Raw genomic sequence first — 72,089 nt, 5'->3', positions numbered from 1 at the left:
GCCGCAGATCTGATCCTAGAAATAGACACGGTTATTATGAGCCCCAAACATTTGTGACGTTTTACTCCAGTACACGATGTCCAGGAATGATTGACAGCGGCTCTAAGGCTATGTGCACACGGAGCTTTTTGGCTCTGCGGATTTTGTAGTGAAAACCGCAGAAAATCTGCGGTTTTGCCTGCGGTTTTACACCTCATAATGGATGAGGTGTGAAACCGCAGTGTTTCTGCACAAAAGAATTGACATGCTGCGGATTGTAAACCGCGGAAAAATCTGCAGCATGTGCACAGCGTTTTTTTATTTCCACAGGAAATAAAGGTACTGTACAACGCAGCAGAATTCACAGCGTGCACATACCCTTATCTGCCCTAATAATACATATGTTTCCTGAGTTTTAAGATTTTCATCATTTCTTAGTGACTACATTTCCAGTGCAGTGATCCGAGCTATATGCACAAAATTGTCATCTCCTTGCTGCGTGGCGATCCCCAGGATTGGACGTTTTCTTTTAAACCAGATGATCCTATTCTGACTAATGTGAACGCATTTTTTCAGGCCTTGGGGTTGTTGTATGACGAACCTAATGCTATTGATCAGGCTGAAAAGACCCTGCTGGCATTGAACCAGGGTCGTGATTCTGCAGAATCGTACTGTCAAAAATTCCGAAAGTGGGCAGTACTTACTACCTGGAATGATAATGCCTTGGCTGCTCTCTTTCGGAAGGGGTTGTCAGAAGCCGTAAAAGATACCATGGTGGGATTTCCTGTTCCCTCTGGTCTTGACGATTCTATGTCATTAGCCATTCAGGTTGATCGGCGTTTACGCGAACGAAAAGCTGCACGAGAGGTGTTGCCACCTGTTGAACAAATGTCTGAAACTATGCAATGTGATAGAGTTTTTTGCAGAGAGCAGCGTCAGGAGTTCAGAAGGCGTAATAAGCTGTGTTTTTTCTGTGGAGATGCCTCGCATATTATTTCTGTCTGTCCTAAACGAGAGAAACGCTTTGCACACACGTTTTCTGTTGGGGGTGTTCAACCTAAGTTTCTTCTGGCTATTACTCTGATCTGCTCCCTGTCCACATTGTCCGCTAAGGCTTTTGTGGATTCGGGAGCAGCCCTAAACCTAATGGACTTGGATTTTGCTAAACGTTGTGGATTTCCGATGACACCTCTGCAGACGCCTATCCCTTTGAGGGGGATTGATGCTACTCCTTTGGCTAAAAATAAACCTCAGTTTTGGACCCAGGTGGTAATGCGGGTCGCCCCAGACCATCAAGAAAATTGCAGATTTTTGGTGTCGCATAATCTGCATGATACTATTGTTCTGGGGTTTCCCTGGTTACAAATTCATAATCCAGTTTTGGATTGGAAATCTGTGTCTGTGGTGAGTTGGGGTTGTCGGTGTGCCTTTAGTGAGGCTCCGGTGTTTTCCACCTCTCCTCAGTCGCATGATGTTCCTGATTATTTGGCGGACTTTTATGATGTATTTAGTGAGAATGAGTCTGCGTCTCTGCCTCCTCATAGGAGTTATGACTGCGCAATTGAACTGAGCCCGGGGTGTAAATTTCCCAAGGGTCGGCTCTTCAATTTATCTGTACCCGAGCACGAGGCTATGCGATCCTATATTAAGGAGGCGTTGGAAAAGGGTCATATTAGACCATCCTCGTCACCCTTAGGTGCCGGTTTTTTTTTTTGTAGCCAAAAAGGATGGATCATTAAGACCTTGTATTGATTATCGTGCCCTCAACAAAATTACTGTTAAATATCAGTATCCGTTACCCCTGATTTCTGATCTATTCTCCAGAGTTAAAGGTACTTGCTGGTTTACCAAGCTTGACCTCAGGGGGGCGTATAATCTTATTCGCATTAAGCATGGGGATGAATGGAAGACGGCGTTTAATACTCCGGAGGGACATTTTGAGTACCTGGTGATGCCTTTTGGGCTCACTAATGCCCCTTCTGTCTTCCAGTGCTTCATGAACGATATTTTCCGAGATTTTGTCGATAAATTTTTGATTATCTATCTGGATGATATTTTGATCTTCTCCAAGGATTGGGATTCTCATGTGGAACATGTTCGGACTGTGTTCCGGATCTTGAGGGGGAATTCCCTGTATGTCAAAGGATCTAAATGCCTTTTTGGAGTACAGAGGATTTCTTTTTTGGGATTTATTTTGTCCCCGTAAACTATTGAAATGGACCCGGCCAAGGTACAGGCCATTTACGATTGGGTTCAGCCCACTTCTTTGAAGGCCCTCCAGACGTTTTTGGGTTTTGCTAATTTTTATCGAAAGTTCTCTCCATCTGAACGTAACTATGATGTGGGGAATCAGGAACTGTTGGCCATGAAATGGGCATTTGAGGAGTGGAGACATTGGTTGGAGGGAGCTAAGCATCAAGTCGTGGTCCTCACTGACCACAAGAATTTGATTTACCTAGAGTCGGCTAAGCGCTTGAACCCTAGACAGGCTAGGTGGGCCTTGTTTTTTACACGTTTTGATTTTGTGGTTTCTTTTCTTCCTGGAACGAAGAATGTCAATGCAGACGCCCTCTCTAGGAGCTTCTTTGCTGATTCTCCTGTGGTGACCAAGCCTGCTACCATCTTAGGCGAAGGGGTAGTTCTTTCTGCCATCTCGCCCGATTTGAGACGTGCTCTGGAAGAGTTCCAGGAGGACAAACCTGAGCGTTGTCCCAGTGGAAAGTTGTATGTTCCTGACCAGTGGAAGAAGAGAGTGATGTCTGAAGTTCATTGCTCTACTTTGGCTGGTCATCCAGGTATTTTTGGTACTAGAGATCTGGTGAGTCGGTTTTTTTGGTGGCCCTCCTTGTCTCGTGATGTCAGGAATTTTGTGCAGTCCTGTGGGACGTGCTCCCGGTCTAAATCGTGTTCTCGCTCTAGTGGGTTGTTGATGCCTTTGCCTGTCCCCAAGAGGCCATGGACCCATTTAAAATCCATAATGTGTTCCATAAATCTTTGTTGAAGAGGTTTGTTGAACCTGTTGTTCCGGGGGTGGCACCTCCAGACCCTGTATTGGTTGAAGGTAACATGGAATATGAGGTAGAGAAAGTACTGGATTCCCGTCTGGCTAGACGGAGACTCCAGTATTTGGTTAAGTGGAAGGGTTATGGTCAGGAGGATAATTCCTGGGTCTCTGCCTCTGATATTAATGCCAAAAGATTGGTGCGTGCCTTTCATCGGGCTCACCCTGATCGACCTGGTGGCGTAGTTGAGGGTTCGGTGACCCCTCCTCAAGGGGGAGGTACTGTTGTGAGTTCATTTTCCCCTTCATTACTGAAGCCCGAGGAACTCCCTCTTCTGGTAAAGAAAGGTAGTGAGCCTGATTATCAAACACCTGAGGCTGATGATGATGACTGGCTGAGTGGAGTTACTGACTGGATATAAGGCTGCCGACGCCCTTCTGCCCTGCGGGTGATTTCTCTGTGGGATCCATGGAGACCAGTCTGAATTCCTGCTCCTCTAAAGCTAAGTTTGCTGCTCGCCCTCTTGCATTGGTGCTTGACTTTGTTTTGCTTTGTTTTTCTGGATTTCTGCCATTCCCTGCTGGGGTGTGCTGAATTCCTTTAGCTCTGTCTTCTGAAAATACCTGAGTGCTGATTTAGTTTTTGAAGCCTAGCTGCTTCAGGGCGTTTTTCATATCAGCTTGTTGGCTTATGTCTTTGATAGGGTTTTGGCAGATTGCAGACAGCAGCCTTCCTGTCCTTTCCTATCTAGGTAGGTTTGGGCCCCGTCTTTGCTCAGTCTATCTTTCTGTCTGTGTTTGTGTTTTCATCTTGCTTCACCGTCATTATATGTTGGGGGCTGCCTATTGCTTTGGGGTCTGCTCTGGGGCAGTTTAGATTTCCCCTTTTTTTCTTTAGGCCTAGTTAATTCTCCTGCCGGGATCGAGGGGTCTAGGGCATCGTAGGAACCCCCCACGGCTACTACTAGTTGTGTTGATAGGTTCAGGGGTCTGCAATCTGATAGTTGCCAACTTCTCTGGTTTTCTGGACTTAGCTTGTATTTCTGTTTTTGCCTCCTACGGTGACTCAATCATAACACTATTCTTAGGCTGGGGGGGGCCAATATCCATGGCCATTTACGAGCCTGAGAATACTAGCCCCAGCTGTCTGCTTTAGCAAGGCTGGTTGTCAAAAATGGGGAGAACCCATGTCGTTTTTTAAATTATTTAAATAATTTAAAAAATATGGCATAGAGAGTGAGACCCCTCTCTTCTTGAAAACCTTGCTGAAGCTGACTGTTGAGGGTTGCAGCCCCGAGCTGTAAGTTTTGCCTGGCTGGTTATCCAAAAAAAAAACACAGGTTGAACACACGCCTTTGTTTTTGTATTATTTATTTACAGCGCAGTCGCCTGCTGATGAATACTTCCATCAGCCGCTCCTGGTCTCACTGTTATTAGTGGCAGCAGGCATTGGCTGATCGGAGCAGTAGTACCATCAGCTGTCACCAGTGACTGGAGGTAAACTTTATACCACCAGTCACAGCTGCTGACTTATTCGCTATCTTTTGACAGCGTGGGAACCGTGGCTGCCTGACTGGCAGTGATTTCACCACCGATCAGAAGTAGTGTTTGCCATGCTGTCATACACATGACAGCACAACAAACACCAGTGTTCATGGGGCTGAACCCGAACAGTAGGTGTTCAGCACAGATGCCGATCTTTACTGTTTGGGTTCGCCCATCTCTACTCAGCAATGGTTTTTGTCTAGGAACTCTGCCATGCATTTTTGCCCAGTCTCTTTCTTATGATGGAGTCATGGACACTGATCTTAACTGTGGCAAGTTAAGCCTGCAGTTATTTGGATGTTTTCGTAGGGTCTTTTGTGACCTCTTGGATGAGTCGTCGCTGCGCTCTTGGGGTATTTTTGGTCAGCTGGCTATTCCTGGGGAAGGTTCATCACTGTTCCAAGTTTACACCATTTGTGGATAATGGCTCTCACTGTGGTTTGTTGGAGTCCCAAAGCTTGAGAAATAACCTTTTTGAGGCTGATCTCAATTACTTTGTTTCTCATTTGTTCCAGAATTTCTTTGGCTTGCAGCATGATGTCTCGCTATTGAGGATCTTTTGGTCTACTTCACTTTGTCAGGCAGGTCCTATGAAAGTGATTTCTTGATTGAGATCAGGTGTGGCACTAATCAGGCCACCATGTGGCTATGGAATGAAACCTCAGCTTCTCAAAGATGTGAAAAACCACAGATAATTTATGTTTTAAGGGGGGATTACTTTTTCACACAGGACCCTTTAGGTCTGTAGTCTTTTTCCCTTAATAATAAAGTCCTTCATTTATAGATTGCATTTTTTGATTAATTGTGCAATCTTTGTCTAATATTTACATTTTTTTCGTGATCGGAAACATTTAATTCTGAAAAATATGCAAAAGAATAGGAAATCACTTTTTCACACAAGTATAAATCATCAGTGTTAAAGTCCCAGACAACCTTTTAAAAAACAGGAGTCCTGGAAGTGACAATCCGGCCCCACAGAGCCCCGATTTTCCTTGATGACTGTGTTACATTACTTATCCAGTACTGATCCTCAGTTACCTCCTGTACTATATCCCAGAGCTGCACTCATTCTGCTGGTGCAGTCACTGTGTACATAAATTACATTACTTATCCTGTACTGATCCGGAGTTCCATCCTGTATTGTGCTCCAGAGCTGCACTCACAATTCTGCTGGTGCAGGCACTGTGTACATTTACATTACTGATCTTGAGTTACATCCTGCATTATACCCCAGAGCTGCACTCACTGTTCTGCTGGTGCAGTCACTATGTACATACATTAGATTACTGATCTTGAGCTACATCCTGCATTATACCCCAGAGCTGCACTCACTATTCTGCTGGTGCAGTCACTATGTACATACATTAGATTACTGATCTTGAGCTACATCCTGCATTATACCCCAGAGCTGCACTCACTATTCTGTTGGTGCAGTGTAACGGTAATGTAAAGTATCATGTACTTTTTCCTATTATCACACCTTCCGGAATATTCCAGAATCTTCTATTCACATACTGAATTCCTTTCCTTAGCCTGCCAGCAGCTGCAACTTTCTCGCGCTCACAGCCTGTGACACTGTCCACCCCCCCTTTCTTCCCCTCAGCCTCCACACACACTCTTTGTAACCTGAGATACCAGTGAGTGATTTCCCTCCTCCCAGCAGGTAGCCCCTTTGTACTTCCCATGTGCTGACTTCTTATTATTATTATTATGCATTTATATAGCGCCATTTATTCCATGGCACTTTACATGTGAAAAAGGGGAAATATAGATAAGTATAATAAACATGTGTAAGACAAGGGACACACAAGTACTTAAGGAGACGGGACCCTGCCCGCGAGGGATCACAGTATACAGGAATGGGTGAGGATACAGTAGGAGAGGGTAGAGCAGGCCGTGCTGTGGTTCAGTGGCCCGAGGATCATTGCAGGCTGTAGGCTTGTCGGAACAGGTGGGTCTTCAGGTTCTTCTTGAAGGTTTCCGTTGATGGTGAGAGTCTGATGTGTTGCGGCAGAGAGTTCCAGAGTATGGGGGAAGCACGGGAGAAGTCTTGTATGCTGTTGTGGGAAGAAGAGATAAGAGGGAGAAAAGAAGGAGATCTTGAGATGATCGAAAGTTGCGTGCGGGTAGGTACCTAGAGACCATGTCACAGATGTATGGAGGAGACAGGTTGTGGATGGCTTTGTATGTCATGGTTAGGGTTTTGAATTGGAGCCTCTGGGCAATAGGAAGCCAGTGAAGGGCCTGGCATAGGGGGGAGGCTGGGGAATAGCGGGGAGACAGGTGGATTAGTCAGGCAGCAGAGTGTAGGATGGACTGGAGCGGAGCCAGAGTGCTAGAGGGGAGGCCAGAGAGTAGGAGGTTGCAGTGTCATGATCTGAATTTGATCTGACAGTTTTAAAAGCACAGAGTGAACTTTTTTTCCTTTTGGCAAGTTGCCAAAGTGACTTGACTGTCCCCGGTGGTGGTTAGTGGTATCGCACTTTAGGTTTAATTCACACATAATTATGAATCAGGTGTGGGGCTCTATAAATGAGTCTCAGGGTGTGTAATCACTGCTGGTGATATTCATTCATTCATGGATTCTGAGTTGGTGAGAGCCTGGTGGAAGGATGGAGCTGAGGAGGAGTCCTGCACAGCTTAGCCAGGGGGGACGTGTGTCAGCTATGGTGTCTGGACGAAGGGCTGGCATGGCGTGGTGGGGTCGCAGTGATGGAGTCGGCATGAAGTGTCTGCATGGACTGGTGGAGTGGCGACTATGGAGAGTGGCACTCACCATGTGGGACTTGGCTGCTGAGCTGGACTCAAGCATGCTTGCCTTCGTGGCAGAAGCTGAACTCATCTTTGGGACTCTGTTACTAAGCAGCAGCAACTGGTGGTGGACTCTGCTCCAAGGCTGCACTATGGTGAAGGATCCTGTTATGGTGATGGATCCGGGTGGAGGAGAAGACGCACGCAGGTGGAGGGCTCTGTTGCAGGAGCATAAGCACAGAGCATAAAGCTAAGTGGTGTCCCCCCTGTATTGTCTCTTTCCCTCATGTGTGTTATTAGTGCAGTGGTGGGATTAGTTTCCGCACCGGCCTACTCCGTAGTGAGGGTTTAGGGTCAGGGCGAGCAAGGGTTTAAGGTTCGTGTGCGGCGACAGGTGCGGAGCCTGTATAGGGAATGTGAGGAGTGCAGGGACACTGGCTCAGGGGAGCTCAGGAGGTCTCCACTTCCCTATTCCCTATCGCAGGGCCCACCATTGTTAATGTTTCCCAGGTCCCCCTTATTATTTAAATTCGCCGTCCTGGAGGCGGGGTTTCCAGAATTTATATTAACGTGTAATACCTAAATTCGCCAGGTGGAGGCGGTGTATCCATCTGCACGTATTATTATTTAAATTCGCCACTGGAGGTGCTGTATCCAGGGTCACGTGTGTTATGGGTCCGCCTTGCGGTATCATCTGCGTCCAGACACATGTTGACCGTGACATGCAGTAGTCGAGGCGGGAGATGATAAGAGTGTTTTTGTGGCTTCGTGGTTGAGGAATGAGCGGATCCGGGAAATATTTTTGAGTTTGAGGCGGCAGGAGGAGGCAAGGGCTTTGATATGTGGTTTGAAAGAGAGCGCAGAGTCGAGGATCACCCCAAGGCACCGAGCGTGCAGGACTGGGGAGAGAAAGCAGCCATTGACATTGATGGATAGGTCTGGTGAAGGGGTAGAGTGAGATGGGGGAAAGCTGATTAATTCTGTTTTGTCCATGTTCAGTTTGAGAAAGCGAACAGAGAAGAAGGCTGAGATAGCAGACAGACATTGTGGGATTTCAGTCAGTAAGGAGACGAGGTTGGGTCCAGATAGGTAGATCTGCGTGTCATCGGCATAGAGGTGATACTGCAAACCGTAGGACTCTATGAGCTGTCCCAAGCCAAAGGTGTAGATGGAGAATAGTATAGATCCTAGGACAGAGCCTTGAGGAACACCAACAGACAGGGGGTGAGGTGAGGAGGTGGCGTGTGAGAGGGAGACACTAAATGTTCGGTCTGTTAGGTATGATGAGATCCAGGATAGGGCCAAGTCTGTGATGCCAAGAGATGAGAGAGTCTGTAGCAGGAGAGAATGGTCTATGGTGTCGAAGGCAGAGGACAGGTCCAGGAGGAGGACAGAGTAGTGTCGCTTGCTCTTGGCGGTTAGTGACTTTAGTTAGGGCAGTTTCAGTTGAGTGATGCGGTCGGAAGCCAGATTGTAACCGGTCAAAGTGGGAACAGGAGGAGAGGTGGGAGGACAGTTCAAGATATACATGCTGTTCCAGTAGTTTTGAGGTGTAAGGGAGAAGAGATATCGGGCGATAGTTAGACACAGAGGATGGATCAAGGGAGGGCTTTTTGAGGATGGGTGTGATTGAGGCATGTTTGAAGGATGAGGGAAAGACACCATTTGTAAGTGAAAGGTTGAAGAGGTGTGTTAGAGATGGGATGAAGACTGTGGCCAAGTTGGGGATGAGGCGAGACGGGAGTGGGTCGAGGGCACAAGTGGTGAGGTGTGATCTTGACAGAAGGGTGGAGAGCTGATCTTCTGTCATGGTGGAGAAGCTGGCTTTTGCAGAACAGGGCTGAGCGGCTAAGAGGGGCATTCGGGGCTGCGGGCCAAAGTTTTGTCTGATCTTGTCGATGTTCTGCTTAAAGAAGGAGGCAAAGTCATCAGCAGAAATGAGAGGAGGGGGGAGGAAGTGCTGTGGGACGGAGTAGAGAATTGAAAGTGTTGAAGAGTTGTTTAGGGTTGTGAGACAGTGAGGTAGGAAAAGAAGGTGTCATGTGGCAGTCTGTCCATTAGAGGTCACTGGAGAGCACCAACGACAGTTATGTAACGCTCACATGGCAGTTACATAACTGCCAAAGGTCAAGGTGACTGATTGGGCAAAGGTGACTGTCAGGTGACAGTGGGCGGGGCTACCTGGACTGACTGGATAAATACTGAGGTTAACTTCTAGAAGAGTCAGTCAGCCAGGGGAGCTCACAAGGAAGGAGGGTCTGTTACACAGAGGACACCCCTCAGAGAGTTTGGACAGCAGATACGGTTCCGGGGGTTGACCCTTAAGGACGTTGGTCACAGGCAGAGACGGTCTGTGAGGACCTGTAATTTGGTGGACTTTGTAGGGTGAAACGCCGTGGTGGATTGGCCTAGGGCAGACACGGTGGAAGAGCCACGATGTACACTTCGACGGTGAAAGTCAATAAGCAAAGGTACTCGGTCCTGTCTGCAAGAGAGAACAGTGTAAAAGTCCTGTCATGCATTGTGCTGGTCGTCATAAAGGCGGCCAATAAAAGCAGAACCTGTTGAATACATCTCCTGTCTCTGTCTCGTGCCTGTCGACGCCAAGAAGCGGGTCACCCCCCCCCAATTCCTGTGAGTACAGCACACCTCCACTGCCTATCTGCACTAACACCAGCAGCACCACCACCCAATTGTTATCCCTGCCTCGCCGCCACCCCTACAACAATGTGCACCCATGTTAAGTATAGGAAAAAACGCATGCGCATTTATGCGCAAAACACAGCGCAAAAAAACGCAAGTGTGAAACCAGCCTTACATCCTGCATTATACCCCAGAGCTGCACTCACTGTTCTGACACACAGTATGCCATTTGTTACCTTGCATTAACCCTATACTTTCTGGACAGTGTCTCAGCTATGCAGTTGATATTGATGAGTGATCCCGCGTGGCGCAGTGAATACGGTGATTCTCTCCGCGGGCCATCGCACTATTAATAATCCGGTAACGAGCTCCCGTACCTCCACCGCGGCCTCCTTATATTACGGCTATAAAATGCTTTCCACACTGAAGTCAATGGTAAAAAAGCGAGAAAGTGCGGATTAATAGTTCGTTAAGCTGCAAGTACATAAAGCGCGGTGCCGCCACAATGCAGAGGTGACACGCTTCATCTTCATAAAAGCCCCTTCTTCCCGTCCTCGGCGGCCCCCGCTGATTATCCCGCTGCGTCCTAACAGCTCCCGGCTGTCTGCATAACGAGTAAGAAAGAAATGAAGGAAAATCCTGGAAGGAAGACTCCAGCTCTCCTCCGTCTTCACCACAGTTATCTGATTATGGGAGTTTACGCAGATCTCACCTGTACTGTTCTGTATAATGAAGTCTGACCTTGTCTCACCATGCTTTACACTGCAGGGAACCAGAACCAAGAGCTTGTTTAGAGCGCCCCCTGTGGGCCACTAATGATGTACATCACCCTCCCCACTCGAGGCCACAGTAATGAATTAGTAGACAAGCATTTCTCTCACCCATTACCGGGCACTAATCAGCGGGGTGTAATGGGGCCGGGGGCTGACGCCAGACTGGGGGACCGACGCCGTGCTGGGGACTGACGCCACGTTGAGGACCGACGCCCCACTGGGCTCCCATTTATTACAATCTTCAGCTAATTGACAGGAGCCGTTCTCACAAAATCTGCATATCTGAGCAAAATAAATCTGGAAGGTGTCACGGAGAGAATAGAGATGGATGAGATACATGGTACCACTGTAGTAATAGCAGGTAAACAGCACCGTGAAGACCCCGCTCCATGTATCTGGAGCACCCCCAGGGCAGGAGTGAGGTTACTCGGTACCGGGCCAGTGTCTTAAAGGGGTAGTGTCACAGTGGCAGTGACCTGGTCCGTGGCCCTGGTTGTCCATGTAAAATAGGTGGAATTGATTAAAGTTTATATGTAGATAATTTGTGACGTCAAATGTGGTACTCGGCATTGAAGGTGTTAAGCCGACGCTGCGATGCAGATCCTCTGGGACAGATGGTATAAGGCAGCAAAGATGGAATAGCTCTCCACAGGTAGAGCTGTAGTCCCAGGGCAGTAATAGTAGATGTTGTGGTAGATGATTGTTACAGAACCTCCCAGCACCCCGAATAGAGATGCAGGTATGATGGGTGCAATGTGAGATGCATACCCCTAATGCAGCAACCGACCGGCTGTGACCCTTGGGCAGAGGTAAACGAGATATCCCACTTCTGACCTCCCCCCACCTTTGTAAATCCCACAGTAAATGATTGGGGGTCGCCGGCCACCTGCGGCTATTGTAATGTACGTCTGGCGTCTTAATTGGAGCCTGTTTTCTATGGGCTCACCACATATTGATTGTCCTCTGTATGTATATATATTCTGAGACCGATGAGTAAAATGTTGTCATACTGGAAATACGTGGAGTAGCAGTGATCTTTTATATGTTCCCATGTTACAAAGCCTTTCGAGCCAGCGTCCTTCATCCAGAAGTGAGGAAAAGCAGAGTGAACCTCCTGAGAAACGGGGTGGTAATGTAAGAGGTATTACAGCACAGAAGACCCCGGTACAATGATATAGTGTTTAGACACAGAGATGTAGCAGTGCTGAAGGGGTTGCAGGAAGGATTCAAAGAACACGACAGAGTGCAGTTTCCTTTACCTTTTACTGAAGGTACAGTCCAGGATTCAGATCACAGATGGTGCAGGAGTTGGTCGGCCTGGAAGCAACTTAGGAATCTCTCTATGCAGATGGGTTGTGTAGTCTCCTTTCTAGCGCTAATCTGAAGTACTTGTAGTTCTGAATTACACTCAAGTTCCTCTTGCTAGCTCTCTCTTAGAACTCCACTCGCATGGCAGGCAACTGTAGCCTCATCTCTCTGGCTCACGCATGTTGCTGCTGTGACTTCAAGTCTTAGGTGGGAACAGAGCATTTACAGCCTCTTGTTCCTCCAGTTTCTGCTGTGGGACCTTTATTATCCACACAACTTCGGACGCCGATGTCCGGTCAATGCGTTTCAGCTAGGGGTGAGCTTAACTCCAGCTCAGTCCTCCCCAGCTCATCTTCCCATGTCTACACTCTTGCCTCTCTCTGCACAAACTCCTAACTTCCCTTTCCTGGCCACAGAGAGCAGCTCCTCAGCAGTTTAGTTCAGAGCTCCCTCTGCTGGCCTGGAGTAGGAACTGTGCTGTGTGCTGGATTTACCTGACCGAGAGACCCTTTCATTGCTTCCAAGCATGACATCACACTCCCTAGGTGTGGCGACCGTACCCCTGGGGGCACCACATATCCCCTTCCTTCACCTTCATTCACTGCCACCAGCTCCAATTACTCTATTAATATTTTCAAATTAATAAAGGGGGTACGAAGCCAATCCAAATTAGTAGTGTAGTTAACTTCAGGCACATGTTCATTTGTTATAGAGCATGGCGATGACGAAACTAATAATTTTATATTTTACTCCAAAAAGGTAGGCAGTGTTTACAGAAGGAATCACTATTGTGATGACCATGTAGTAAACACAGGGCACCACTGAATCGTATATAAAATAAAAATAAATATTCTTTATTCACAATAATTAAAAACACATAAAGACAAGGTGCTGAATAAATAAAGAGGGACACACTAGCCATGGAATCACCACAAAACAATGCTGCCTAACCGCATATAACAGATATCACAATTTGATTAAATCCATAAGGGACCACAATGTCCTGACATAAATTAGTCACGAGCCAAAAAGAGGTATACATTTGAAAAGGACAGCGCATCCACTTATCACCAATTATAAGCTGGCCTGTGCCAATACAATACTGTGAATGGGTCTTAATGAAAAAATGTGTCTGTGTACATACCAGCGGTAGATGGGTGGTGATCCCTGGACATCCCTCTGCCCCGACGCGCGTTTTGCACAGCTTCTTTGGAGTGGCCTGGAACTCCTGGCTGGAGGCAGCAAGAAGTGACATCAAGGTCCCCTCCTCACTGGGACCCTCTGGCACCTGCTCTGGGTCCACCTCTGGATCAGTCACTCCTGTGGCGGAGGAGGGTCCAGAAGGCAGGGCGCTACCTGCGTTCCGGGCACTCTGACTGTGGGTGACAGCGGCTACGTAGGCTGTCTCCCCGGAGATTTCTATAGACCCATCAGCCGACGCTGCTATGGGCTCTACCTCCCTATCCACCCCCAACACTTCAGGAGCAGTGCTACTCATGGGCCAGTTACCTTCCTCGGTGGCACTGGCCAGTTGCATGGCATCACCTTCCTCACAGTTCCCATGCACCTCCCCATTTCCTTTAGCACCATCGTTTTCTCCTGTTAGGGAGTTCCTCAGCTGTCTCACTCCGCAGAGCGACGTGGCTGAGCACTCCTGCACCCGTGGACACATCTACCATTTCAGAAACATGGTTATCAGGTTCAGTTGGCACATTTACATCATTATCAGTATCATGCCTAGGGAAAAAAATGGTTATCAGATGCATCATTACTTGATAAAGCATTGTCGGGTAACACATTCTGTTTCCCATCATCAATATCATCAGGGATAGCATTACCCGTATTATCAGGTCGGGGAGGGGTGTCAGGGACATAGTATGCAACCATCCTCCCCAAATCAGTCCCCATCAAAACATCAGTGGGCAGGTTTTCGGAAACCCTCACTTCCCTCACCCCGCTCTCGGCATCAATGAAAACCTGGGCCTTTGGCAAGGGGCAGCAGACGCCCCCAATCCCATTGACAGTTAGGGTTTTCCCATCAATCACCTCTTCAGGGGCCGCTAGTCTGGGTCAGATGAGGGTTCGTTCCGCCCCAGTGTCCTTGAGGCCTCTAGCGAGATGGGCCCCCACACGGACGTGCTGCACGTTGTCATCAACCCTCCCAACCACACCACCCACCAAAAGAACGGCTGCATTAGGCCCTGAGGCCTTGGCTGGGGGGGTTCTTCTGCTTCTCTGGACAGGTGGCACTGATATGACTGTTTATACTATAATACAGCCCCTGTGTACAAGAATATAACTACTATAATACTGCTCCTACAGTTGGGCTCAAAAGTTTCTTGGCCTTTTTTCAGAGAATATGAATGATAACACCAAAACTTTCTCTCCACTCATGGTTAGTGGTTGGGTGAAGCCATTTATTGTCAAACTGCTGTGTTTTCTCTTTTTAAATCATAATGATAACCCAAAACATCCAAATGACCCTGATCAAAAGTTCACATACCCTGGTGATTTTGGCCTGATAACATTCACAGAAGTTGGCACAAATGGGCAGGGGCTGGCTGGCACTTTTGAGTTGCGGTGGCCCTATTTTTCCCTGCTTATCTGTCCATTCAAATAAAGCAGCATAGATAACAGGCTTTAAAAATAGGCTGGTATGTAGATATGGGAACAGATCGGAGCTAGCTGCATAGATATGGGAGCAGAACCAAGCTTACTCCAGAGATATTGGAGCAAAACGGAGCTTACTCCAGAGATATTGGAGCAAAACAGAGCTTACTCCAGAGATATGGGAGCAGTACGGAGCTTACTCCAGAGATATGGGAGCAGAACAGAGCTTACTCCAGAGATTTGGGAGCAGTACGGAGCTTACTCCAGAGATATCGGAGCAAAACGGAGCTTACTACAGAGATATGGGAGCAGTACAGAGCTTACTCCAGAGATTTGGGAGCAGTACGGAGCTTACTCCAGAGATATGGGAGCAGAACAGAGCTTACTACAGAGATATGGGAGCAGAAGAGAGCTTACTCCAAAAATATATGGATCAGAACGGAGAATACTCCAGAGATATGGGAGCAGAATGGAGCTTACTACAGAGATATGGGAGCAGAACGGAGCTTACTACAGAGATATGGGTGAAAAACCGATCTTACTACAGCGGTATGGGAGCAGAACCAAGCTTACTACAAAGATAAGGTAGCAGAACTGAACTTACTCGAGAGATTTGGAGCAGAACTGAGCTTACTCCAGAAGTATGGGAGCAGAACCGAGCTTACTACAGAGATATGGGATATACCGTATATAGTATATATAATGCGATGGTCCCAGTTCCCACTATAAATATAGTGCCATGACCCCAGTTGCCCATATACAGTATATATATATAATGATGGCCCTTGTTCTCCCCACATATCTAGTATGATGGCCCCAGTTCTCGGCGCGCAAATTTGGGCTCATCTTTCATCGTTTTTAAGAAATCTCAAGATGGAAGAGGCCAGGAGCCATTTGGTGAGCTGCATTTCTTGCTACATGTTCACAGACTTACCAGTGGAAAAGCCAAACTTCACATGCCACAAATGCAAGCTTGTGTCCCTGTTGGAGGAAAAGTTGCAAAATCTCGAAGAGAGGTTAGCTACGTTGAAGATCATTAAGGAAGGTGAAGAGTTCTTGGACAGAGCAGAATTATCTCTTCATGTTACAGAAAGAGAAGAAATTCGAAGTGCACCTGAAGAAACAAAGGAATGGAGACATGTGACCCAGAGAAGCAGGAGGATCAGGAGGCAGTCAGCACCCATACTGCTCAGAAACCAGTACCAGGCTCTCACGCAGGAAAACAATGAAGAAATACATCAGGATAAGACTTTGCCAACAAGCAGCAACCTTGTACGCCTTCAGAGTCCTCCTGGATGGAGAAAGAAAAATGTTGTGAAGAAGAAACGGAGAGTGGTGGTCATGGGGGATTCCCTGTTGAGAGGAACTGAGGCCGCTATCTGCAGACCGGATATAACTTCAAGAGAAATGTGTTGTCTTCCAGGTGCAAAAATTAAAGATGTGTCTGACAGGATATCAGGACTCTTCAGACCTACAGATGACTACCCATTCCTGCTACTACATGTGGGGACAAATGACACTGCAAGAAACGACCTGGAAACCATCTGCAGAGACTTTGAAGACTTAGGTAAGAAAGTGAAAGAACTGGGAGCGCAGGTGGTCTTCTCTTCCATCCTCCCAGTGGATGGCCATGGAACAAGGAGGTGGAATAAGATTCTGCAGGTGAACAACTGGCTACGTCGATGGTGCCGTCAGCAACGATTTGGATTTCTGGATCACAGAGTGAATTACCTTTGCGATGGACTACTTGCTAGAGATGGGGTGCACCTTACGAAGACTGGAAAACATGTATTTGGAAGTCGCCTTGCTACACTTGTAAGGAGAGCTTTAAACTAGAACAACATGGGAAGGGAAGCAAAAGACCAGAAAAAGCCATACACCTGACAAATGCTATTGAGAACTCTGCTATTAGAAGTGGAAAGGAAGAACAAAGACGAAAGAATCTAATTAATAAAAATATTGGAGAAAGAGAAACCAATCACAAACTAAAATGTTTCTATACTAATGCACAAAGCATGGGCAACAAACAAGGAGAATTGGAACTACTAACACAGGAAAAGAAATATGATGTCATTGGAATCACTGAAACTTGGTGGGACAATACACATGATTGGAATACAAGACTAGAAGGATACAATTTATTTGCAAGAAACAGACTTGATAAACGAGGAGGAGGTGTCGCATTGTATGTTAGAAACGCGTATATCTGCACAGAGATTGAAGCTTCAGAGACTGGGAGTTCTGTGGAAACTGTTTGGGTAAGAATACAAGGACAGAACAATGGAAAGGACACCATTGTAGGCATTTACTACAGGCCGCCTGTGCAAGCTGAAGCTATGGATGAACTCTTTATGCATCAAATGGCCAAGTTCTCCAAAAAATATGACATAGTTGTCATGGGAGATTTCAACTATCCAGACATTTGTTGGGAATCTCTCTCAGGCAAAACTAACAGGTCAAGGAAATTCTTATCCTCTCTTGCTGACAACTTTATCTTCCAAAAGGTAGGGGAGAAAACAAGGGGAACTGCTACCTTGGATCTAATCCTTATAAGCAGGGAGGAAATGGTTGAGGAGGTAAAAGTGGCTGGGACCCTAGGAGGTAGCGACCATGCTATTTTAGAATTTTGGATAACTAGAGGCGGAAGACCTGTGAAGACTCAGACGTCAAGGTTAGATTTCAGAAAGGCAGATTTTAAGGGATTCAGAAAGAGAATTGGAGGGATCCAATGGCTGGATATCCTTAAAGACAAAAATGTCCAGGAAGGATGGGAAATCTTGAAAAATGAAATTCTCAAAGCACAGTTGTTAACAATTCCGAAAAGAGGGAAGAATAGGAAGCAGTTAAGGAAACCAGGATGGATGAACACAGAACTTAAGCACATGCTAAAAAGGAAGAAAAAAATGTTTATAAAATGGAAAGAGGGAGGCATATCTAAAGAAGAATATAATGCTGTCTGCAGAACCTGCAGGGCACAAATCAGATTATCTAAAGCTGAAAATGAATTGAGACTTGCAAGAGATGTCAAAAGCAATAATAAAGGATTTTGGGGATATGTCAAAAGTAAAAGAAAAGTCAAAGATGCTATAGGATTTTTACAGGATGAAAATGATGAAATGGTAAGACAGGATGTTGAGAAGGCTGAACTTTTAAATTCCTATTTTGCATCTGTTTTCTCTCAGAAAGGAAATGTAACATCAACTGTTATTCACTGTCCTATTAAGGGAATAGAAGAATCCAGGATATCTATAAACAGAAAGATAGTGAGGAAACACTTAGCTAGCCTAAATGAATTCAAGTCTCCAGGTCCAGATGAATTACACCCCAGAGTACTGAAGGAGATAGCAGAAGAAATTTTTGAACCCCTCTCTATAATCTTTGAAAATTCTTGGAGAACAGGAGAAGTGCCAGAAGACTGGAGAAGAGCAAATGTTGTTCCTATCTTCAAAAAGGGGAAGAAGGTGGACCCAGGTAACTATAGGCCGGTGAGTCTGACTTCTATACCAGGAAAGATCTTTGAACAAATTATTAAACAACATGTATGTCAATACCTGGATAAGAATGAAGTGATTAAACAGAGTCAGCATGGGTTTGTAACTAATAAGTCATGTCAGACTAACTTAATTTCCTTCTATGACGGTATCACTGATTGGGTGGATCAAGGAAATGCTGTAGATATAGTATATCTTGACTTCAGCAAAGCATTTGACAAAGTCTCTCATACAATCCTTATTGAAAAAATGACTAAGTATGGAATGGACAAGGCAACTGTTAGGTGGATTCATAACTGGCTTAGTGATCGGACCCAAAGAGTGGTCGTAAATGGCTGCACATCCAGTTGGAAGAATGTCTCAAGTGGGGTACCACAGGGCTCTGTCCTGGGCCCTGTATTGTTCAACATCTTTATCAACGATTTAGATGAAGGCATTGAGGGTAAACTGATTAAATTTGCTGATGACACAAAGCTAGGAGGGATAGCTAATACTAGAGAAGAGAGAGAGAGGATTCAAAAAGATTTAAATAAACTGGAGAAGTGGGCAGCAACAAACAGAATGGTTTTTAACAGGGAGAAATGCAAAGTACTACATCTGGGCAATAAAAATGGAAAAAGCATATATAGAATGGGAGGAATAGGGCTAAGTGACAGCACATGTGAAAAAGACTTGGGTATACTAATAGATCACAGACTGAATACGAGTCAACAGTGTGATGCAGCAGCAAAAAAGGCAAATGCAATTCTAGGATGTATTAACAGAAGCATACAGTCTAGATCACGTGAAGTCATTATTTCCCTCTACTCCTCTTTGGTCAGACCTCATCTGGAATATTGTGTCCAGTTTTGGGCACCACATTTTAAAAAAGACATCAACAAACTGGAGCAAGTTCAGAAAAGAGCGACCAGAATGGTGACCGGTCTGCAAACCCTGTCTTATGAGGAAAGGTTGCAGGATTTGGGAATGTTTAGTTTGCAAAAGAGAAGACTGAGAGGAGACTTAATAGCTGTCTACAAATATCTAAAGGGCTGTCACATTGTAGAAGGATCAACTTTATTCTCATTTGCACAAGGAAAGACTAGAAGCAATGGGATGAAACTGAATGGGAGGAGACACAGATTAGATATTAGAAAAAACTTTTTGACAGTTAGAGTGATCAATGAGTGGAACAGGCTGCCACGAGAAGTGGTGAGTTCTCCTTCAATGGAAGTCTTCAAACAGAGGCTGGACAGACATCTGACTGGGATGATTTAGCGAATCCTGCTTTGAGCAGGGGGTTGGACCAGATGGCCCAGGAGGTCCCTTCCAACTCTACGATTCTATGATTCTAGTACGATGGCCCCAGTTCTCCCCATATATACAGTACGACGGCCCCAGCTCTCTCTCTCTATATATATATATATATATATATATATATATATATATATAGTATGACGGCCCCAGCTCTCCCCATATATATAGTAGGACGGCACCAGTTCTCCATATTAAAAATAAAGAAGTTTATACTCACCTCGTCCTGATTCCTGGCACTGTAGCCTCCATTTTCTCTTCCGGTTCACAGAGCGGCATGAGACAATAATGTAATCATGCTGCCTGCGTGAGCACACTGAAGTCTCAGGAAGCTGCGGTCTGCAGCTTATGACAGACCAGGGCTTCCACTAGGAATTTCGGGGTCCCATACTGGCAAAATTTTTGGGTTCCCTTGAGATTTCGCCCAGGTTCCACACCAGCTCCGCCTCCACCGTCCACTCTTGGAAAAACTCAACTTCACCACTATATCCTCACCGATCAGATATTAACAGTTGCCATCAAACACCAGATCACATTCATAACCAGCAGCTTCTGTTCTGTTCCCTGAGGAGGGAGTGAAAAGTGTCAAAAAGTTTCTTGGGGTTGTTGGCTAGTGAGGAGATCATGGTGGTGAAGTAGGTCTGTTTTGCAAGGCGATGGGCAGTTATAGGTTCTTAACATAAATCTGAAGTGGATGAAGTCTTCTGGTGTGCGGGTTTTTGGCCATAGGCGTTCAGCACTCCCAGAGCATCATTGGAGAAGTTGAGTTTGCGATGTGAGCCACGGCTGTTTAACTCTGTGCTTGGAGGTTCTGAGAGTGAGGGGAGCTACTTGGTCAAGGCTGCTTCTAAGAGTGTCATTGTAGTGATGAACAGCCAGATCAGGACAGGAAAAAGAGGAGATTGGGGACAGTGATGAGTGTAGGGAGTCTGAAAGTGTCTGAGGGTTAATGGCTTGTAGATTTCTGAATGTGTGGCAGGTAGGAGTGGGCTGGGGTGGGCGAGGATTTGTGAGCGTGAAGGAGAGAATGTTGTGGTCAGAGAGTGGAAGCGGTGAGTTATTTAGGTGGGACATTGAGCAGAGCCGGACAAAGACCAGATCAAGGGTGTTACCATATTTGTGCGTCTCAGAGGTTGAAAGCTGCGAGAGACCTAGAGAGGTGGTTAGTGATAGAAGCTGGGATGCAGATTTGGAAGTAGGGCTGGTAATGGGGATGTTGAAGTCTCCCAGGATAAGAGTTGGAAGTTCTGAGGACATGAAGTGCGGCAGCCAGGCTGAAAAGTGGTCAAGGAAGTGGGTGGCTGAGCCTGGCGGCCGGTATATGACTAATCACTGAGCATCTTTCATTTCACCAGAGCTGTTTAACAGATGAAAGCTGATCTGTGATTGGTTACTATGAGCAACAGTTTTCCTTGTAGACAGTAGTGGTAACTGAGGCCTATTATTCATATATTTTCTATGGTGTTTTCTATCGTCCTTCTGTAAGGCTGGAAATAACACTTTATTACCGTGCCAACACAGACCACCCTCTGACACAGACTGCAGGGGGAGCCCAGAATCAGGAACTTCTCTTTCTCTGGCATGAAACATCCACATTACTTAAACATTCAAACAAATTAAAAAAAGAAACACAAGATGGATTTCTCCAACTCAGGTATCATTTTAATCGGTGTAACGGCGCCAACCTGACAATGTTGGCTCTGATGGGATGATGTGGGATATTAGGGGTAGTAGTCCGGTGGCTCTGGCTGACGGGATGATGTGGGATATTAGGGGTAGTAGTCCGGTGGCTCTGGCTGACGGGATGATGTGGGATATTAGAGTGTGGCTATGCGGCGTGGGGGGGGGGGGGCGCTATACACTTGGCTATATATATATATATATAATCATTATGTGTTTTCACTAACCATAACTAGTTACTATGCCCGGGCAGCGCCGGGATCTTCAGCTAATTAGTATAATACTGCCCCCTATGTACAAGAATATAACTACTATAATACTGCCCCTATGTATAAGAATATAACTACTATAATACTGCTCCTATATACAAGAATATAACTGCTATAATACTGCCCCTATGTACAAGAATATAACTACTATAATACTGCCCCTATGTACAAGAATATAACTACTATAATACTGCGCCTATATACAAGAATATAACTACTATAATACTGCCCCCTATGTACAAGAATATAACTACTATAATACTGCCCCTATGTACAAGAATATAACTACTATAATACTGCCCCCTATGTACAAGAATATAACTACTATGATACTGCCCCCTATGTACAAGAATATAACTACTATGATACTGCCCCCTATGTACAAGAATATAACTACTATAATACTGCCCCTATGTACAAGAATATAACTACTATAATACTGCTCCTATGTACAAGAATATAACTACTATAATACTGCCCCCTATGTACAAGAATATAACTACTATAATACTGCTCCTATGTACAAGAATATAACTACTATAATACTGCCCCCTATGTACAAGAATATAACTACTATAATACTGCCCCCTATGTACAAGAATATAACTACTATGATACTGCCCCCTATGTACAAGAATATAACTACTATGATACTGCCCCCTATGTACAAGAATATAACTACTATAATACTGCCCCTATGTACAAGAATATAACTACTATAATACTGCCCCTATGTACAAGAATATAACTACTATAATACTGCCCCCTATGTACAAGAATATAACTACTATAATACTGCCCCCTATGTACAAGAATATAACTACTATAATACTGCCCCCTATGTACAAGAATATAACTACTATGATACTGCCCCCTATGTACAAGAATATAACTACTATGATACTGCCCCCTATGTACAAGAATATAACTACTATAATACTGCTCCTATGTACAAGAATATAACTACTATAATACTGCCCCTATGTACAAGAATATAACTACTATAATACTGCCCCCTATGTACAAGAATATAACTACTATGATACTGCCGTTATGATGTGTGTGAGTAGCTGTGATTTTGGCATCATTACTGTTGTGCAGTAGTATTTATTCTGGATGCGGTAGATGTCGGATATGCCCGTTCTCACGCTCCATTTCTTGCCCTTATTATCGGACTATCTGACATTACGTCTTCGGTCTTCGGCTTCTGCCCAGCAGGTTAAGATCAGACGACCGGGGCTTTCCATCCGATATTGGCGCAGGTTCTGTGCTGCGTCCGTCATTAACATTCCGTCCTGACCTCTCCGCCGCAGCGACAAGTGGAGGATCGTCAGCGCAGCCAATTATCCGCATCCACTCAGGAAGCCAAGAATAGCTACAAAGAAGCCGCAACTTGTAAGGACTCTAAACAAAGGAGGAATCATTCTTCTCTCCACTCCTTAGAAGAGGCTTTACTGGGAGCTTTCACTTTGTAATTTAATAATTCTGACAGTGAAAAAAGCGGCAAACAGATCTGCTGTCATGCAGCGCCACCTCATGGGCCATCGCGGAAGTGAAGTAACGGGCAACAATGTATCACTGAAACAAGAAGAGACACAGAATCACATCCATCACTGATCTACGCAACTAATCCGGTATATCTTCTGCGGAACAAAACTGATCTGAGGTGTATGATGAGGTTCTGCAGCAGCTGAGGTGTATGAGGTTCTGCAGCGGCTGAGGTGTATGATGAGGTTCTGCAGTAGCTGAGGTTCTGCAGCCGCTGAGGTGTATGAGGAGGTTCTGCAGCAGCTAAGGTGTATGATGGGGTTCTGCAGCAGCTGAGGTGTATGATGAAGTTCTGCAGCAGCTGAGGTTCTGCAGCAGCTGAGGTGTATGATGAGGTTCTGCAGCAGCTGAGGTGTATGATGAGGTTCTGCAGTGGCTGAGGTATATGATGAAGTTCTGCAGCAGCTGAGGTGTATTATGAGGTTCTGCAGCAGCTGAGGTGTATGATGAGGTTCTGCAGCAGCTGAGGTGTATGATGAGATTCTGCAGCGGCTGAGGTATATGATGAAGTTCTGCAGCAGCTGAGGTTCTGCAGCAGCTGAGGTGTATTATGAGGTTCTGCATCGGGTGAGGTGTATGAGGAGGTTCTGCAGCGGCTGAGGTGTATGATGAGGTTATATTATACAGAGGAGATATCGCCGCTCTCCAGATATCAGTTATATTATACAGAGGAGACATCACCAGATATCAGTTATATTATACAGAGGAGACATCACCAGATATCAGTTATATTATACAGAGGAGACATCGCCGCTCCCCAGATATCAGTTATATTATACAGAGGAGACATCGCCGCTCCCCAGATATCAGTTATATTATACAGAGGAGACATCGCCGCTCCCCAGATATCAGTTATACAGAGGAGACATCGCCGCTCCCCAGATATCAGTTATATTATACAGAGGAGACATCGCCGCTCCCCAGATATCAGTTATATTATACAGAGGAGACATCGCCGCTCCCCAGATATCAGTTATATTATACAGAGGAGACATCGCCGCTCCCCAGATATCAGTTATATTATACAGAGGAGACATCGCCGCTCCCCAGATATCAGTTATATTATACAGAGGAGACATCGCCGCTCTCCAGATATCAGTTATATTATACAGAGGAGACATCGCCGCTCCCCAGATATCAGTTATATTATACAGAGGAGACATCGCCGCTCCCCAGATATCAGTTATATTATACAGAGGAGACATCGCCGCTCCCCAGATATCAGTTATATTATACAGAGGAGACATCGCCGCTCCCCAGATATCAGTTATATTATACAGAGGAGACATCGCCGCTCCCCAGATATCAGTTATACAGAGGAGACATCGCCGCTCCCCAGATATCAGTTATATTATACAGAGGAGACATCGCCGCTCCCCAGATATCAGTTATATTATACAGAGGAGACATCGCCGCTCCCCAGATATCAGTTATATTATACAGCAGTGACATCACCGCTCCCCAGATATCAGTTATATTATACAGAGGAGACATCGCCGCTCCCCAGATATCAGTTATATTATACAGAGGAGACATCACCAGATATCAGTTATATTATACAGAGGAGACATCGCCGCTCTCCAGATATCAGTTATATTATACAGAGGAGACATCGCCGCTCCCCAGATATCAGTTATATTATACAGAGGAGACATCGCCGCTCCCCAGATATCAGTTATATTATACAGAGGAGACATCGCCGCTCTCCAGATATCAGTTATATTATACAGAGGAGACATCGCCGCTCCCCAGATATCAGTTATATTATACAGAGGAGACATCGCCGCTCTCCAGATATCAGTTATATTATACAGAGGTGACATCGCCGCTCCCCAGATATCAGTTATATTATACAGAGGAGACATCGCCGCTCCCCAGATATCAGTTATATTATACAGAGGAGACATCACCGCTCCCCAGATATCAGTTATATTATACAGAGGAGACATCACCAGATATCAGTTATATTATACAGAGGAGACATCACCAGATATCAGTTATATTATACAGAGGAGACATCGCCGCTCCCCAGATATCAGTTATATTATACAGAGGAGACATCGCCGCTCCCCAGATATCAGTTATATTATACAGAGGAGACATCACCGCTCCCCAGATATCAGTTATATTATACAGAGGAGACATCACCAGATATCAGTTATATTATACAGAGGAGACATCACCAGATATCAGTTATATTATACAGAGGAGACATCGCCGCTCCCCAGATATCAGTTATATTATACAGAGGAGACATCGCCGCTCCCCAGATATCAGTTATATTATACAGAGGAGACATCGCCGCTCCCCAGATATCAGTTATATTATACAGAGGAGACATCACCGCTCCCCAGATATCAGTTATATTATACAGAGGAGACATCACCAGATATCAGTTATATTATACAGAGGAGACATCACCAGATATCAGTTATATTATACAGAGGAGACATCGCCGCTCCCCAGATATCAGTTATATTATACAGAGGAGACATCGCCGCTCCCCAGATATCAGTTATATTATACAGAGGAGACATCACCGCTCCCCAGATATCAGTTATATTATACAGAGGAGACATCACCAGATATCAGTTATATTATACAGAGGAGACATCACCAGATATCAGTTATATTATACAGAGGAGACATCGCCGCTCCCCAGATATCAGTTATATTATACAGAGGAGACATCGCCGCTCCCCAGATATCAGTTATACAGAGGAGACATCGCCGCTCCCCAGATATCATTTATATTATACAGAGGAGACATCGCCGCTCCCCAGATATCAGTTATATTATACAGAGGAGACATCACCAGATATCAGTTATATTATACAGAGGAGACATCACCAGATATCAGTTATATTATACAGAGGAGACATCGCCGCTCCCCAGATATCAGTTATATTATACAGAGGAGACATCGCCGCTCCCCAGATATCAGTTATATTATACAGAGGAGACATCGCCGCTCCCCAGATATCAGTTATATTATACAGAGGAGACATCGCCGCTCCCCAGATATCAGTTATATTATACAGAGGAGACATCGCCGCTCCCCAGATATCAGTTATATTATACAGAGGAGACATCGCCGCTCTCCAGATATCAGTTATATTATACAGAGGAGACATCACCGCTCCCCAGATATCAGTTATATTATACAGAGGAGACATCGCCGCTCCCCAGATATCAGTTATATTATACAGAGGAGACATCGCCGCTCCCCAGATATCAGTTATATTATACAGAGGTGACATCACCAGATATCAGTTATATTATACAGAGGAGACATCGCCAGATATCAGTTATATTATACAGAGGAGACATCGCCGCTCCCCAGATATCAGTTATATTATACAGAGGAGACATCACCGCTCCCCAGATATCAGTTATATTATACAGAGGAGACATCGCCGCTCCCCAGATATCAGTTATATTATACAGAGGAGACATCGCCGCTCCCCAGATATCAGTTATATTATACAGAGGAGACATCGCCGCTCCCCAGATATCAGTTATATTATACAGAGGAGACATCGCCGCTCCCCTGATATCAGTTATATTATACAGAGGTGACATCGCCGCTCTCCAGATATCAGTTATATTATACAGAGGAGACATCACCGCTCCCCAGATATCAGTTATATTATACAGAGGAGACATCGCCGCTCCCCAGATATCAGTTATATTATACAGAGGTGACATCGCCGCTCTCCAGATATCAGTTATATTATACAGAGGAGACATCGCCGCTCCCCAGATATCAGTTATATTATACAGAGGAGACATCGCCGCTCCCCAGATATCAGTTATATTATACAGAGGAGACATCACCGCTCTCCAGATATCAGTTATATTATACAGAGGAGACATCACCGCTCCCCAGATATCAGTTATACAGAGGAGACATCGCCGCTCCCCAGATATCAGTTATATTATACAGAGGAGACATCGCCGCTCCCCAGATATCAGTTATATTATACAGCAGTGACATCACCGCTCCCCAGATATCAGTTATATTATACAGAGGAGACATCACCAGATATCAGTTATATTATACAGAGGAGACATCGCCGCTCCCCAGATATCAGTTATATTATACAGAGGAGACATCACCAGATATCAGTTATATTATACAGAGGAGACATCGCCGCTCCCCAGATATCAGTTATATTATACAGAGGAGACATCGCCGCTCCCCAGATATCAGTTATATTATACAGAGGAGACATCGCCGCTCCCCAGATATCAGTTATATTATACAGAGGAGACATCGCCGCTCCCCAGATATCAGTTATACAGAGGAGACATCACCGCTCCCCAGATATCAGTTATATTATACAGAGGTGACATCGCCGCTCCCCAGATATCAGTTATATTATACAGAGGAGACATCACCAGATATCAGTTATATTATACAGAGGAGACATCGCCGCTCCCCAGATATCAGTTATATTATACAGAGGAGACATCGCCGCTCCCCAGATATCAGTTATATTATACAGAGGAGACATCGCCGCTCCCCAGATATCAGTTATATTATACAGAGGAGACATCGCCGCTCCCCAGATATCAGTTATATTATACAGAGGAGACATCACCAGATATCAGTTATATTATACAGAGGAGACATCACCAGATATCAGTTATATTATACAGAGGTGACATCGCCGCTCCCCAGATATCAGTTATATTATACAGAGGAGACATCGCCGCTCCCCAGATATCAGTTATATTATACAGAGGAGACATCGCCGCTCCCCAGATATCAGTTATATTATACAGAGGAGACATCGCCGCTCCCCAGATATCAGTTATATTATACAGAGGAGACATCGCCGCTCTCCAGATATCAGTTATATTATACAGAGGAGACATCGCCGCTCCCCAGATATCAGTTATATTATACAGAGGAGACATCGCCGCTCCCCAGATATCAGTTATATTATACAGAGGAGACATCACCAGATATCAGTTATATTATACAGAGGAGACATCGCCAGATATCAGTTATATTATACAGAGGAGACATCGCCGCTCCCCAGATATCAGTTATATTATACAGAGGAGACATCGCCGCTCCCCAGATATCAGTTATATTATACAGAGGAGACATCGCCGCTCTCCAGATATCAGTTATATTATACAGAGGAGACATCGCCGCTCCCCAGATATCAGTTATATTATACAGAGGTGACATCGCCGCTCCCCAGATATCAGTTATATTATACAGAGGAGACATCACCGCTCCCCAGATATCAGTTATATTATACAGAGGAGACATCACCAGATATCAGTTATATTATACAGAGGAGACATCGCCAGATATCAGTTATATTATACAGAGGAGACATCGCCGCTCCCCAGATATCAGTTATATTATACAGAGGAGACATCACCACTCTCCAGATATCAGTTATATTATACAGAGGAGACATCGCCGCTCCCCAGATATCAGTTATATTATACAGAGGAGACATCACCAGATATCAGTTATATTATACAGAGGAGACATCGCCAGATATCAGTTATATTATACAGAGGAGACATCGCCGCTCCCCAGATATCAGTTATATTATACAGAGGAGACATCGCCGCTCCCCAGATATCAGTTATATTATACAGAGGAGACATCACCAGATATCAGTTATATTATACAGAGGAGACATCGCCAGATATCAGTTATATTATACAGAGGAGACATCGCCGCTCCCCAGATATCAGTTATATTATACAGAGGAGACATCGCCGCTCCCCAGATATCAGTTATATTATACAGAGGAGACATCACCACTCTCCAGATATCAGTTATATTATACAGAGGAGACATCACCGCTCCCCAGATATCAGTTATATTATACAGAGGAGACATCACCAGATATCAGTTATATTATACAGAGGAGACATCGCCAGATATCAGTTATATTATACAGAGGAGACATCGCCGCTCCCCAGATATCAGTTATATTATACAGAGGAGACATCACCACTCTCCAGATATCAGTTATATTATACAGAGGAGACATCGCCGCTCCCCAGATATCAGTTATATTATACAGAGGAGACATCACCGCTCCCCAGATATCAGTTATATTATACAGAGGAGACATCACCGCTCCCCAGATATCAGTTATATTATACAGAGGAGACATCGCCGCTCCCCAGATATCAGTTATATTATACAGCGGAGACATCGCCGCTCCCCAGATATCAGTTATATTATACAGAGGTGACATCGCCGCTCCCCAGATATCAGTTATATTATACAGAGGAGACATCGCCGCTCCCCAGATATCAGTTATATTATACAGAGGAGACATCACCGCTCCCCAGATATCAGTTATATTATACAGAGGAGACATCACCGCTCCCCAGATATCAGTTATATTATACAGAGGAGACATCGCCGCTCCCCAGATATCAGTTATATTATACAGAGGAGACATCACCGCTCCCCAGATATCAGTTATATTATACAGAGGAGACATCGCCGCTCTCCAGATATCAGTTATATTATACAGAGGAGACATCGCCGCTCCCCAGATATCAGTTATATTATACAGAGGTGACATCGCCGCTCCCCAGATATCAGTTATATTATACAGAGGAGACATCGCCGCTCCCCAGATATCAGTTATATTATACAGAGGAGACATCGCCGCTCTCCAGATATCAGTTATATTATACAGAGGAGACATCACCGCTCCCCAGATATCAGTTATATTATACAGAGGAGACATCGCCGCTCCCCAGATATCAGTTATATTATACAGAGGAGACATCACCGCTCCCCAGATATCAGTTATATTATACAGAGGAGACATCGCCGCTCCCCAGATATCAGTTATATTATACAGAGGTGACATCGCCGCTCCCCAGATATCAGTTATATTATACAGAGGAGACATCGCCGCTCCCCAGATATCAGTTATATTATACAGAGGAGACATCGCCGCTCCCCAGATATCAGTTATATTATACAGAGGAGACATCGCCGCTCCCCAGATATCAGTTATATTATACAGAGGAGACATCGCCGCTCTCCAGATATCAGTTATATTATACAGAGGAGACATCACCGCTCTCCAGATATCAGTTATATTATACAGAGGAGACATCACCGCTCCCCAGATATCAGTTATATTATACAGAGGAGACATCGCCGCTCCCCAGATATCAGTTATATTATACAGAGGAGACATCACCGCTCTCCAGATATCAGTTATATTATACAGAGGAGACATCACCGCTCCCCAGATATCAGTTATATTATACAGAGGTGACATCGCCGCTCCCCAGATATCAGTTATATTATACAGAGGAGACATCACCGCTCTCCAGATATCAGTTATATTATACATAGGAGACATCACCGCTCTCCAGATATCAGTTATATTATACAGAGGAGACATCACCGCTCTCCAGATATCAGTTATATTATACAGAGGAGACATCGCCGCTCTCCAGATATCAGTTATATTATACAGAGGAGACATCACCGCTCTCCAGATATCAGTTATATTATACAGAGGAGACATCACCGCTCCCCAGATATCAGTTATATTATACAGAGGAGACATCGCCGCTCCCCAGATATCAGTTATATTATACAGAGGAGACATCACCGCTCTCCAGATATCAGTTATATTATACAGAGGAGACATCACCGCTCCCCAGATATCAGTTATATTATACAGAGGAGACATCACCGCTCTCCAGATATCAGTTATATTATACAGAGGAGACATCGCCGCTCCCCAGATATCAGTTATATTATACAGAGGAGACATCGCCGCTCCCCAGATATCAGTTATATTATACAGAGGAGACATCGCCGCTCTCCAGATATCAGTTATATTATACAGAGGAGACATCACCGCTCTCCAGATATCAGTTATATTATACAGAGGAGACATCGCCGCTCTCCAGATATCAGTTATATTATACAGAGGAGACATCGCCGCTCCCCAGATATCAGTTATATTATACAGAGGAGACATCACCGCTCTCCAGATATCAGTTATATTATACAGAGGAGACATCGCCGCTCCCCAGATATCAGTTATATTATACAGAGGTGACATCGCCGCTCCCCAGATATCAGTTATATTATACAGAGGTGACATCGCCGCTCCCCAGATATCAGTTATATTATACAGAGGAGACATCGCCGCTCTCCAGATATCAGTTATATTATACAGAGGTGACATCACCGCTCCCCAGATATCAGTTATATTATACAGAGGAGACATCACCGCTCCCCAGATATCAGTTATATTATACAGAGGAGACATCGCCGCTCCCCAGATATCAGTTATATTATACAGAGGAGACATCGCCGCTCCCCAGATATCAGTTATATTATACAGAGGAGACATCGCCGCTCTCCAGATATCAGTTATATTATACAGAGGTGACATCGCCGCTCTCCAGATATCAGTTATATTATACAGAGGAGACATCGCCGCTCCCCAGATATCAGTTATATTATACAGAGGAGACATCGCCGCTCCCCAGATATCAGTTATATTATACAGAGGAGACATCGCCGCTCTCCAGATATCAGTTATATTATACAGAGGAGACATCGCCGCTCCCCAGATATCAGTTATATTATACAGAGGAGACATCACCGCTCCCCAGATATCAGTTATATTATACAGAGGAGACATCGCCGCTCTCCAGATATCAGTTATATTATACAGAGGAGACATCGCCGCTCCCCAGATATCAGTTATATTATACAGAGGTGACATCGCCGCTCCCCAGATATCAGTTATATTATACAGAGGAGACATCGCCGCTCCCCAGATATCAGTTATATTATACAGAGGAGACATCGCCGCTCTCCAGATATCAGTTATATTATACAGAGGTGACATCGCCGCTCTCCAGATATCAGTTATATTATACAGAGGAGACATCGCCGCTCCCCAGATATCAGTTATATTATACAGAGGTGACATCGCCGCTCTCCAGATATCAGTTATATTATACAGAGGAGACATCGCCGCTCTCCAGATATCAGTTATATTATACAGAGGTGACATCGCCGCTCTCCAGATATCAGTTATATTATACAGAGGAGACATCGCCGCTCTCCAGATATCAGTTATATTATACAGAGGTGACATCGCCGCTCTCCAGATATCAGTTATATTATACAGAGGAGACATCGCCGCTCCCCAGATATCAGTTATATTATACAGAGGAGACATCGCCGCTCCCCAGATATCAGTTATATTATACAGAGGAGACATCGCCGCTCCCCAGATATCAGTTATATTATACAGAGGAGACATCACCACTCCCCAGATATCAGTTATATTATACAGAGGAGACATCACCAGATATCAGTTATATTATACAGAGGAGACATCACCAGATATCAGTTATATTATACAGAGGAGACATCGCCGCTCCCCAGATATCAGTTATATTATACAGAGGAGACATCGCCGCTCCCCAGATATCAGTTATATTATACAGAGGTGACATTGCCGCTCCCCAGATATCAGTTATATTATACAGAGGTGACATCGCCGCTCCCCAGATATCAGTTATAATAAGACATCACTATTGACATTTCATCACTTTCTGTATAATTTATTTGGGGGGGGGGGGGGGGGGTGTCACAGATTTTGGGGTCACAGATTGACTGTCGGATGGACACAGACATGTTGCGGTCGCCTATTCCGGGCTCAGTGTCCTCAGGTGCTCCATGGTCGCCCCGACCACAGGTCAATTCTCTGCTCCCCCACTAGGGAGCACTTTCCTGAGCTTATAATGCTCTTCTGGGAGATTCCTCAGTCGCTCGGCCGCCTGAAGGGGAAGAAAACACAATATGGGGAAAGTGCAGGAAGGTCCAAAGCACTGCAAGGGCGGGTGCAGCACCGGAGGTACGGAGCGTGCACCCCCGGGCTACTGGCACCGACCCGCAGGCTGTAACGCCGTCCATCAGAGTAGATTGTCAGCTCACCTGCTCTGCTGTCAGATCCCGCTGAGCCTGTGCCAGCAACTCATACCCCACCATGAATTTCCGCACTGAGGCGGAGCGCAGCAGCGGGGGGTAATAGTGAGCGTGGAGCTGCCAGTGGCCACAGTCCTCTCCGAGGTGATGTCCGGTGGGGGCCCCTGCAGAGGAGCAGAGGTGTCAGCACAGGGGAGGAGACATCCGGATCAAGAAATGCCGCCATGATGAATGTGACCTGGAGCATAACACTAGAACACCCCCAAAAAGCCCAATAGTCCTGCCACAGTGCCGCCACATACAGTCACCAGGAAGTGGGGGTCCTTACGCTCCTCTGCCCCCCAACCCCTCACTATACAGGGGCTTTACAGTGTGCAGAGCGCTCATCTCCAGATCAGGAAGCTGCAGGACGCAGATCTCGAGCACTCTTGTTCTGCAGCTCGGATCTGGGTGTTTGCATCTGCTGCGGTCTCACCCACCGTGCCAGCCCATGGAGTACGGGAAGGAGATCTCAAACAGGTTGTCGTACTTGCAGAGGAGTCGCTTCATGATGGAAGCCAAACCTGGGAACAGAAGACAAAAGCACAAATATCAGGGGGCAACTGGGGGCGGATATGAACGATAAGGACTAAGAAGAACCGGAGAGGAGGAAGAGCGCGGGGACCCACAGATAAGAGGGGGAGAATCCCCAAAGAGGAGAGGAGGACGGGGACCCCAGAGGAGGAGAGAAGGAGGAGAGTGGGTACCCACAGAGGAGGAGGAGCATGGGGACCTCAGGGAGGAGAGGAGGAGAGCGGGGACCCACAGGGGAGAAGGAGTGCGGGGACCCCAGAGAGGAGGAAAGCGAGGACCCCAGCGAAGAGAGAAGGAAGAGAGCGGGGACCCACAGAGGAGGAGGAGCATGGGGACCTCAGGGAGGAGAGGAGGAGAGCGGGAACCCACAGGGGAGAAGGAGTGCGGGGACCCCAGAGAGGAGAGGAGGAAAGCGAGGACCCCAGCGACGAGAGAAGGAAGAGAGCGGGGACCCACAGAGGAGGAGGAGCACGAGGAGGAGGAGGAGGAGGAGGAGGAGGAGGAGGAGGAGGAGGAGGAGGAGGAGGAGGAGGAGGAGGAGGAGGAGAGCGGGGACCCACAGATAAGAGGGGGAGAATCCCCAGAGAGGAGGAGGACGGGGACCCCAGAGAGGAGAGGAGGAGAAGGAGGAGAGCAGGGATCCCAGAGAGGAGAGAAGAGCGGGGACCCACAGGGAAGAAGGAGCAGGAGAGCGAGGACCCCAGCAAGGAGAGAAGGAGAAGGAGGAGCGCGGGGGGAGAAGGCGAGCGGGGACCCACCGATAAGAGGGGGAGAATCCCCTGAGAGGAGACGAGGACGACGGGGACCCCAGGGAGGAGAAGAAGAGCGGGGACCCCAGAGAGGAGAGGAGAGCAGGGACCCACAGATAAGAGGGGGGAGAATCCCCGGAGAAGATCGGGGACCCCAGAGAGGAGTGCAGGGACCCCAGAGAGGAAAAGAGAAGGAGAGTGGGGACCCCAGAGAGGTGAGGACAGCAGGGACCCACAAAGGAGAGGTGGACAGGAGGGACCCACAGAGGTGAAGGGAGGGGGAAGAGCGAGGACCGGCAGAGGAGAGTGGAAAGCAGGGACCCACAGCGGAGAGGGGGATAGAGCGATGGTCCAAAGAAGAGAGGGAGAGCACGATGACTCACAGAGGAAAGGGGGAGGGGGAAGAGCAAGGACCCGCAGAGAAGAGGGGGATAGAGCGATGACCCACAGAGGAGATGGGGAGAATCATAAAATGTTAAAGTTCGAAGGGACCTCCAGAGTTATCATGTCCAACCCCCTGCTCATTGCAGGAGTCAAAGTATCTCAGACAGATATCTGTCCAGCCTCTGTTTGAAGACTTCCATTGAAGAACTCACCACTTCTCGTGGCAGCTTGTTCCACTCATTGATCACTCTGTCAAAAAGTTTTTTCTAATATCTAATCTGTGTCTCTTCCCACTCAGTTTCATCCCATTGCTTCTCGTGTTTCCATGTGCAAATGAAAATAATGATGATCCCTGTACAGTCATGGCCAAAAGTTTAGAGAATGACACAAATATTATATTTTCACATGATCTGCTGGCCTCTGGTTTTTATGTGTGTTTGTCAGATGTTTTTATCACATACAGAAATATAATTGCAATCATATTATGAGTAACAAAAGGTTATATTGACAGTTAGAATGAGTTAATGCAGCAAGTCAATATTTGCAGTGTTGACCCTTCTTCTTCAGGACCTCAGCAATTCTCCCTGGCATGCTCTCAATCAACTTCTGGATCAAATCCTGACTGATAGCAGTCCATTCTTGCAAAATCAATGCTTTTATTTTGTCTGAATTTGAAGGTTTTTGTTTGTCCACCCGTCTCTTGATGATTGACCACAAGTTCTCAATGGGATTAAGATCTGGGGAGTTTCCAGGCCATGGTCCCAAAATCTCTATGTTTTGTTCCCTGAGCCATTTAGTTATCACCTTCACTTTATGGCAAGGTGCTCCATCATGTTGAAAAAGGCATTGTTGATCGCCAAACTGCTCTTGGACGGTTGGGAGAAGTTGCTCTTGGAGGACATTCTGGTACCATTCTTTATTCATGGCTGTGTTTTTAGGCAAGACAGAGAGAGAGCCCATTCCCTTGGCTGAGAAGCCACCCCACACATGAATGGTTTCAGGATGCTTGACAGTTGGCATGAGACAAGACTGGTGGTAGCGCTCACCTGGTCTTCTCCGAATAAGCCGTTTTCCAGATGTCCCAAACAATCGAAAAGGGGATTCATCAGAGAAAATGACTTTACCCCAGTCCTCAGCAGTCCACTCCCTGTACCTCTTGCAGAATATCAGTCTGTCCATGATGTTTTTCCTGGAGAGAAGTGGCTTCTTTGCTGCCCTCCTTGAGACCAGGCCTTGCTCCAAGAGTCTCCGCCTCACAGTGCGTGCAGATGCACTCACACCTGCCTGCTGCCATTCCTGAGCAAGCTCTGCACTGCTGGTAGCCCGATCCCGCAGCTGAAACACTTTTAAGAGACGGCGGTCCTGGCACTTGCTGGTCTTTCTACTCCTCTTTGGTCAGACCTCATCTGGAATATTGTGTCCAGTTTTGGGCACCACATTTTAAAAAAGACATCAACAAACTGGAGCAAGTTCAGAAAAGAGCGACCAGAATGGTGACCGGTCTGCAAACCCTGTCTTATGAGGAAAGGTTGCAGGATTTGGGAATGTTTAGTTTGCAAAAGAGAAGACTGAGAGGAGACTTAATAGCTGTCTACAAATATTTCAAGGGCTGTCACATTGTAGAAGGATCAACTTTATTCTCATTTGCACAAGGAAAGACTAGAAGCAATGGGATGAAACTGAATGGGAGGAGACACAGATTAGATATTAGAAAAAACTTTTTGACAGAGTGATCAATGAGTGGAACAGGCTGCCACGAGAAGTGGCGAGTTCTCCTTCAATGGAAGTCTTCAAACAGAGGCTGGACAGACATCTGACTGGGATGATTTAGCGAATCCTGCTTTGAGCAGGGGGTTGGACCAGATGGCCCAGGAGGTCCCTTCCAACTCTACGATTCTATGATTCTATGATTCTTGGGCGCCCTGGAGCCTTTTTGGCAACAAGGGAACCTCTCTCCTTGAAGTTCTTGATGATGCGATAGATTGTTGACTGAGGTGCAATCTTTCTAGCTGCGATACTCTTCCCTGTTAGGCCATTTTTGTGCATTGCAATGATGACTGCACGTGTTTCTTTAGAGATAACCATGGTTAACAGAAGAGAAACAATGATGCCAAGCACCAGCCTCCTTTTAAGGTGTCCAGTGGTGTCATTCTTACTTAATCATGACAGATTGATCTCCAGCCCTGTCCTCATCAACACCCACACCTGTGTAAATGGAGCAATCACTGAAACGATGTTAGCTGGTCCTTTTAAGGCAGGGCTGCAATGATGTTGAAATGTGCTTTGGGGGATAAAGTTAATTTTCTAGGCAAATATTGACTTTGCAAGTAATTGCTGTTAAGCTAATCACTCTTTATAACATTCTGGAGTATATGCAAATTGCCATTAGAAAAAATGAAGCAGTAGACTTTGTAAAAATTAATATTTGTGTCATTCTCAAAACTTTTGGCCATGACTGTACACTGTGACAGCCCTTCAGATATATGTAGACAGTTATTAAGTCTCCTCTCAGTCTACTTTTTTACAGCTAAACATTCCCAGATCCCGTAACCGTTCCTCGTAGGACATACTGTACTTTGCAGTCCGCTCACTTTCCTGGTCGCTCTTCTCTGAACTTGCTCCAGCTTTTTAATGTCTTTCTTAAAATGTGGTGCCCAGAAGTGGACACAGTATTTCAGATGAGGCCTGACCAAGGAGGAGTAGCTGTGGATAATTACTTCATGTGATCTAGACTGTATGCTTCTCTTAATAGATCCTTGAATGACGTTTGCCTTTTTTGCAGTGCATCACACTGTTGACTCATGTGCAGTCTGTGATCTATTAGTATTCCCAAGTCTTTTTCACACGTGCTGTTGCTTAGTTCTATTCCTCCCATTCTATAGATGTAATTTTCGTTTTCCTTGCCCTGATGTAGAATCTTGCATTTCTCCCTGTTAAATATCATTCTATTAGACTCTGCCAATGTTGAAGCTTATCTAGATCCTTCTGAATCCTTTCTCTGTCTTCTCTAGTTTTAGCTATCCCTCCTAGCTTTGGATCGTCTGCAAATGTGATTAGTGTACCTTCAGTTTCCTTATCTAGATTATTTATAAAAATGTTGAACAACACAGGGGCCAGGACAGAGCCTTGTGGTACCCCACTTAAAACACTTCCATTTGGATGTGCAACCATTTATTATCACTCTTTGAGTATGGTCACTGAGCCAGTTATGAATCCATATAACCGTAGCCTTGTCAATCCCTTACTTCGGCATTTTTTCAATAAGGATAGTATGAAATACTTTAGTAAATGCTTTGCTAAAGTTGAAACAAACTATATCTACCACATTTCCCTGATCCACCCAGTCAGTGATTCCATCATAGAAGGAAATTAGATTATTTTAGCATGACTTGTTTGCTACAAACCCATGCTTGCTCTGGTCAATTACTGAACTTATCCAAGTACTTACATATATGCTGTGTAATAATTTGTTCACAGATCTTTCCTGGTATAGCTCACTGTCCTGTAATTTCAGAGCTCCGTCTTCTTTCCTTTTTTTTGAAGATAGGCAAATGTTGTCCCTTTCTCCACAATCTTCTGGAACTTCTACTGTTCTCAAGGATATTTCAAAGTTTCTGGTTAGTGGTTCTGAAATTTCCTCTGCTAACTCTTTCAGTACCCTAGGATGTAATTCATCTGGACCAGGAGATGTAAATTCATATAAATTAGCTAAGTGTCCCCTCACCATCTGTTTATGGATTTAGTGGATTCTTTTATTCCTTCGATGTCACCATAAAGATCAGTTGATGTTACATTTGCTTTCTTAGAGAACAAAGATGCAAAATAGGAATGTAACATCGTTTTTGACCACTTCACCCTTTTCATCCTGTAAAAATCCTATAGCATCTTTGACTTTTCTTTTGCTTTTGCCATACCCCCAAAATACTTTTTTGCTACTTTTGGTCTCCCTTGCAAGCTTCCCTTCATTATTGCCCTGCAATCCCTGCAGACCGCATTATATTCTTCTTTAGATATGCCGCCCTCTTTCCATTTGACATTCATTTCTTTTTTTACTTTTTAACAAGTGATTAACTTCTGTGTTTATCCATCCTGGTCTCTTTAAATGCTTCCAACTCTTCCTTCTTTTCGGGATTGTTACCAATTGTGCGGTAAGAATTTCATTTAGCAAAGTTAAAATCTCCCAAGATCACTATGTTGTACTTTTTTGAGAACAAAGGCATCTGATGTAAAAAGAGTTCATATCTTCAGTCTGTCCAGGTGGCTTATAGCAAACACCTACAATGGTGTCCTTTCTGCTCTTCTCTTCTTCAATTCTTATCCAAACAGTTTCTACTGAGCTTCCAGTCTCTGAAGCTTGGATCTTTGTGGAGATATGTTTTCCTAACAAATAATGCAACACCTCTCTCCCTCTTGTTTAACATGTTTCTAATAAATATGTTATCAAAGTAGTAAATTTTCTCCTTGCGGAGAGTGACATGCTAAGCATGCTGAGATAAGGAGACGTAAAGCCACAAAGCTCCTCTGGGAAATATGCAAATAGTCTCTTCAGAGAGGAAGAAGACTAGAACTCTAGTGCCACCTACTGGAAGTAGCAATCCTTCAAGGTTTGTATTCCAAGCATGTGTATCATCCCACCAAGTTTTAGTGACGCCTATAACATCATATCTCTTTTCCTGCGTTAGCAGCTCCAGTCTCCTTGTATGTTTCCCATGGTATGTGCATTTGTACAGACATATTTTATTTTGTAGTATGTTTCTCTTGCTCCTCTATTTTCAGTCAGAATTTGTTGTTTTTGTTATTTATCTCCACTTCTAATAGCAGCGTTCTCAAAAGAATTCATTAGCTGCATCTTTCTTCCTGGCTATATATTTCCCATCACAAATTGCTCTAGTGTAAAGCTCTCCTGGTGAGTTTAGCAAGACGTCTACCAAATATGTGGTTTCCTGTTTTTTGTAAGATGCAACCTCTCTCTAACAAGGAGTCCATCATACAGGTAATTCACTCCATGGTCAAGAAACACAAAACGTTGCTCACAGACCCTCAGAGGAGAGGGGGAGAGCGAGGACGCCACAGAGGAGAGGGGGAGAGCGAGGACGCCACAGAGGAGAGGGGGAGAGCGAGGACGCCACAGAGGAGAGGGGGAGAGCGAGGACGCCACAGAGGAGAGGGGGAGAGCGAGGACGCCACAGAGGAGGGGGGGAGAGCGAGGACGCCACAGAGGACGGGGGGAGAGCGAGGACGCCACAGAGGACGGGGGGAGAGCGAGGACGCCACAGAGGAGAGGGGGAGAGCGAGGACGCCACAGAGGAGAGGGGGAGAGCGAGGACGCCACAGAGGAGAGGGGGAGAGCGAGGACGCCACAGAGGAGAGGGGGAGAGCGAGGAAGCCACAGAGGAGAGGGGGAGAGCGAGGAAGCCACAGAGGAGGGGGGGGAGAACGAGGAAGCCACAGAGGAGAGGGGGAGAGCGAGGAAGCCACAGAGGAGAGGGGGAGAGCGAGGACGCCACAGAGGAGGGGGGGAGAGCGAGGACGCCACAGAGGAGGGGGGGAGAGCGAGGACTCAGAGGCGAGGGGCAGAGCAGGGAGCCACAGAGGAGAGCAGAAACCTACAGAAGAGAGGGGAGAGTGGGGATCCACAGAGGAGAGAAGAGAAAAGGGATCCACAAAGGAGAAGAGAGAGTGGGGACCCACACAGAAGTGGGGAGAGCGGTGACCCAGAAGAGAGGGGAGAGAAAAGTGATCCACAGAGGAAAAGAGAGAGTGGGGACCCACAGAGGAGAGGGGGAGAGCAAGGACTCAGAGGAGAGGGGGAGAGCAGGGAGCCACAGAGGAGAGGGGGAGAGCGAGGACGCCACAGAGGAGAGGGGGAGAGCGAGGAAGCCACAGAGGAGAGGGGGAGAGCGAGGAAGCCACAGAGGAGAGGGGGAGAGCGAGGACTCAGAGGCGAGGGGCAGAGCAGGGAGCCACAGAGGAGAGCAGAAACCTACAGAAGAGAGGGGAGAGTGGGGATCCACAGAGGAGAGAAGAGAAAAGGGATCCACAAAGGAGAAGAGAGAGTGGGGACCCACACAGAAGTGGGGAGAGCGGTGACCCAGAAGAGAGGGGAGAGAAAAGTGATCCACAGAGGAAAAGAGAGAGTGGGGACCCACAGAGGAGAGGGGGAGAGCAAGGACTCAGAGGAGAGGGGGAGAGCAGGGAGCCACAGAGGAGAGGGGGAGAGCGAGGACGCCACAGAGGAGGGGGGGGGGAGAACGAGGACGCCACAGAGGAGGGGGGGGGGAGAACGAGGACGCCACAGAGGAGGGGGGGGGGAGAACGAGGACGCCACAGAGGAGGGGGGGGGGGGGAGAACGAGGACGCCACAGAGGAGGGGGGGGGGAGAACGAGGACGCCACAGAGGAGGGGGGGGGGGGGGAGAACGAGGACTCAGAGGCGAGGGGCAGAGCAGGGAGCCACAGAGGAGAGCAGAAACCTACAGAAGAGAGGGGAGAGCGGGGATCCACAGAGGAGAGAAGAGAAAAGGGATCCACAAAGGAGAAGAGAGAGTGGGGACCCACACAGAAGTGGGGAGAGCGGTGACCCAGAAGAGAGGGGAGAGAAAAGTGATCCACAGAGGAAAAGAGAGAGTGGGGACCCACAGAGGAGAGGGGGAGAGCAAGGACTCAGAGGAGAGGGGGAGAGCGGGGAGGCACAGAGGAGAGGGGGAGAGGGGGAGAGCAGGGAGGCAAAGAGGAGAGGGGAGAGCGGGGAGGCACGGGGGAGAGCAGAAACCTACAGAAGAGAGGTGAGAGCGAGGACCCAGAGGAGAGGGGAGAAAAGGGATCCACAGAGGAGAAGAGAGAGTGGGGACCCACAGAGGAGAGGGGAGAGCAGGGACCTACAGAGGAAAGGAGAGGGGAGAGTGGGGACCCACAAAGTAGATGGGAGAGCAGGGACCCATAGAGTAGAGGGGAGAGCAGACCCATAGAGAAAAAAGGAGAGCGGGGCACCACAGAGGAGAACAGGAGCGAGCAAGGATCCAGAATGGAGAGGGGGAGTGAGGGGCCCCAGATATAGCCAGAAAGCACATTGGTGTCTATTACAATTACGTACTGTCCCTCTCCGCATCGCTCAGGTCCTGCAGTCGGGTCACATGACGGCGCGGCAGAAGAAGGGTCTGGAAGGGCCAAACTGCCCAATATGGGACCAGCACCAACCAGTGCTCATTCTTCAGCACCAGACGTTCCTAGAGACATAGCGATGTATTAGCCACTGAGCTGCCCCCTGCACTTTGCACGCTGTACACCCACCTGTCGCTCCTCCTCCAGTCTCCCATACTCCAGTAACATGGGGGTACCGTGGGTCCGCAGATAGTCCTGCTGTGTCCGGTCCTCAGTCTGAGCCTCGTTAGGAAGGAAATTACTCGCCCAGATCTTAATGGAAAGAGAATAATCATCAGTCTATTTACATCCACATCAGCCGGTGTCCTATCCATGACATTTCCTTCTTAAAACATTATGATCATGGAAGCTCTCTAACCACCTCCTCTGTCATCACACCGGAACGCGAACGCCCCAAACTGCAGATTCAGCTCCGCTCATGTACACTGGAGGGCTAAAAACTACCACAATTATCCACCAAGGTCAAAAATGTAATAGAAATAAACCAGAGATCAAAGTCCTGTAAAAGCGACTGAGCCAGGGAGGAACAACTATGCTCCCGAGGAGGAGCCCGGGGTGGGAGGACTGCGGCCGCGACCCGAGGAAGAGACCGGGGTGGGAGGACTGCGGCCGCGACCCGAGGAAGAGACCGGGGTGGGAGGACTGCGGCCGCGACCCGAGGAAGAGACCGGGGTGGGAGGACTGCGGCCGCGACCCGAGGAAGAGACCGGGGTGGGAGGACTGCGGCCGCGACCCGAGGAAGAGACCGGGGTGGGAGGACTGCGGCCGCGACCCGAGGATGAGACCGGGGTGGGAGGACTGCGCCCCTGAACTGAGGATGAGACCAGGGTGGGAGGACTGCGCCTGCGACCTGAGAATGAGATCAGGATGGGAGAACTGCGCCCATGACCTGAGGATCAGCCAGGGTGGGAGGACTGCAGCCGTGACCTGAGGATGAGACCGGGGTGGGAGGACTGCGGCCGTGATCAGTAGAACAAGACCGGGATGGGAGGACTGCGCCTGTGACCTGAGGATGAGACCGGGGTAGGAGGACTGTGCCCCTGAGCTGAGGATGAGACCAGGGTGGGAGGACTGCGCCCCTGAGCTGAGGATGAGACCAGGGTGGGAGGACTGCGCCCCTGAGCTGAGGATGAGACCAGGGTGGGAGGACTGCGCCCCTGAGCTGAGGATGAGACCAGGGTGGGAGGACTGCGCCCCTGAGCTGAGGATGAGACCAGGGTGGGAGGACTGCGCCCCTGAGCTGAGGATGAGACCAGGGTGGGAGGACTGCGCCCCTGAGCTGAGGATGAGACCAGGGTGGGAGGACTGCGCCCCTGAACTGAGGATGAGACCAGGGTGGGAGGACTGCGCCCCTGAACTGAGGATGAGACCAGGGTGGGAGGACTGCGCCCGCGACCTGAGAATGAGATCAGGATGGGAGAACTGCGCCCATGACCTGAGGATCAGCCAGGGTGGGAGGACTGCGCCCGCGACCTGAGGATGAGACCGGGGTGGGAGGACTGCGGCCGTGACCTGAGGATGAGACCGGGGTGGGAGGACTGCGGCCGTGACCTGAGGATGAGACCGGGGTGGGAGGACTGCAACCGTGATCAGTAGAACGAGACCGGGATGGGAGGACTGCGCCTGTGACCTGAGGATGAGACCGGGGTGGGAGGACTGTGCCCCTGAGCTGAGGATGAGACCGGGGTGGGAGGACTGCGCCCCTGAGCTGAGGATGAGACCGGGGTGGGAGGACTGCGGCCGTGACCTGAGGATGAGACCGGGGTGGGAGGACTGCAGCCGTGACCTGAGGATGAGACCGGAGTGGGAGGACTGCAGCCGTGACCTGAGGATGAGACCGGGGTGGGAGGACTGCAACCGTGATCAGTAGAACGAGACCGGGATGGGAGGACTGCGCCTGTGACCTGAGGATGAGACCGGGGTGGGAGGACTGTGCCCCTGAGCTGAGGATGAGACCAGGGTGGGAGGACTGCGCCCCTGAGCTGAGGATGAGACCGGGGTGGGAGGACTGCGCCCGTGACCTGAGGATGAGACCGGGGTGGGAGGACTGCGCCCGCGACCTGAGGATGAGACCGGGGTGGGAGGACTGCGCCCGCGACCTGAGGATGAGACCGGGGTGGGAGGACTGCGCCCGCGACCTGAGGATGAGACCGGGGTGGGAGGACTGCGCCCGCGACCTGAGGAAGAGACCAGGGTGGGAGGACTGCGCCCACGACCTGAGGATGATATCAGATGAGAGGACTGCTCCCATCACCTGACTACGTTGAGGCGCCAATAAAGAAAATTGGTCACTTTCTGTCTCCCACATTACACAGGGCCCCCTGTGCTGCAGAGGCTACAGGTCCCCACTAGGTGGCAGTACACACTGAGTTACCTGACAGTGCGGGTGCGGGTTGGAGCATCCCATGATGGCGCCTTTATTCTCAAAAATCTAGAAATAAGAGGAGAGTTGTCAGGAGGCGACACAGAACCAGTGCGGACAATCCACTGCGTCCTCCAGACTGACACATTGTAACAAACTATGATCACAGCTGATGGGTTTCGCTCACTGATGATCACTCAGTCTGCTCTCTACTCCCCACACATCACCTCTCTAGCCCTGGAGGCTGCCCTTGTGGTGTACGGAGAACAGCTGCAGTACCAGACACGACCCTAAACTAAGTGGGGGGAGATGCAGATTATTAGTCTTCATGCAACTGTAGCAAAACTTTGATTTTATAAACTCTACATGAAAACAAGCAGAAATCTAACAAACGACGAGGAATTGGAACAAACAGCATTTCCTGACTTATACAAAGATGAATCCAGCGACACCACATTCTGCTCCAACTTTGGCCTCTTTCACACTTCCGTTTTTTGACGTCAGTCAAAATCCGCCAATTTTCGAAAAAAACGGATCCGGATCCCCCATAGACTGACGGTCGTCCGTCCCACCCGTTTTTTGACGTATCCGTCAAACTTTTAGCAGCTCCTGGGCGGATGAGACGGACTCTGCAACGTTTTTTCCGAGCGACGGTCCGCTAATTTATATTGCGCATGCCCGGCAGATTCGCTGGAGCAGGGCTTTTAACCCCTGAATGGCGTTCCGGAACAGCCGTGCAAAGAAAAAATAATTTTCTCTCTCTCTGGCGGATTTGCCTCCCGTCAAAATAACGGAAATATGAAACAGGCCTTTGCGGAGATAAACCGCTGGGCACGAGCCCATGTCCGGTACGGAGTCATTTCTAGAAAATTTTGCGAGCTTTTTCGACCACCGAGACCTGACATATGACGTCACCCTTAGTATTCCCATTAGATTCCGTCCACAGATCAGTGCAGTGAAGATCGTCCTCACCTGAACCCAAGGATAAGTGGCGCCCAAGTCAGTGTTTATCTCCGCCCACTTGTCAATCACAGCTCGGACCTCATCTGAGGACATCAATGGAAGGGTGATATCTGACCAGGGATGGAAGCACATGACCTGGCTGAGGAGACGTAAGAGAAGACATTTATAAAGTCAGTGCAACCGGGAGACATGAAGAACTCAAGAGGGGTCAGTACATAAACAGTGGATAGGGTGGCAGTAGGGCAGAAGAACGGGTCCGGGAGCGCGGCTGACAGAGGGGTCCGGGAGCGCGGCTGACAGAGGGGTCCGGGAGCGCGGCTGACAGAGGGGTCCGGGAGCGCGGCTGACAGAGGGGTCCGGGAGCGCGGCTGACAGAGGGGTCCGGGAGCGCGGCTGACAGAGGGGTCCGGGAGCGCGGCTGACAGAGGGGTCCGGGAGCGCGGCTGACAGAGGGGTCCGGGAGCGCGGCTGACAGAGGGGTCCGGGAGCGCGGCTGACAGAGGGCCTTCCTGTGTGTCAAAGATGTCAAAAGCCCCCACAGCATTTATACCCCACAGAGGGGACCGGGAGCGTGGCTGACAGGAGCGCGGCTGACAGAGGGGACCGAGAGCGCGGCTGACAGAGGGGACCGAGAGCGCGGCTGACAGAGGGGACCGAGAGCGCGGCTGACAGAGGGGACCGAGAGCGCGGCTGACAGAGGGGACCGAGAGCGCGGCTGACAGAGGGGACCGAGAGCGCGGCTGACAGAGGGGACCGGGAGCGCGGCTGACAGAGGGGTCCGGGAGCGCGGCTGACAGAGGGGTCCGGGAGCGCGGCTGACAGAGGGCCTTCCTGTGTGTCAAAGATGTCAAAAGCCCCCACAGCATTTATACCCCACAGAGGGGACCGGGAGCGTGGCTGACAGGAGCGCGGCTGACAGAGGGGACCGAGAGCGCGGCTGACAGAGGGGACCGGGAGCGCGGCTGACAGAGGGGACCGGGAGCGCGGCTGACAGAGGGGACCGGGAGCGCGGCTGACAGAGGGGACCGGGAGCGCGGCTGACAGAGGGGACCGGGAGCGCGGCTGACAGAGGGGACCGGGAGCGCGGCTGACAGAGGGGACCGGGAGCGCGGCTGACAGAGGGGACCGGGAGCGCGGCTGACAGAGGGGACCAGGATGACTGCAGAGAGGGCCTTCTTGTGTGTCAAAGATGTCAAAAGCCCCCACAGCATTTATACCCCACACAGAGGGGACCAGGAGCGTGGATGACAGAGGGGACCGGGAGTGCGGCTAACAGGAGCGCAGCTGACAGAGGGGACCGGGAGCGCGGCTAACAGGGGGGACCGGGAGCGCGGCTGACAGGGGGGACCGGGAGCGCGGCTGACAGGGGGGACCGGGAGCGCGGCTGACAGGGGGGACCGGGAGCGCGGCTGACAGGGGGGACCGGGAGCGCGGCTGACAGGGGGGACCGGGAGCGCGGCTGACAGGGGGGACCTTCTTGTGTGTCAAAGATGTCAAAAGCCCCCACAGCATTTATACCCCACCTATAATACAGCAACAGGACATAAATACCAAACTCCGTGTGCAGATCTTGCCTGGAGCAACGGGTGTTCATTAGGACCTACAGGACAGAACATATGGAGACGGGAATAGTGCCCAAAATACATCTAGAAGTCTGAATTCCACCATGAGCAGGCCGTCTCATCCTCTACACTCCACAATGACCCGGCCGCCTCTTCTACTATTCCCTGCCATGATCCAGCCAACTCCTCATCATAATTCCAAACTCCTCCTTTACACTCCACAGTGACAGGGCTGCTGTCATGTCTACACTCCACCAGGACTCAGCAGACCTCTCTTCAGCACTCAACGAGGATCCCACTGCCTCATCTACACATCACCATGATCCTGCTGTATCCTCCCCTTTAATCTATGGCCTTGACCTGACCACCTCCTCTTCTACTCTCCTCCATCCATGACCCAACCACCTCCTCCTCCACCAAGACCCAACCACCTCCTCCTCCACTCTCCACCAAGACCCAACCACCTCCTCCTCCACTCTCCACCAAGACCCAACCACCTCCTCCTCCACTCTCCACCAAGACCCAACCACCTCCTCCTCCACTCTCCACCAAGACCCAACCACCTCCTCCTCCACTCTCCACCAAGACCCAACCACCTCCTCCTCCACTCTCCACCAAGACCCAACCACCTCCTCCTCCACTCTCCACCAAGACCCAACCACCTCCTCCTCCACTCTCCACCAAGACCCAACCACCTCCTCCTCCACTCTCCACCAAGACCCAACCACCTCCTCCTCCACTCTCCACCAAGACCCAACCACCTCCTCCTCCACTCTCCACCAAGACCCAACCACCTCCTCCTCCACAAGACCCAACCACCTCGTCCTGTACTCTCTACCAAGACCCAGCAGCCTGCTCCTCTATGCTCCACCAAGACCCAACCACTTCTTCCTCTACTCTCCAATACCCAACCACCTCCTCCTACACTCTCCACCAAGACTCAGCCGCCTCCTTCTCTACACTCCCCCAGAACCCATCATCCTACTTCTGAGGATAGGTCATCAGTATCAGAGTGGTTGTGGTAAGACACCCAGCGACAGCTGATCAGAAAAGGTGCTGGATTCAGACTCACACCAAAATCATATTGATGAGGAATCCTGTAGAAAGGTCACCAAGACGTTACTCTCGGACAATCCCCCTGACACTTATTACAAATACACTGCCGTAGTCAACGCGGGTACTCACCTGAATCTGGGGCGTCAGGATGCAGAGCCGGGAAGTCATTCTCAAAGATAAAAGTTCCCGTATAGTCAGGATTTACCTTCAGGACAAAGAACGATGGAGAACGATAAAAGTGAGGATGATGAGAGCCAGAGTCACAGGCTACAAAGCAGAGAGCGAATACCAATGTGTGAGAAGTGCCAGCATATAGCTGGGCTGCCAGGTGATGGGCTGTGCATGACGGAGGGTCGCACATAACGGGGGAAGGTCACATGACAGGGATCACGCATGACGGGGATAGGTCGCATGACGGGGATAGGTCGCATGACGGGGATAGGTCGCATGACGGGGATAGGTCGCATGACGGGGATAGGTCGCATGACGGGGATAGGTCGCATGACGGGGATAGGTCGCATGACGGGGATAGGTCGCATGACGGGGATAGGTCGCATGACGGGGGAAGGTCGCATGACGGGGGAAGGTCGCATGACGGGGATCACGCATGACGGGGATAGGTCGCATGACGGGGGAAGGTCACATGACAGGGATCACGCATGACGGGGATAGGTCGCATGACGGGGATAGGTCGCATGACGGGGATAGGTCGCATGACGGGGATAGGTCGCATGACGGGGATAGGTCGCATGACGGGGATAGGTCGCATGACGGGGATAGGTCGCATGACGGGGGAAGGTCGCATGACGGGGGAAGGTCGCATGACAGGGATCGCGATCCAGTGGACTCCTGACATGTCATGCGTAAGACTGTTTAGTGCATCGAAACGCGTCGAATGGGTCATGTTGACCATGAAAATTTTCTTTTGTTCGCACTATAATATCTTTTGAAGAAAAAAAGGTAAATCCAGTCCTGTTGAGTTTGGGGCAAGGCCGGGGTCTGAGCCCCAGGTGGATGAGCAGAGAGCAACTGGGCGAGCTGGAATCAAGTTTTTATACGATGATGATGGTCGCACATGACGGGGATGGGGGGGGGGGGGGGGGTCACACATGACAGGGCAGGGCCGCACATGACGGGGGGGGGGGGGGGGTCGCACATGACAGGGCAGGGCCGCACATGACGGGGGGGGGGGGGGGTCGCACATGACAGGGCAGGGCCGCACATGACGGGGGGGGGGTCGCACATGACAGGGCCGCACATGATGGGGGGGGGGTCTCATGACATTGCAGGGCCGAACATGACGGGGGGGGGGGGGGGGGGTCGCACATGACAGGGCAGGGCCGCACATGACGGGGGGGGGGGGGGGTCGCACATGACAGGGCAGGGCCGCACATGACGGGGGGGGGGGTCTCACATGACATTGCAGGGCCGAACATGACAGGGGGGGGGGGGGGTCGCACATGACAGGGCAGGGCCGCACATGATGGGGGGGGGGGGGGGTCGCACATGACAGGGCAGGGCCGCACATGATGGGGGGGGGGGGTCTCACATGACATTGCAGGGCCGAACATGACAGGGGGGGGGGGGGGTCGCACATGACAGGGCAGGGCCGCACATGATGGGGGGGGGGGGTCGCACATGACAGGGCAGGGCCGCACATGATGGGGGGGGGGGTCTCACATGACATTGCAGGGCCGAACATGACGGGGGGGGGGGGGGGGTCGCACATGACAGGGGGGGAGATCACACATGACAGGGCTGAACATAACGGGGGTGGTCGCACATGACGGGGTCTCTCTTCCCATCGCCCATAGACAGGACGGTGACCCCGGAGGTGACGGATCTGGATGGTGCCGCCTGCAGGATCTGATTTTGGATCCTCCATCTGTTACATGCACCGATCACTAGGGACCACCCTGCAGCCCCCACATTACCTGCCCCCCGGCTCTCCGGGCTCCAGGACACAGCGGATTCTCAGGGTCGTGTCTGGCTACATCTTCCTGAGGAGGCTTCTCCAGCTGACCCTGCCACGGGCGACCCATACGGTGCGGGGACACCAGAACCCAATCATCATGAAGGGGGTTATACCGGGAGTGCTGGTGCTCTGCAAGACACAGACACAGCAGCAACTAGGCATCCAGCAGTCCTATGTAATACCATAACAGCAACTAACTATCCAGCAGTCCTATGTAATACCATAACAGCAACTATGTATCCACCAGTCCTATGTAATACCATAACAGCAACTAACTATCCAGCAGTCCTATGTAATACCACAACAGCAACTAACTATCCAGCAGTCCTATGTAATACCACAACAGCAACTATGCATCCAGCAGTCCTATGTAATACCACAACAGCAACTAAGTATCCAGCAGTCCTATGTAATACCACAACAGCAACTAAGTATTCAGCAGTCCTATGTGACACGACAAGAGCAACTAAGTATCCAGCAGTCCTATGTGACACGACAAGAGAAACTATGTATCCAGCAGTCCTATGTAATACCACAGTACTTACTATGCATCCAGCAGTCCTATGTAACACAATAGCAACAAATATGTATCCATCAGTCGTATGTAACACCACAACAGCAACTATGAATTCAGCAGTCCCATGTAATAACACAGCATCAACTATGTATCCAGCAGTCCTATGTAACATCAACTATGTATCCAGCAGTCCTATGTAATACCACAACATAAAACTAAGTATCCACCAGTCCTATGTAACACCACAGATAACACAGCGATAACTTTCTGAGTACAAGTAATGTAGTAAAGGTCACCTGCAGTCCCATGTAACGCCACAGATAACACAGTGATAACTGAGTACAGATAATGTAGATGTCACCTGCAGTCCTATGTAACACCACAGATCACACAGTGATAATTCTCTGAGTGCAGATAATGGAGTAGATGTCACCTGCAGTCCTATGTAACATCACAGATCACACAATGATAATTCTCTGAGTACAAGTTATGTAGTAGATGTCACCTGCAGTCCTATGTAACACCACAGTGATAACTCTCTGCGTACAAGTTATGTAGAAGATGTCACCTGCAGTCCCATGAAACACCACAGATCACACAGTGATAACTGAGTGCAGATAATGTAGTAGATGTCACCTGCAGTCCTATGTAACACCACAGATAACACAGTGATAACTCTCTGAGTACAGATAATGTGGTAGAGGTCACCTGCAGTCCTATGTAACATCACAGACAACACAGTGATCACTCTCTGAGTACAGATAATGTAGTAGATGTCACCTGCAGTCCCATGTAACACCACAGACAACACAGTGATAACTCTCTGAGAACAGATAATGTAGTAGATGTCACCTGCAGTCCTATGTAACACCACAGATAACACAGTGATAACTCTCTGAGTACAAGTTATGTAGTAGATGTCACCTGCAGTCCTATGTAACACCACAGTGATAACTCTCTGCGTACAAGTTATGTAGATGTCACCTGCAGTCCTATGTAACACCACAGATCACACAGTGATAACTCTCTGAGTACAGATAATGCAGTAGATGTCACCTGCAGTCCCATGTAACATCACAGGTCACACAGTGATAACTCTCTGAGTGCAGATAATGTAGTAGATGTCACCTGCAGTCCCATGTAACACCACAGACAACACAGTGATAACTCTCTGAGTACAGATAATGTGGTAGAGGTCACCTGCAGTCCTATGTAACATCACAGATCACACAGTGATCACTCTCTGATTATTTGGAATCTCTTCTGTTCTGACTTCCTGTAATAAACACCTATAACTCAGGACAAGGCTCCTGCAGTGGGAGTTGGAATCTTCCAAATCCTGACCGCGCTCCCCTTGGATACAGCACAGAATGGTTCGTACCGCAGGGCAGGAAGACAGCGCGCCGCTCCTCCATCCCTGTCTCTGATGGATTCTCCTGCTCTTTCCTTCTTAGCTTCTTCCTTCCTGACTGGGCGGAGCCGAGGAGGAGACAGAGTGTATAAGTGGGGAATGATTGGCTATGCTTTGAGACAGGGCTCCTCCCATATGAACTCATACATCACCGTGACTGGCTGCTCAATGTAGTGATTGCACAGGTGATCTCTGATTGGCTGCTCAGTGTAGTGAGTGCACAGGTGATCTCTGATTGGCTGCTCAGTGTAGTGAGTGCAAGGTGATCTGTGATTGGCAGCTCAGTGTATTGAGTGCACAGATGATCTGTGATTGGCTGCTCAGTGTAGTGAGTGCACAGGTGATCTGTGATTGGCTGCTCAGTGTAGTGAGTGCACAGGTGATCTGTGATTGGCTGCTCAGTGTAGTGAGTGCACAGGTGATCTGTGATTGGCTGCTCAGTGTAGTGAGTGCACAGGTGATCTGTGATTGGTTGCTCAGTGTAGTGAGTGCACAGGTGATCTGTGATTGGCTGCTCAGTGTAGTGAGTGAAGAGGTGATCTGTGATTGGTTGCTCAGTGTAGTGAGTGCACAAGTGATCTGTGATTGGCTGCTCAGTGTAGTGAATGCACAGGTGATCTCTGATTGGCTGCTCAGTGTAGTGAGTGCACAGGTGATCTGTGATTGGTTGCTCAGTGTAGTGAGAGCACAGGTGATCTGTGATTGGCTGCTCAGTGTAGTGAATGCACAGGTGATCTGTGATTGGCTGCTCAGTGTAGTGAGTGCACAGGTGATCTGTGATTGGCTGCTCAGTGTAGTGAGAGCACAGGTGATCTGTGATTGACTGCTCAGTGTACTGAGTGCACAGGTGATCTGTGATTGGCTGCTCAGTGTAGTGAGTGCACAGGTGATCTGTGATTGGTTGCTCAGTGTAGTGAGAGCACAGGTGATCTGTGATTGGCTGCTCAGTGTAGTGAGTGCACAGGTGATCTGTGATTGGCTGCTCAGTGTAGTGAGTGCACAGGTGATCTGTGATTGGTTGCTCAGTGTAGTGAGTGCACAGGTGATCTGTGATTGGCTGCTCAGTGTAGTGAGTGAAGAGGTGATCTGTGATTGGTTGCTCAGTGTAGTGAGTGCACAGGTGATCTGTGATTGGCTGCTCAGTGTAGTGAATGCACAGGTGATCTCTGATTGGCTGCTCAGTGTAGTGAGTGCACAGGTGATCTGTGATTGGCTGCTCAGTGTAGTGAATGCACAGGTGATCTCTGATTGGTTGCTCAGTGTAGTGAGAGCACAGGTGATCTGTGATTGGCTGCTCAGTGTAGTGAATGCACAGGTGATCTGTGATTGGCTGCTCAGTGTAGTGAGTGCACAGGTGATCTGTGATTGGCTGCTCAGTGTAGTGAGAGCACAGGTGATCTGTGATTGGCTGCTCAGTGTAGTGAGTGCACAGGTGATCTGTGATTGGCTGCTCAGTGTAGTGAGTGCACAGGTGATCTGTGATTGGCTGCTCAGTGTAGTGAGTGCACAGGTGATCTGTGATTGGTTGCTCAGTGTAGTGAGAGCACAGGTGATCTGTGATTGGCTGCTCAGTGTAGTGAGTGCACAGGTGATCTGTGATTGGCTGCTCAGTGTAGTGAGTGCACAGGTGATCTGTGATTGGCTGCTCAGTGTAGTGAGTGCACAGGTGATCTGTGATTGGTTGCTCAGTGTAGTGAGTGCACAGTTGATCTGTGATTGGCCGCTCAGTGTAATGAGAGCACAGGTGATCTGTGATTGGCCGCTCACTGTAGTGAGTGCACAGGTGATCTGTGATTGGCCGCTCAGTGTAGTGAGAGCACAGGTGATCTGTGATTGGCCGCTCAGTGTAGTGAGTGCACAGGTGATCTGTGATTGGCCGCTCAGTGTAGTGAGTGCACAGGTGATCTGTGATTGGTTGCTCAGTGTAGTGAGAGCACAGGTGATCTCTGATTGGCTGCTCAGTGTAGTGAGTGCACAGGTGATCTTTGATTGGCTGCTCAGTGTAGTGAGTGCACAGGTGATCTGTGATTGGCTGCTCAGTGTAGTGAGTGCACAGGTGATCTGTGATTGGCTGCTCAGTGTAGTGAGTGCACAGGTGATCTGTGATTGGCTGCTCAGTGTAGTGAGTGCACAGGTGATCTGTGATTGGTTGCTCAGTGTAGTGAGAGCACAGGTGATCTGTGATTGGCTGCTCAGTGTAGTGAGTGCACAGGTGATCTGTGATTGGCTGCTCAGTGTAGTGAGTGCACAGGTGATCTGTGATTGGCTGCTCAGTGTAGTGAGTGCACAGGTGATCTGTGATTGGTTGCTCAGTGTAGTGAGTGCACAGTTGATCTGTGATTGGCCGCTCAGTGTAATGACAGCACAGGTGATCTGTGATTGGCCGCTCAGTGTAGTGAGTGCACAGGTGATCTGTGATTGTCCGCTCAGTGTAGTGAGAGCACAGGTGATCTGTGATTGGCTGCTCAGTGTAGTGAGTGCACAGGTGATCTGTGATTGGCTGCTCAGTGTAGTGAGTGCACAGGTGATCTGTGATTGGTTGCTCAGTGTAGTGAGAGCACAGGTGATCTGTGATTGGCTACTCAGTGTAGTGAGTGCACAGGTGATCTGTGATTGGTTGCTCAGTGTAGTGAGTGCACAGTTGATCTGTGATTGGCCGCTCAGTGTAATGAGAGCACAGGTGATCTGTGATTGGCCGCTCAGTGTAGTGAGTGCACAGGTGATCTGTGATTGGCCGATCAGTGTAGTGAGAGCACAGGTGATCTGTGATTGGCTGCTCAGTGTAGTGAGTGCACAGTTGATCTGTGATTGGCTGCTTCGTGTAGTGAGTGCACAGGTGATCTGTGATTGGCTGCTCCGTGTAGTGAGTGCAAGGTGATCTGTGATTGGCTGCTGTGTAGTGAGTGCACAGTTGATCTGTGATTGGCTGCTCAGTGTAGTGAGTGCACAGATGATCTGTGATTGGCTGCTCAGTGTAGTGAGTGCACAGTTGATCTGTGATTGGCTGCTCAGTGTAGTGACTGCACAGTGCACAGTTGATCTGTGATTGGCTTCTCAGTGTAGTGAGTGCACAGATGATTTGTGATTGGCTGCTTTGTGTAGTGAGTGCACAGGTGATCTGTGATTGGCTGCTCCGTGTAGTGAGTGCATAGATGATCTGTGATTGGCTGCTCAGTGTAGTGAGTGCACAGGTGATCTGTGATTGGCTGCTCAGTGTAGTGAGTGCACAGGTGATCTGTGATTGGCTGCTCAGTGTAGTGAGTGCACAGGTGATCTGTGATTGGCTGCTTCGTGTAGTGAGTGCATAGATGATCTGTGATTGGCTGCTCCGTGTATTGAGTGCACAGGTGATCTGTGATTGGCTGCTCAGTGTAGTGAGTGCACAGGTGATCTGTGATTGGCTGCTTCGTGTAGTGAGTGCACAGTTGATCTGTGATTGGCTGCTTTGTGTAGTGAGTGCACAGTTGATCTGTGATTGGCTGCTTCCTGTAGTGAGTGCACAGTTGATCTGTGATTGGCTGCTCAGTGTAGTGAGTGCAGAGGTGATCTGTGATTGGCTGCTTCGTGTAGTGAGTGCACAGATTATCTGTGATTGGCTGCTCAGTGTAGTGAGTCCTCAGGTGATCTGTGATTGGCTGCTCAGTGAAGTGAGTCCACAGGTGATCTGTGATTTGCTGCTCAGTGTAGTGAGTGCACAGGTGATCTGTGATTGGCTGCTCAGTTTAGTGAGTGCACAGGTGATCTGTGATTGGCTGCTCGGTGTAGTGAGTGCACAGATGATCTGTGATTGGCTGCTCGGTGTAGTGAGTGCACAGGTGATCTGTGATTGGCTGCTCCGTGTAGTGAGTGCACAGGTGATCTGTGATTGACTGCTCAGTGTAGTGAGTGCACAGATGATCTGTGATTGGCTGCTCAGTGTAGTGAGTGCACAGGTGATCTGTGATTGGCTGCTCAGTGTAGTGAGTGCACAGGTGATCTGTGATTGGCTGCTCAGTGTAGTGAGTGCACAGATGATCTGTGATTGGCTGCTTCGTGTAGTGAGTGCACAGTTGATCTGTGATTGGCTGCTTCCTGTAGTGAGTGCACAGGTGATCTGTGATTGACTGCTCAGTGTAGTGAGTGCACAGGTGATCTGTGATTGGCTGCTCAGTGTAGTGAGTGCACAGATAATCTGTGATTGGCTGCTCAGTGTAGTGAGTCCACAGGTGATCTGTGATTGGCTGCTTCGTGTAGTGAGTGCACAGTTGATCTGTGATTGGCTGCTTCGTGTAGTGAGTGCACAGTTGATCTGTGTTTGGCTGCTTCGTGTAGTGAGTGCACAGTTGATCTGTGATTGGCTGCTTCCTGTAGTGAGTGCACAGTTGATCTGTGATTGGCTGCTCAGTGTAGTGAGTGCAGAGGTGATCTGTGATTGGCTGCTTCGTGTAGTGAGTGCACAGATGATCTGTGATTGGCTGCTCAGTGTAGTGAGTCCACAGGTGATCTGTGATTGGCTGCTCAGTGTAGTGAGTCCACAGGTGATCTGTGATTGGCTGCTCAGTGTAGTGAGTGCACAGGTGATCTGTGATTGGCTGCTCAGTGTAGTGAGTGCACAGGTGATCTGTGATTGGCTGCTCGGTGTAGTGAGTGCACAGATGATCTGTGTTTGGCTGCTCGGTGTAGTGAGTGCACAGGTGATCTGTGATTGGCTGCTCGGTGTAGTGAGTGCACAGGTGATCTGTGATTGGCTGCTCGGTGTAGTGAGTGCACAGATGATCTGTGATTGGCTGCTCGGTGTAGTGAGTGCACAGGTGATCTGTGATTGACTGCTCGGTGTAGTGAGTGCACAGATGATCTGTGATTGGCTGCTTCATGTAGTGAGTGCACAGATGATCTGTGATTGGCTGCTCAGTGTAGTGAGTGCACAGGTGATCTGTGATTGGCTGCTCAGTGTAGTGAGTGCACAGGTGATCTGTGATTGGCTGCTCAGTGTAGTGAGTGCACAGATGATCTGTGATTGGCTGCTTCGTGTAGTGAGTGCACAGTTGATCTGTGATTGGCTGCTTCCTGTAATGAGTGCACAGGTGATCTGTGATTGGCTGCTCAGTGTAGTGAGTGCACAGGTGATCTGTGATTGGCTGCTCAGTGTAGTGAGTGCACAGGTGATCTGTGATTGGCTGCTCAGTGTAGTGAGTGCATAGATGATCTGTGATTGGCTGCTCAGTGTAGTGAGTGCACAGATGATCTGTGATTGGCTGATCAGTGTAGTGAGTGCACAGATGATCTGTGATTGGCTGCTCCGTGTAGTGAGTGCACAGATGATCTGTGACTGGCTGCTCCGTGTAGTGAGTGCACAGGTGATCTGTGATTGGCTGCTTCGTGTAGTGAGTGCACAGTTGATCTGTGATTGGCTGCTTCCTGTAGTGAGTGCACAGTTGATCTGTGATTGGCTGCTCAGTGTAATGAGTGCACAGGTGATCTGTGATTGGCTGCTCAGTGTAGTGAGTGCACAGGTGATCTGTGATTGGCTGCTCAGTGTAGTGAGCGCACAGGTGATCTGTGATTGGTTGCTCAGTGTAGTGAGCGCACAGGTGATCTGTGATTGGCTGCTCAGTGTAGTGAGCGCACAGGTGATCTGTGATTGGCTGCTCAGTGTAGTGAGCGCACAGGTGATCTGTGATTGGCTGCTCAGTGTAGTGAGTGCACAGTTGATCTGTGATTGGCTGCTTCGTGTAGTGAGTGCACAGGTGATCTGTGATTGGCTGCTCCGTGTAGTGAGTGCAAGGTGATCTGTGATTGGCTGCTCAGTGTAGTGAGTGCACAGTTGATCTGTGATTTGCTGCTCAGTGTAGTGAGTGCACAGATGATCTGTGATTGGCTGCTCAGTGTAGTGAGTGCACAGTTGATCTGTGATTGGCTGCTCAGTGTAGTGACTGCACAGTGCACAGTTGATCTGTGATTGGCTTCTCAGTGTAGTGAGTGCATAGATGATCTGTGATTGGCTGCTTCGTGTAGTGAGTGCACAGGTGATCTGTGATTGGCTGCTCCGTGTAGTGAGTGCATAGATGATCTGTGATTGGCTGCTCAGTGTAGTGAGTGCACAGGTGATCTGTGATTGGCTGCTCAGTGTAGTGAGTGCACAGGTGATCTGTGATTGGCTGCTCAGTGTAGTGAGTGCACAGGTGATCTGTGATTGGCTGCTTCGTGTAGTGAGTGCATAGATGATCTGTGATTGGCTGCTCCGTGTAGTGAGTGCATAGATGATCTGTGATTGGCTGCTCCGTGTAGTGAGTGCACAGGTGATCTGTAATTGGCTGCTTCGTGTAGTGAGTGCACAGTTGATCTGTGATTGGCTGCTTTGTGTAGTGAGTGCACAGTTGATCTGTGATTGGCTGCTTCCTGTAGTGAGTGCACAGTTGATCTGTGATTGGCTGCTCAGTGTAGTGAGTGCAGAGGTGATCTGTGATTGGCTGCTTCGTGTAGTGAGTGCACAGATGATCTGTGATTGGCTGCTCAGTGTAGTGAGTCCTCAGGTGATCTGTGATTGGCTGCTCAGTGAAGTGAGTCCACAGGTGATCTGTGATTGGCTGCTCAGTGTAGTGAGTGCACAGGTGATCTGTGATTGGCTGCTCAGTGTAGTGAGTGCACAGGTGATCTGTGATTGGCTGCTCGGTGTAGTGAGTGCACAGATGATCTGTGATTGGCTGCTCAGTGTAGTGAGTGCACAGGTGATCTGTGATTGGCTGCTCCGTGTAGTGAGTGCACAGGTGATCTGTGATTGACTGCTCAGTGTAGTGAGTGCTCAGATGATCTGTGATTGGCTGCTCAGTGTAGTGAGTGCACAGGTGATCTGTGATTGGCTGCTCAGTGTAGTGAGTGCACAGGTGATCTGTGATTGGCTGCTCAGTGTAGTGAGTGCACAGGTGATCTGTGATTGGCTGCTCAGTGTAGTGAGTGCACAGATGATCTGTGATTGGCTGCTTCGTGTAGTGAGTGCACAGTTGATCTGTGATTGGCTGCTTCCTGTAGTGAGTGCACAGGTGATCTGTGATTGACTGCTCAGTGTAGTGAGTGCACAGGTGATCTGTGATTGGCTGCTCAGTGTAGTGAGTGCACAGATGATCTGTGATTGGCTGCTCAGTGTAGTGAGTCCACAGGTGATCTGTGATTGGCTGCTTCGTGTAGTGAGTGCACAGTTGATCTGTGATTGGCTGCTTCGTGTAGTGAGTGCACAGTTGATCTGTGTTTGGCTGCTTCGTGTAGTGAGTGCACAGTTGATCTGTGATTGGCTGCTTCCTGTAGTGAGTGCACAGTTGATCTGTGATTGGCTGCTCAGTGTAGTGAGTGCAGAGGTGATCTGTGATTGGCTGCTTCGTGTAGTGAGTGCACAGATGATCTGTGATTGGCTGCTCAGTGTAGTGAGTCCACAGGTGATCTGTGATTGGCTGCTCAGTGTAGTGAGTCCACAGGTGATCTGTGATTGGCTGCTCAGTGTAGTGAGTGCACAGGTGATCTGTGATTGGCTGCTCAGTGTAGTGAGTGCACAGGTGATCTGTGATTGGCTGCTCGGTGTAGTGAGTGCACAGATGATCTGTGATTGGCTGCTCGGTGTAGTGAGTGCACAGGTGATCTGTGATTGGCTGCTCGGTGTAGTGAGTGCACAGGTGATCTGTGATTGGCTGCTCGGTGTAGTGAGTGCACAGATGATCTGTGATTGGCTGCTCGGTGTAGTGAGTGCACAGGTGATCTGTGATTGACTGCTCGGTGTAGTGAGTGCACAGATGATCTGTGATTGGCTGCTTCATGTAGTGAGTGCACAGGTGATCTGTGATTGGCTGCTCAGTGTAGTGAGTGCACAGGTGATCTGTGATTGGCTGCTCAGTGTAGTGAGTGCACAGATGATCTGTGATTGGCTGCTTCGTGTAGTGAGTGCACAGTTGATCTGTGATTGGCTGCTTCCTGTAGTGAGTGCACAGGTGATCTGTGATTGGCTGCTCAGTGTTATGAGTGCACAGGTGATCTGTGATTGGCTGCTCAGTGTAGTGAGTGCACAGATGATCTGTGATTGGCTGCTCAGTGTAGTGAGTGCACAGTTGATCTGTGATTGGCTGCTCAGTGTAGTGAGTGCACAGGTGATATGTGATTGGCTGCTCAGTGTAGTGAGTGCACAGATGATCTGTGATTGGCTGCTTCCTGTAGTGAGTGCACAGGTGATATGTGATTGGCTGCTCAGTGTAGTGAGTCCACAGGTGATCTGTGATTGGCTGCTCAGTGTAGTGAGTGCACAGGTGATCTGTGATTGGCTGCTTCGTGTAGTGAGTGCACAGTTGATCTGTGATTGGCTGCTTCCTGTAGTGAGTGCACAGGTGATCTGTGATTGGCTGCTCAGTGTTATGAGTGCACAGGTGATCTGTGATTGGCTGCTCAGTGTAGTGAGTGCACAGATGATCTGTGATTGGCTGCTCAGTGTAGTGAGTGCACAGTTGATCTGTGATTGGCTGCTCAGTGTAGTGAGTGCACAGGTGATATGTGATTGGCTGCTCAGTGTAGTGAGTGCACAGATGATCTGTGATTGGCTGCTTCCTGTAGTGAGTGCACAGGTGATATGTGATTGGCTGCTCAGTGTAGTGAGTCCACAGGTGATCTGTGATTGGCTGCTCAGTGTAGTGAGTGCACAGGTGATCTGTGATTGGCTGCTCAGTGTAGTGAGTGCACAGGTGATCTGTGATTGGCTGCTCGGTGTAGTGAGTGCACAGATGATCTGTGATTGGCTGCTCGGTGTAGTGAGTGCACAGGTGATCTGTGATTGGCTGCTCGGTGTAGTGAGTGCACAGGTGATCTGTGATTGGCTGCTCGGTGTAGTGAGTGCACAGATGATCTGTGATTGGCTGCTCGGTGTAGTGAGTGCACAGGTGATCTGTGATTGACTGCTCGGTGTAGTGAGTGCACAGATGATCTGTGATTGGCTGCTTCATGTAGTGAGTGCACAGGTGATCTGTGATTGGCTGCTCAGTGTAGTGAGTGCACAGGTGATCTGTGATTGGCTGCTCAGTGTAGTGAGTGCACAGATGATCTGTGATTGGCTGCTTCGTGTAGTGAGTGCACAGTTGATCTGTGATTGGCTGCTTCCAGTAGTGAGTGCACAGGTGATCTGTGATTGGCTGCTCAGTGTTATGAGTGCACAGGTGATCTGTGATTGGCTGCTCAGTGTAGTGAGTGCACAGATGATCTGTGATTGGCTGCTCAGTGTAGTGAGTGCACAGTTGATCTGTGATTGGCTGCTCAGTGTAGTGAGTGCACAGGTGATATGTGATTGGCTGCTCAGTGTAGTGAGTGCACAGATGATCTGTGATTGGCTGCTTCCTGTAGTGAGTGCACAGGTGATATGTGATTGGCTGCTCAGTGTAGTGAGTGCACAGGTGATCTGTGATTGGCTGCTCAGTGTAGTGAGTGCACAGTTGATCTGTGATTGGCTGCTCAGTGTAGTGAGTGCACAGTTGATCTGTGATTGGCTGCTCAGTGTATTGAGTGCACAGGTGATCTGTGATTGGCTGCTCAGTGTAGTGAGTGCACAGATGATCTGTGATGGCTGCTTCGTGTAGTGAGTGCACAGATGATCTGTGATTGGCTGCTTCGTGTATTGAGTGCAAAGTTGATCTGTGATTGGCTGCTCAGTGTAGTGAGTGCACAGGTGATCTGTGATTAGCTGCTCAGTGTAGTGAGTGCACAGATGATCTGTGATGGCTGCTTCGTGTAGTGAGTGCACAGATGATCTGTGATTGGCTACTTAGTGTAGTGAGTGCAAAGTTGATCTGTGATTGGCTGCTCAGTGTAGTGAGTGCACAGGTGATCTGTGATTAGCTGCTCAGTGTAGTGAGTGCACAGGTGATCTGTGATTGGCTGCTCAATGTAGTGAGTGCCCAGGTAATCTGTGATTGGCTGCTCAGTGTAGTGAGTGCACAGGTGATCTGTGATTGGCTGCTCTGTGTAGTGAGTCCACAGGTGATCTGTGATTGGCTGCTCAGGGTAGTGAGTGCACAGATGATCTGTGATTGGCTGCTTCGTGTAGTGAGTGCACAGATGATCTGTGATTGGCTGCTTCGCGTAGTGAGTGCACAGTTGATCTGTGATTGGCTGCTCAGTGTAGTGAGTGCACAGGTGATCTGTGATTGGCTGCTCAGTGTAGTGAGTGCACAGGTGATCTGTGATTGGCTGCTCAGTGTAGTGAGTGCACAGGTGATCTGTGATTGGCTGCTCAGTGTAGTGAGTGCACAGGTGATCTGTAATTGGCTGCTCAGTGTAGTGAGTGCACAGATGATCTGTGATTGGCTGCTTCGTGTAGTGAGTGCACAGTTGATCTGTGATTGGCTGCTCAGTGTTTATTAGTGCACAGATGATCTGTGATTGGCTGCTCCGTGTAGTGAGTGCACAGGTGATCTGTGATTGGCTGCTTCCTGTAGTGAGTGCACAGGTGATCTGTGATTGGCTGCTTCCTGTAGTGAGTACACAGGTGATCTGTGATTGGCCACTCAGTGTATTGAGAGCACAGATGATCTGTGATTGGCTGCTCAGTGTAGTGAGTGCACAGGTGATCTGTGATTGGCCACTCAGTGTATTGAGAGCACAGGTGATCTGTGATTGGCTTCTCAGTGTAGTGAGTGCACAGATGATCTGTGATTGGCTGCTTCGTGTAGTGAGTGCACAGGTGATCTGTGATTGGCTGCTTCGTGTAGTGAGTGCACAGTTGATCTGTGATTGGCTGCTCAGTGTTTATTAGTGCACAGTTGATCTGTGATTGGCTGCTCAGTGTAGTGAGTGCACACGTGATCTGTGATTGGCTGCTCAGTGTAGTGAGTGCACACGTGATCTGTGATTGGCTGCACAGTGTAGTGAGTGCACAGGTGATCTGTGATTGGCTGCTCCGTGTAGTGAGTGCATAGATGATCTGTGATTGGCTGCTCAGTGAAATGAGTGCACAGGTGATCTGTGATTGGCTGCTTCTTGTAGTGAGTGCACAGTTGATCTGTGATTGGCTGTTCAGTGTAGTGACTGCACAGTTGATCTGTGATTGGCTGCTCAGTGTAGTGAGTGCACATTTGATCTGTGATTGGCTGCTCAGTGTAGTGAGTGCACAGGTGATCTGTGATTGGCCGCTCCATGTAGTGAGTGCACAGTTGATATGTGATTGGCCGCTCAGTGTAGTGAGTGCACACGTGATCTGTGATTGGCCGCTCCGTGTAGTGAGTGCACAGGTGATCTGTGATTGGCCGCTCAGTGTAGTGAGTGCACAGGTGATCTGTGATTGGCCGCTCAGTGTAGTGAGTGCACAGGTGATCTGTGATTGGCCGCTCAGTGTAGTGAGTGCACAGGTGATCTGTGATTGGCTGCTCAGTGTAGTGAGTGCACAGTTGATCTGTGATTGGCTGCTCAGTGTACTGAGTGCACAGGTGATCTGTGATTGGCTGCTCAGTGTAGTGAGTGCACAGGTGATCTGTGATTGGTTGCTCAGTGTAGTGAGAGCACAGGTGATCTGTGATTGGCTGCGCAGTGTAGTGAGTGCACAGGTGATCTGTGATTGGCTGCTCAGTGTAGTGAGTGCACAGGTGATCTGTGATTGGCTGCTCAGTGTAGTGAGTGCACAGATGATCTGTGATTGGTTGCTCAGTGTAGTGAGAGCACAGGTGATCTGTGATTGGCTGCTCAGTGTAGTGAGTGCACAGGTGATCTGTGATTGGCTGCTCAGTGTAGTGAGTGCACAGGTGATCTGTAATTGGCTGCTCAGTGTAGTGAGTGCACAGATGATCTGTGATTGGCTGCTTCGTGTAGTGAGTGCACAGGTGATCTGTGATTGGCTGCTTCGTTTAGTGACTGCACAGGTGATCTGTGATTGGCTGCTCAGTGTAGTGAGCGCACAGGTGATCTGTGATTGGCTGCTCAGTGTAGTGAGTGCACAGTTGATCTGTGATTGGCTGCTTCGTGTAGTGAGTGCACAGGTGATCTGTGATTGGCTGCTCCATGTAGTGAGTGCAAGGTGATCTGTGATTGGCAGCTCAGTGTAGTGAGTGCACAGTTGATCTGTGATTGGCTGCTCAGTGTAGTGAGTGCACAGTTGATCTGTGATTGGCTGCTCAGTGTAGTGAGTGCACAGTGCACAGTTGATCTGTGATTGGCTGCTCAGTGTAGTGAGTGCACAGATGATCTGTGATTGGCTGCTTCGTGTAGTGAGTGCACAGGTGATCTGTGATTGGCTGCTCCGTGTAGTGAATGCATAGATGATCTGTGATTGGCTGCTCAGTGTAGTGAGTGCACAGGTGATGTGTGATTGGCTGCTCAGTGTAGTGAGTGCACAGGTGATCTGTGATTGGCTGCTCAGTGTAGTGAGTGCACAGGTGATCTTTGATTGGCTGCTTCGTGTAGTGAGTGCATAGATGATCTGTGATTGGCTGCTCCGTGTAGTGAGTGCACAGGTGATCTGTGATTGGCTGCTCAGTGTAGTGAGTGCACAGGTGATCTGTGATTGGCTGCTTCATGTAGTGAGTGCACAGTTGATCTGTGATTGGCTGCTTCGTGTAGTGAGTGCACAGTTGATCTGTGATTGGCTGCTTCCTGTAGTGAGTGCACAGTTGATCTGTGATTGGCTGCTCAGTGTAGTGAGTGCAGAGGTGATCTGTGATTGGCTGCTTCGTGTAGTGAGTGCACAGATGATCTGTGATTGGCTGCTCAGTGTAGTGAGTCCACAGGTGATCTGTGATTGGCTGCTCAGTGTAGTGAGTCCACAGGTGATCTGTGATTGGCTGCTCAGTGTAGTGAGTGCACAGGTGATCTGTGATTGGCTGCTCAGTGTAGTGAGTGCACAGGTGATCTGTGATTGGCTGCTTCGTGTAGTGAGTGCACAGGTGATCTGTGATTGGCTGCTCAGTGTAGTGAGTGCACAGGTGATCTGTGATTGGCTGCTCTGTGTAGTGAGTGCACAGGTGATCTGTGATTGACTGCTCAGTGTAGTGCGTGCACAGATGATCTGTGATTGGCTGCTTCGTGTAGTGAGTGCACAGATGATCTGTGATTGGCTGCTCAGTGTAGTGAGTACACAGGTGATCTGTGATTGGCTGCTCAGTGTAGTGAGTGCACAGGTGATCTGTGATTGGCTGCTCAGTGTAGTGAGTGCACAGATGATCTGTGATTGGCTGCTTCGTGTAGTGAGTGCACAGTTGATCTGTGATTGGCTGCTTCCTGTAGTGAGTGCACAGGTGATCTGTGATTGGCTGCTCAGTGTAGTGAGTGCACAGGTGATCTGTGATTGGCTGCTCAGTGTAGTGAGTGCACAGATGATCTGTGATTGGCTGCTTCGTGTAGTGAGTGCACAGATGATCTGTGATTGGCTGCTCAGTGTAGTGAGTGCACAGTTGATCTGTGATTGGCTGCTCAGTGTAGTGAGTGCACAGGTGATCTGTGATTGGCTGCTCAGTGTAGTGAGTGCACAGATGATCTGTGATTGGCTGCTTCGTGTAGTGAGTGCACAGTTGATCTGTGATTGGCTGCTCAGTGTTTATTAGTGCACAGATGATCTGTGATTGGCTGCTCAGTGTAGTGAGTGCACAGATGATCTGTGATTGGCTTCTCAGTGTAGTGAGTGCACAGATGATCTGTGTTGGCTGCTTCGTGTAGTGAGTGCACAGATGATCTGTGATTGGCTGCTTCGTGTAGTGATTGCACAGTTGATCTGTGATTGGCTGCTCAGTGTAGTGAGTGCACTGGTAATCTGTGATTGGCTGCTCAGTGTAGTGAGTGCACAGGTGATCTGTGATTGGCTGCTCAGTGTAGTGAGTGCACAGATGATCTGTGATTGACTGCTTCGTGTAGTGAGTGCACAGCTGATCTGTGATTGGCTGCTCAGTGTTTATTAGTGCACAGATGATCTGTGATTTGCTGCTCCGTGTAGTGAGTGCACAAGTGATCTGTGATTGGCTGCTCAGAGTAGTGAGTGCACAGGTGATCTGTGATTGGCTGCTCAGTGTAGTGAGTGCACAGGTGATCTGTGATTGGCTGCTCCGTGTAGTGAGTCCACAGGTGATCTGTGATTGGCTGCTCAGTGTAGTGAGTGCACAGTTGATCTGTGATTGGCTGCTTCGTGTAGTGAGTGCACAGATGATCTGTGATTGGCTGCTTCGCGTAGTGAGTGCACAGTTGATCTGTGATTGGCTGCTCAGTGTAGTGAGTGCACAGGTGATCTGTGATTGGCTGCTCAGTGTAGTGAGTGCACAGGTGATCTGTGATTGGCTGCTCAGTGTAGTGAGTGCACAGGTGATCTGTAATTGGCTGCTCAGTGTAGTGAGTGCACAGATGATCTGTGATTGGCTGCTTCGTGTAGTGAGTGCACAGTTGATCTGTGATTGGCTGCTCAGTGTTTATTAGTGCACAGATGATCTGTGATTGGCTGCTCCGTGTAGTGAGTGCACAGGTGATCTGTGATTGGCTGCTTCCTGTAGTGAGTGCACAGGTGATCTGTGATTGGCTGCTTCCTGTAGTGAGTACACAGGTGATCTGTGATTGGCCGCTCAGTGTAGTGAGAGCACAGATTATCTGTGATTGGCTGCTCAGTGTAGTGAGTGCACAGGTGATCTGTGATTGGCTTCTCAGTGTAGTGAGTGCACAGATGATCTGTGATTGGCTGCTTCGTGTAGTGAGTGCACAGGTGATCTGTGATTGGCTGCTTCGTGTAGTGAGTGCACAGTTGATCTGTGATTGGCTGCTCAGTGTTTATTAGTGCACAGTTGATCTGTGATTGGCTGCTCAGTGTAGTGAGTGCACACGTGATCTGTGATTGGCTGCTCAGTGTAGTGAGTGCACAGGTGATCTTTGATTGGCTGCTCCGTGTAGTGAGTGCACAGATGATCTGTGATTGGCTGCTCATTGAAATGAGTGCACAGGTGATATGTGATTGGCTGCTTCGTGTAGTGAGTGCACAGTTGATCTGTGATTGGCTGCTCAGTGTAGTGACTGCACAGTTGATCTGTGATTGGCTGCTCAGTGTAGTGAGTGCACAGTTGATCTGTGATTGACTGCTCAGTGTAGTTAGTGCACAGGTGATCTGTGATTGGCTGCTCAGTGTAGTGAGTGCACAGGTGATCTGTGATTGGCTGCTCTGTGTAGTGAGTGCACAGTTGATCTGTGATTGGCTGCTCAGTGTAGTGAATGCACACGTGATCTGTGATTGGCCGCTCCGTGTAGTGAGTGCACAGGTGATCTGTGATTGGCCGCTCAGTGTAGTGAGTGCACAGGTGATCTGTGATTGGCCGCTCAGTGTATTGAGTGCACAGGTGATCTGTGATTGGCCGCTCAGTGTAATGAGTGCACAGGTGATCTGTGATTGGCCACTCCGTGTTGCGAGTGCACAGGTGATCTGTGATTGGCCGCTCCGTGTAGTGAGTGCACAGATGATCTGTGATTGGCTGCTCCGTTTAGTGAGTGCACAGGTGATCTGTGATTGGCTGCTCAGTGTAGTGAGTGCACAGATGATCTGTGATTGGCTGCTCAGTGTAGTGAGTGCACAGGTGATCTGTGATTGGCTGCTCCGTGTAGTGAGTGCACAGGTGATCTGTGATTGGCTGCTCCGTGTAGTGAGTGCACAGATGATCTGTGATTGGCTGCTCAGTGAAGTGAGTGCACAGGTGATCTGTGATTGGCTGCTCCATGTAGTGAGTGCACAGATGATCTGTGATTGGCTGCTCAGTGTAGTGAATATCACAGGTCACGTAGATTTTCCACGCGTGTGCATTCAAATGGTCTCTTGCGCGTGTGCAGTATACTATGCCCAGCTGTGGGCAAAGCATAAAATCATTATTGCGCATGCGCAGCATACGACATGGCTTTCTATGGCCCAGAAGTATACATGTTCCGGGCCATAGAACACAATTGTATTATTTTTACCACCTAAATTTCGCTGACTTTTGAACAGGTCACTATGTACGGAAGACTCTAAGGCCGCTACTTGGCTGTGAATTGACATGGCAGTCATGATCTCAGGGTGCCGATGGGGATAAAGAGGGAGAAGCCACACTCTGAAACATTGATATGATATAGTCATTATTGACAGCAGCATCTAAGGGGATAAACAGATATGGACGGTGTTAACAATTCCGAAAAGAGGGAAGAATAGGAAGCATTTAAGGAAGCCAGGATGGATGAACACAGAACTTAAGCACATGCTAGAAAGGAAAAAAAAATGTTTATAAAATGGAAAGAGGGAGGCATATCTAAAGAAGAATATAATGCTGTCTGCAGAACCTGCAGGGCACAAATCAGATTAACTAAAGCTGTGATAATGAATTGAGGCTTGCCAGAGATGTCAAAAGCAATAATAAAGGATTTTGGGGATATGTCAAAAGTAAAAGAAAAGTCAAAGATGCTATAGGATTTTTACAGGATGAAAATGATGAAATGGTAAGACAGGATGTTGAGAAGGCCGAACTTTTAAATTCCTATTTTGCATCTGTTTTCTCTCAGAAAGGAAATGTAACATCAACTGTTCTTCACTGTCCTATTAAGGGAATAGAACAATCCAGGATATCTATAAACAGAAAGATAGTGAGGAAACACTTAGCTAACCTAAATGAATTCAAGTCTCCAGGTCCAGATGAATTACACCCCAGAGTACTGAAGGAGATAGCAGAAGAAATTTTTGAACCCCTCTCCATAATCTTTGAAAATTCTTGGAGAACAGGAGAAGTCCCAGAAGACTGGAGAAGAGCAAATGTTGTTCCTATCTTCAAAAAGGGGAAGAAGGTGTACCCAGGCAACTATAGGCCGGTGAGTCTGACTTCTATACCAGGAAAGATCTTTGAACAAATTATTAAACAACATTTATGTCAGTAACTGGATAAGAATGAAGTGATTAACCAGAGTCAGCATGGGTTTGTAACTAATAAGTCATGTCAGACTAACTTAATTTCCTTCTATGATGGAATCACTGATTGGGTGGATCAAGGAAATGCTGTAGATATAGTATATCTTGACTTCAGCAAAGCATTTGACAAAGTATCTCATACAATCCTTATTGAAAAAATGACTAAGTATGGAATGGACAAGGCAACTGTTAGGTGGATTCATAACTGGCTTAGTGATCGGACCCAAAGAGTGGTCGTAAATGGCTGCACATCCAGTTGGAAGAATGTCTCAAGTGGGGTACCACAGGGCTCTGTCCTGGGCCCTGTATTGTTCAACATCTTTATCAACGACTTAGATGAAAGAATTGAGGGCAAACTGATTAAATTTGCTGATGACACAAAGCTAGGAGGGATAGCTAATACTAGAGAAGAGAGAGAGAGGATTCAAAAAGATTTAAATAAACTGGAGAAGTGGGCAGCAACTAACAGAATGGTTTTTAACAGGGAAAAATGCAAAGTGCTACATCTGGGCAATAAAAATGAAAAAAAGCATATACAGAATGGGAGGAATAGGGCTAAGCAACAGCACATGTGAAAAAGACTTGGGTATACTAATAGATCACAGACGGAATATGAGTCAACAGTGTGATGCAGCAGCAAAAAAGGCAAATGCAAATCTAGGATGTATTAACAGAAGCATACAGTCTAGATCACGTGAAGTCATTATTTCCCTCTACTCCTCTTTGGTCAGACCTCATCTGGAATATTGTGTCCAGTTTTGGGCACCGCATTTTAAAAAAGACATCAACAAACTGGAGCAAGTTCAGAAAAGAGCAACCAGAATGGTGACCGGTCTGCAAACCCTGTCTTATGAGGAAAGGTTGCAGGATTTGGGAATGTTTAGTTTGCAAAAGAGAAGACTGAGAGGAGACTTAATAGCTGTCTACAAATATTTAAAGGGCTGTCACATTGTAGAAGGATCAACTTTATTCTCATTTGCACAAGGAAAGACTAGAAGCAATGGGATGAAACTGAATGGGAGGAGACACAGATTAGATATTAGAAAAAACTTTTTAACAGTTAGAGTGATCAATGAGTGGAACAGGCTGCCACGAGAAGTGGTGAGTTCTCCTTCAATGGACGTCTTCAAACAGAGGCTTGACAGACATCTGACTGGGATGATTTAGCGAATCCTGCTTTGAGCAGGGGGTTGGACCAGATGGCCCAGGAGGTCCCTTCCAACTCTACGATTCTATGATTCTATGAACACTGACCGTGGCTGATGCAGCAAGTTGTCAGCTATAATGACAGCCGACAGCTGCTGGATTGTCACCTGTATGGGGGGATGCTAGTCTCTTATATCTCGGGTCAGTAAAAAGATGTATTGGCTGTCATTTAGGGGTTAATAACCGGAGTAGGATTTCTACCTCATTAATTTCTGTAGTTCCTGCAGCTGTACAGTGATAAATCTGAGGCAGACAAAAGCTGTGGACCGATCCAGGTGTATGTAAAACAATAGTATGAAGTCAGCCGGAGGTGTATCTACCTATTCCTGCACCTGGGGCAAAGGATCAGTTTGGCGCCCCCCCCATTTTATTTGACCAAGCCAAGATACATTCCTGTTTTTTCCACAATGTTTTATTTAACTTAACAATAAAATGTTATGTCTGTATATATTACACACTATACATGTGTATATGGTATTGTAACCAAACAATAACTAAACTCAGCTAGTGAGTGGGTGGCACTGCTGGTCTACCGGAGGGGCTGCTGGTGGTATAATAAGAATCACTGGGTTTCACAATAGAACTGTCTAAAATGTAATTTTACGATCTTTCCTGGATGCAAAAGATTTTATAATATCATCATAAGAAAGTTTTGAAGCCAACTCGTGCTCTATGGAAATAATGCTTAAGTTTGTCCCATGACACTCCGAAGAGTTTTCAGCAACTTTACCTTGTGTAATGTAGCGCTTGTTATTCATGTTGGGGACACTCACTTGGCAGCCGATTAACCAGATCCGGCACGGGTTTGTCTCATAAATCAGTCCATGCGGTTTATTAATCAGCATATACCATATACGGCAACAGTCTTATATCCAACAACAGAATGTTCATGATAGAGCTCCGCTCTCTCAGTCCTGTGGTCACACAGGCTGTGTTTTCTCCAGCAACCAGGCTCTATAGCCTCACAGTTATTTCCCCCTGTCCGAGGTAACCTCATAGTTGCTTCTCACTCCGGACGACCATTCCCTCCTGGAACTGTCACACACACGCAGGCCATTATGCACAGGTCTCCCCGAGTCAGCGGCCTTCGTACGTGCTCTTCAGGAAGGCAGCACCTCTTCCAGCACGTCGGCCTTCCGGGACCTTTCCACACGGACCAATCAGATCCAGGCACTCTCTTGTGACCTACCCTGGTCACCTTATATGGTCCGTAGCCACACCCACCAGATCACATGGCTATGACCTCATTGCAGGTCCTATTTCAGACACCCAGCCATACACACATATATACAGGCTTACTATGGGTGTTTAGACACACGCCCCTGGGTGGGTTTGTAGGTGACTGGTCCCACCCATCTCACCAGCCACCTGGAAGCTTTCCTTGATACACTGCAGCAAACCCTCAGCAGTACCTCTGCTGATCAACACATGTTCCAGCTTCCATCCCAGGGCCAGCCACCCTGGGATACATAACAGTCATTTACCATCCTGCCATTCATCCTATCTCCATTACCACAATGGATATGCCTGTGTGGATGACCCATACAGCGCCCCCGAGCTGTCACAGCGGTCACTGCACCACGCTTGCTAAAGCTTCTTTCACTGGAAGCAACCGATCAGAGCCGGTTTAGTGGGGCCCCAAATGCTGACATGGTAAAGTCACACAAACATTGAGGTTACATTACATGAGCAGGATGCGGATACAGTTGGCAGAGGGGCCTGGAGCCAGTGCTGGCACTGTGGCCCCCATATTCAGGGGCCTTATATCAGCCAACGGGTCTGCCACTATTAGCAGTACTCAGGGGCGTTGCTAGGGTCAGAAAAGATTGGGGGCCCAAGCCCCAAGAAAAAGAGTTGCCCCCCCAACCCCCTCTTAAATTTTTTTAACACTGCAGATCACACAGTGATAACTCTCTGAGTGCAGATAATGTAGTAGATGTCACCTGCAGTCCTATGTAACATCACAGATAACACAGTGATAACTCTCTGTGTACAGATAATGTAGTAGATGTCACCTGCAGTCCTATGTAACACCACAGATCACACAGTGATAACTCTGAGTACAGATAATGTAGTAGATGTCACCTGCAGTCCTATGTAACACCACAGATCACACAGTGATAACTCTCTGAGTGCAGATAATGTAGTAGACGTCACCTGCAGTCCTATGTAACACAACAGATCACACAGTGATAACTCTCTGAGTGCAGATAATGTAGTAGAGGTCACCTGCAGTCCTATGTCACACCACAGATCACATAGTGATCACTCTCTGAGTACAGTTATAGTAGATGTCACCTGCAGTCCTATGTAACACCACAGATAACACAGTGATAATTCTCTGAGTGCAGATAATGTAGTAGAGGTCACCTGCAGTCCTATGTAACACCACAGATCACACAGTGATAATTCTCTGAGTGCAGAT

At 48.3% G+C, this 72,089-nt stretch overlaps 1 protein-coding gene across 4 annotated transcripts; it reads right to left on the bottom strand.

Annotated features, from left to right (window-relative positions):
- Positions 1–32,494: 32,494 nt before the first annotated feature.
- GALT (galactose-1-phosphate uridylyltransferase) lies at positions 32,495–51,702 on the bottom strand. 4 transcript variants are annotated; one of them, XM_073556700.1, is made up of 11 exons: positions 51,547–51,702; positions 49,608–49,777; positions 47,803–47,878; positions 46,607–46,655; positions 45,065–45,194; positions 44,105–44,161; positions 41,860–41,982; positions 41,663–41,795; positions 33,344–33,427; positions 32,874–33,028; positions 32,495–32,716 (listed from the first exon to the last, which is right to left on the bottom strand). In XM_073556700.1, the coding sequence occupies exons 1-11, from the start codon at positions 51,578–51,580 to the stop codon at positions 32,636–32,638; spliced, it is 1,092 nt and encodes a 363-aa protein (XP_073412801.1). In that variant the 5' UTR covers positions 51,581–51,702; the 3' UTR covers positions 32,495–32,635. The 4 variants fall into 4 exon arrangements, with proteins under 4 accessions (XP_073412801.1, XP_073412802.1, XP_073412803.1 ...); XM_073556701.1 differs by lacking the exon at positions 51,547–51,702 and adding an exon at positions 51,366–51,399; XM_073556702.1 differs by having other exon boundaries at positions 32,496–32,716; positions 51,455–51,625.
- Positions 51,703–72,089: the final 20,387 nt, after the last annotated feature.

The sequence above is a fragment of the Dendrobates tinctorius genome, unplaced genomic scaffold, assembly GCF_039654945.1.
Source record: "Dendrobates tinctorius isolate UK_male_01 unplaced genomic scaffold, ASM3965494v1 ptg000237l, whole genome shotgun sequence".
NCBI lineage: Eukaryota > Metazoa > Chordata > Amphibia > Anura > Dendrobatidae > Dendrobates > Dendrobates tinctorius.
The sequence above is the reverse complement of the archived record's forward strand: the minus strand, read 5'-3'. Positions and strand labels throughout refer to the sequence as shown.

Coding starts and splice junctions, on each gene's coding strand:
- GALT (XM_073556700.1), bottom strand. CDS start 51,580: ATGGAGGAGCGGCGCGCTGTCTTCCTGCCCTGCG. Junction 45,195..46,606: donor AGATCTGCACACGGAGTTTG/GTATTTATGTCC, acceptor ACGTCTCCTCAG/CCAGGTCATGTGCTTCCATC. Junction 41,796..41,859: donor GACTGGAGGAGGAGCGACAG/GTGGGTGTACAG, acceptor CTATGTCTCTAG/GAACGTCTGGTGCTGAAGAA.